Genomic DNA, 72,089 nt, shown 5'->3' on the forward strand with positions numbered 1-72,089 from the left:
TTGATCATAAAGTGAGAAGAGAGTAAATAACAAGACAAACAAAGAGAGGAGATAAGAAGAGAAAGACAGAGAGAAGGCTACAGAAAGCTAGTAGATGACTGGAAGTTATAGAAAATGGGGGAAGAAGAGGAGAAGAGGAAGATGGGAGAGCTAAGGAAGAGAGAATGAGGAAGGAGAAGGGGAACTAAGAAAAGGATTAAAGAAAGGTGAGGAAAAGAAGAAGGTAAATAGAAGGGAGGAAGACAAAGCAAGGATGGAGAGAGGAGATGAGGAGAGCGTAAAAGGATGGAGGTGAAGAAAGGGGGAATGTGGGGAGAAAGATGCGGAAACTGCACGAGATGTTGAAAAGGGAAGCGAAGCGAGGACATGAGGTGAGAGAGGAGGAGAAGAAAACATCAAAAGAAGACAGGAAAGAAGGTGGAGAAGGCCTCAGGCTGGATATAAAGCGGCATTTCCCTTTCTCCTTTGAGCAATTTGACAATTCTCCTTTTTCATGTTCTATATACGTTGTCATGCGATATATGTTGCGTGTGGCTTTTTTCCAAAAGGTGTCGAGGCGGTGGCGGGGCCCCTCCACATTAATTAGCCCCGGGGTGATTTAAAATTCATGAGGAAATGCCAATTACATCCGTCAGGAGCGACACGAGTCCCCTCTCAGCCGGCTGCCTCCTACAGACGCATCTCGAGTTTGCTCGGCCATGCGGACGGCACTTTGAACCTCCCGCAGAAAGAGTAAGTCGGTAAGACTGTACGCGCTGACAGTCCATCAAGGCAAAAGAAGATGGATGCTCTGCTCTGAATATGGATGTGTATACAGCTAATCAGCCAGGCGGACATGAGCAGTTGGTTTCAGAAGTGCGGAGGATTCCATATTCTTCTATCGTGTATATGATGAGGTGCCGATGCATTTTTTGCTCAGAATTCATCCCATTTGAATCTGTCCTGCTCCCTCGCTGAAGCCCCTCTCCTCGGGTAGGCATTACATTCATTGCTCCAGACAGAGGCTCTTATCGAAATGCGGCAGGCCTACTCGGATAAATAAAGGTCTGGCAGTGGGGGGGGGGGGGAGGCTGCAGTGTGCCACGGTGGAGCCGTCGACGCATATAAAAAAGATATTAGGTCCGTTCTAATTATGCTCACGGAAACGTGGTGACTTGGCCTTTCTTGTGTACAGTAAGGGTCAGAGGCAGAAGCACAGCAGTGATTATGGAATCAATAACCCTCCAATAGGGCTAACTGATTCTAAAAGGCCAAATGTCACAAGCGCTGCCTCAGCATATACGTGGCGTTTTTTTCTCTCCTGCAAAAGTCAGATTGGAAGTAAAGCTGTAAACTGCAGATGCAGATGCAGAGTAGATGGTTCTGTTACATAAGGCACTGTGCATTCTGCTACATAGTTTTCAGGTCACGATTTAATTCGAGACTCACAACAACACAGCATGACAAAACATCAGTGGCTTTAGTGCAGTGCCCCTTCGAAACAGGCCTGTGTTCAGAATCATACCTCGTCATTGGTGAGTCCTCCTCAGTTGTTGTCCAATATACTGTCACCTTGTTATATGACATTGTGTGCAGAGCTTTTTATATACAGCCTATGGTGCAGAGTGACGTATTAAAAAGTGTGCGTTCATCCCACAACGACGTCTATTGTAGTCCATGTATGTGGCTGACATATAAGTTTGAATCATTTACTCAACTGCTGTTATTGTTCTATACGAAGCATTTCACCTTTTCAAAGGTGTGTTAAGCAAATTGACACAATCTTTCGATCTGAGTTCACAAAATAAAAGCTCTTTAATTCAGCTTGGTAGGAAGCAGTGCAGCAACAAAACTGTGCTTTTACTTTGATGACATGACCTGTGTTGGCTGTGGTGATCCAGTTGCTTTCCACTGATGCACTTCAACCCGAAAACATAGAATAACATTCAACTGGGTCCCCCCCACCCCCCATCCCACCCCCTCTCACACTCATACTGACTGCTACAGAGCGCATTGTTGCTTAAATATAGAATTTCTATTCATATTGAATGTATCTCGTGTCTAAATCACACCAAACTCAGCGCTGCGCTTTCATGACTGCTTAGAATATACATGCTAAGTGTGACGTTAATTGTTGAACGGTTTGCATAGATATGCGCTCCATAGAAAGACAGAGGTTTGTGTAATTTGTAGGTAGATGTGTACAACAACTTGCTAATATAGGAACCAGCAGGTTCGGATTAACCCACCACAGACACTTCCAAGTTAGTCTGGTTTGACAGTGGCTTAGTTTAGGAGTTTTTCTGAATCCACTACTTTTTTTAAATAATGAATTTTAGAAGATAATTTCATTGTTAACTGGATTGCCATCTTTTCACATCAATTTAGCTTCATGTCCCCTACAAGTCTTGGATAAATCTAAATATTTTTTTTTCCAGATCAGTGGATCCATCTGTCTCCATGTGGACCTTTAAAATATGAATAACGTGTTTTCTAAATTGTGTCAAACATTCCTCTCGCTGAAACACGTCGTACACATTTCCAATATCCTCCACTATTAAACCTGATTACACCGTATTTCTGGCCCCAGTATATGCACCAGGGCCAACCCATTTCACTCATAGGTCAATAATATCTAGAGGCTGGAACGAGCTCCTCTCTTCTCTGGCCAATTTCCTCACCAAGAGGATTTAGAGCAGGAACCCTTTGATGATCAAACATCCTGTCTAATTAATGAGGGGGGAAATTAGGGGATACTGGGATTTTTTTTTTTTTTTTACTAGCCCCAATTCTTCTGATGTCTCATTAAAATCCAGTCTGGAAGTGGCCTGTCCTATAACCGCCCCTGCTCGGTCCACTGGGAACTGGGCAGGCATAAGTGATCCATTCTGCTCCAACTCCCAGTGGATGTGGTATCTGATATGGTCGGTGCGCTCTCTGGGTGGGACAGTAGATCCCCCCCGCAGAAGCAATCCAGCAGTGAACAACCCAGAGCAGTGCCTGGTCTCTGAGTGAGCCTTGACTTTGATTTGATCCTGCAATAATAACATTTTCCAAGGATATGATGTACTGATCCTCCTGGGTACACACACAGGGGATTTGTATGGGTTGTTCCAACCACTACCCCGATCTGATTTATTTAACCAATGTTTGCTTGAAAATGCTGAATAAATCCAACCATAGCAGCCTTGATGTTGATTTCTATTCATGCTTTAAATGAAGTTCAAATAGAAAGAATGAATGTGGATTTCAATGTTCGTTCCTGAACATGCTAATGTAAAGGACACTTATTTAGCCCATGTTTTCAGATTGTTAGTCGTGTCATTGCAGGTAATATGTTTTATATCAGATAAGATAAGATACATTTATTGATCCCAAACGCATGCACAATCACACAACATGCAGAGTAGGGAAATTTGTCTTCTGCTTTTGTCCCATCTGGTGAACATCACAGGACCACCAAAGCAGTGGGCAGCCATGCACAGCGCCCGGGGAGCAGATGTTGGGGGAGTAAGGTGCCTTGCTCAGGGGCACTTAGACAGTGGGGGCAGGGAGAGTGCTCTTTGGACTTTGGAACATATCCGTGTGATGTCCTGGCAGGTATGTTGTATTGTCACCGTGAGGAATCGAACCAGCGATCTTCCAGTCCGATGTCCGTAACTTTCTGCCCAAAGTCCAATTATTCTGCCACAAGTCCACCGCCAACGAGGGACAATTTGGGACTCAGTGTCTTGCCCTAGAACACTTCAGTTATTCAGACTGAGGAAGATCGAACCACCAACCCTCTCTCTAGAGGAGGACCGCTGTATTCCCGTTCTGGTCTAAATCATTAGGGTTGGAGAACATTTATAGTCATAGCTACAATGTTACAAGTTACAAGGTAATTTACAAAATTTGATGTCTTTGGCCGAAACCAATTGAGATCAACTTCACAACTTTTCAAAAAGAAATATAAGCTCTTTAATTCCGCTCAGTTTAAAGCATCGCAAGAACAAAACAAACTTTGTTCTTTCAACTTCGATAACAAACTGCCGAACAGGTAGTGAATCTATAAATGTTGTTGCCATGGCAAATATCAGCCCCGGTCTTCAGGGTCAGTCAGTCTGTGTCTTTCAGGCGATGGTGAATTCAAACTAATCAAATGAGGAATTTTATGAATTATGATTATCTGAGGATGTAAAAGTACCTTCACTGTCTGCCAAAGAGCACTGGTTCCCTTTTTATCCATGTTTCATGAATATTGAAGGTAACACATGTGCAAAATCATTACATATGCCGATTCTGGAGCGCTTTGTGAGATCTGCGTTTCCACATTTGCACAGACAACTGCAAAGCACATTCACATGGAGATGATACTATTCATGTGGGTGGAGCAGCCTGGATCTAGGACTGGTTTTAAATAAGTCTAAATATGGCATTTAAAAGGTCAAGAAAGGGCTTGTCATGCCATTTTTACCCTGAATAAGAAATAGGAATATGAATTCAACATGTCCTGCTCTGAAATTATTGTTAAAAAGCCAATACTAGATTTTACTTCCTTTTTTTTGTTGATGCTGAGTCATGGCTGTTTCTGTTAGTTAAAACAACTATAAAAAAAATGAAGAAAAGCTCATCAGTCTCACACTGTAAACAAAGAGACGTCTCCTGTGGCCAAGTGTGTTGTTTTGTCGACCAATCCAGTCACCCAACCCCCCCCCCCCCCCCCCCCCCTTTCACTTTGTCGCTCTATATATCCATATACATACCAAAACAACCAGTGGATGGAGCTGTGAGGGATCAGTAATAACAGTAGCAGAAGTCGTTAGATCTATAAACTTGTGCTTTAATGTGACATCTCTTGTCTCAGTTTCCCTCCTCCACTCCCCAGCCTACAATCAATGCATTAGCTCCGAAGCACCGGCAGACATGAGTAATTTATCATTTTGGTAATTCATAATTAAAGTGGTGCTGCGGCGCTGATGCATGCACAGCTCTCGCTACACCCACACGCTGTCTCCTCGGTCCACAGTGTTCGGGGGGGAATTTGTCATGAGCATTGTTTGCCGAGTGATTCTTTCTCCAACTGCCGGTAAACACACATTTCACACCACTCTGGGTAAGTGGGTACCTCAGTTACAGCTCGCATGTATAGGAAAAGTATAGGAGGTGACTGACTTTCCTGTGGCTCGGTTAGTTTACCAGTATCCCACAAGCCAGCTGCACAAAGTGTTTACCTCCGCAAAATAGCACCCTGGGATTTTGTCCAACGCCAGTGAATATCTGTGTATTGATCAGAGAGGAGGACAAAAAAATAACATCAAAACAGTGACTGGAATTTAGTGAGCATGCTTTTCCTTCCAAAAAAAAAGCACAGTCTGTGGCCCAGAGGCTGTGTTTGTACATGACAAATAAAGGTGTTCCCATTCCAAGTGGAAAGTGCCTGGTCCCTTATCTGGGTGAGCTATTGCTGGCATTCCGTTGAGCATCACCTTGCAAACAGGGTTAAACAATACACATTATGGAAATCCATCATCAACGTTGCAAGAGGTTTAACACCTAGCTTTAGCAACGTTGCAATCCATGTCGGCAGCGATTTCGTTGAAGCAGCTTGAGATCCCAAAGTTTGCCGGATGGATGAGTCAGCGCTGGTGTAATTGTCTCTGGTCCCTCACCTGTTGGAGGTAATGATGAGCGGTGCAGGTTTGTTTCACCGAGCTGCAGGATGGCGCCTCACTGTAGAGAATAGGGATATGGTTTGGTTTGTTTACGACCACCTTTTAGGGGCTTTGTCGTGACGAGGCACAGCTAAACCAAAAGACACGTACTCTGTGTTCCCAGGAAACCAAATCCAAATGTCTCCTGGATGAGATTGCTTGCAGACGATCACTCTTATTGCAGCTTTGTGGCTTGTTGTGCCTGACACAATAGATTCAGTTGCATTTTTATAACTTGACAGTTAAATAGTTATGACACTTTTGTTAACGTAACCCCTTACTGCCTGAATTAATTTCCAATTACAGAAAAAAAAACATTTTTGTTTTTGGCTGTCATACAGATGCTAAATTAAGAGAAGATTGTTGATTTCAATATAGCATTTACAGTAGATATAAAATTAAGGTATGAGGCAAATTAGCGACATTAGGCATAATGGGGCATAACCTTAATTTACCAAATCCAGTCTCTGGTATGTAGATTAAGGCTGCTTTTGATTGAAATTGAATAAAAAACATATGTTTTTGTTCAATCATTGCTGTTCCATCATCACAGTATTTAAAATACAGCTTAATACCTCAAAATAACATTGCTGCACAGTCCAAAGGGGCTAGTATGTATTTTCCACTTCGACCACTAGATGGCGGCAGATTGCTTCCAATACCTTCCTTGGTATGTGTAGTATTTGCACCATCAGGCGCAATCGTCACCTCGGCGGCATTAAGACCGGAATGGGGTTTGAGGCGAATTTGCGACATCCGTCTACAAGGGGTTACCACTGCAGTTTCCGTCTACCTATTTCTACATAATTTTCCCCCTGGATTCATACAAGGTTAATACAACCTTTACCTTTAAACACCCAAATCTAATTACTCCATTGTTTATTTCAAGTGACAATTGATCAAAAGTTGAATAAATTCCCTCAAGGTCGTCCAAAAACAGCGTGACCTTGACCTTTGACCACCAAATTCGAATCTAGGTCATCCATGAGTCCAATTGAATTGTGTTAGACGTAATGAAATTCCCTGTGGACGGTCCTGATATATCTCATTCACAGGGATGTGAGGTCACCGTGACCCCCAGACACCAAAATCGAATCAGAAATCTGCTTTGCGTGTGTTTTCTCCTCCTAAATGTGTGAAAGATGCTCTTGGTGCTTGTCCGGTCAATCCTCTTTCCAGGTCTTCACGGTTGAGTGGACGCATTATTCAGGACTCAGGTTTTTTTGGGGGTCTATTTGTCAATTCACCACACCTTATTTTAAGGTCAAAGGGTGTGGTATGCTGCACAGATTGTTTGGCCTCATGAGGATAAGTTGTGATTTGATATGCAGCCCTGTCAATCCATTTGCAGAAAATGCGGTTTTAAAAAAAACAGCAAGTTAGTTTTATGTTTATCCTGAATTTCCAATATATGGGCAATTCAAATAAAGCTGCAGTTTCAAAAAACATATTATGTGTCATCTTTCAAACTTTTTGAAAACAGTAATGATCCCAGGGAAACTGTGATATTGGGATGGAAAAACACACCATCTGCCACGGTGTTGTTTCTGATATCTGCACCGGGGCTGTCAAGTTTTCTAATGCCAGACAGTGGCAAAAACAAACAGCACTTTTATTCAGAAAGATCACTTATTTACAGATCATGAATTTCCCCCACAGACTGAACCAGTGTTCGACACAGGAGAGTGGAGACTTTTTGCTGTATGGAAAGAAGACAGGGTTTTTTATTCGTTTCTGCCGTCCAATATCTGCTGTGCAGAACCCATTTCCCAGCCCACAGGGAAATGGGTAACTAAAAGTTTGTCCATCCAACATAAAGTCTTAAACAGTGCTCAGACTTTTATTGTGGCGGGCACCCTGGAGAGTTCTCTCCATTTCTGTCTTTGTTTGAGTTTGTCACACAGCAAAGCAAACCTTGTGTAATTTAACACGTGTGCCATCAGAACTGAAACTCTCTCCTCCTCCACTGGGGATCCTCCAATTGTCTATAAATGAACAAACAGTGTTTATAGGCCAGGGCCCCCTGTTGTCAGCATCCTGGTGTCTGTGGCTCTCATGCTGTGTTTGTTGTGCACCTGCTGACACATATAGAGTATACATGCACGGGGTTGATTAGCAGTGGTTGCAGTTTGCTGCTTCGGCCACCTCTCCATGTAATACTCCATCCAACCCCCCCTGCCCACGTCTGCTCCTCCTGCATTGCAATAGATTTCACAAAGCACATTTCATATAGGGGCGGCTGTGGCTGAGGGGTAAAGTGGTCGTCCTCCAACATGAAGGTCGGCAGTTAGATCCCCAGTCTGACCCATCTGCATGCCGAAGTGTCCTTGGGCAAGATGCTGAATCCTGAATGCCCCCCCCCCCCATAGAATAACAAAGTGCTGTGAATAGATGCACTGTGTGAACGGGTGAATGTAAAACTGTACTGTACAGCGCTTTGAGTGGTCATCAAGACTAGAAAAGCGCTATATAAATACAAAACCATTTACCATTTACCATATACAGAGGTGGATTCAAGATGCTGAATAGAAACATTAAAACATCACAGGAACAAAAATTTGAGGGAATCAATTTAAAATCAGAATGTACAGTCCAAGCAAAAATAAAGATTTGAAAGAGAAGAATAAAAAGGATGAATCTGTATAGAGATGTTAAAGTGAGTTGAAGGAGAAAAACTTTACAAATAAAGTTGATAGAACTCGGTTAAATAATCAAATAGGAATATGACAAAATGCAAAGAGCTTTTAGTTAAAGGCACTTGCGAAATATAAGTTTTCAATCAGGTTTTAAAACCTGCAATAGTATCTGTGAGTAGGCATATTGTATATCAGCCCACTCTGTGTTAAAGTGTTCAAGTATTATTTTTCGGTTTTAAATCCTTATGTTATGCTATTTAAACAGGGTGAAACATTTTGGTTTACAGTTCAGATTGACAAATTGGTAATTGGTTGTATACTTAGTTGTAAAAGCGTGTTTGGCACTCATGACACAACATTTACACATTACAACATTCATAGAATCACTATCTGTTACGCTATGACGCTTTATATTGAGCTTTTATTTTGAAATTGTTGAGGTTCTTCCCTCGGGCAGGAGGCTGCGGTCCATCAGGACCAAAACCGCCCGCCACAAGAGCAACTTCTTCCCAGCTGCAGTTGGCCTTATCAACAAGGCCCGGGACCCCCACCTGACTCTGAATTTTATTCCGCCCCACACCTCAAGGATGTGTTAAATTAACACATCATATTACATTATACTGCACTACATTGCATATTGCAATCTGACACTGTTCACTGTCTTGCGTTTCACTTTTTACATTTCACTTTTTACTTCACTTTTTATATCTTTTATCCATTATATATATTTTATTTAGATATGTTTATGTCTAAATAAATGTTACTTGTATAAATATTAGAAAAGGGTCGTAAATAAGAAGTAAATAGTGAGTAAATATAAATTGTTTCTTTGTATTGCTTTTCTTATGTGTGTTGTATTTATTGTGTTTGTATGTTTTTATGTTCTATGTTCATTGTATGCCCCAATAACCAGAGCAAATTCCTCGTAGGTGTAAACCTACTTGGCAATAAATACATTCTGATTCTGATGTCATGGTTATAACTTGCAGGTATGGCAGCTTGGCTGGTGAGAATGAATTTAATGCAACAAAACAATCAGTAATAAAGTTTCAGGTTGTCGGCAATTAACGAAGGAACAACAGGGAAATTCATAAACGAAACAGAAAATGAAACTGTGTTTTTTAGCCTAAATATTACCGAATCTGAAATGTATAAGGTATAACATAACTGGTTATGAAGTGGTCTCATTTTTATATTGCTGCCTCTGTATGACCTACAACAGCAAAGTAGAAATTCAAGGAGAACATTGTCCTTTTCTATAAACTGTTCATGATGACGGAGGTCAGGTGGAACTACTGGGTTCAGATGCAACAATTTTATAGCAGGGATAGGGTTAGTGTAGGAATACTACTAAAAATATATTATTATATAGCCATAGTAGAGTACAGAAACAAAGATACAGTACATAAAGACAAATAATGCCACTCTGCTGGTGTCAAATTTGAGAAAATCTTTGGAATATGACAAATTATGTATTTGATCCTTGTTTAGACCTGTTAAAACTCAAGATAATTTTATAAGCTGGTGTTGTTCAACAGCTTTTCACCATTTACATCAGTAAAAGTAATTCTCAGATTCCAATTTAACCACTGATAAAGATGGCCTCCCTGGTCCTTGAGGGAACATTTGGACACAAATTGTTGCCATATCCACAGTGTAAAATGTGTCTTTAATTGAGGTCATGTTCTTAGGAATTGATACAAACTGTGTTTCCCAATTTAATTGGAAATGCACCAATACAGCCAAGATAACACATGTTTGAAATGGTTTAATCAGTTAAACCCCCAAAAAGTTGTCAAGGTTCAAATTGCACCAACTCTCTGCCATGTCTGTGAGCATGGGGTAGGCATGCACAAACACTGAACTCTTTTTACAATAAAAATGAAGTTACACAGTGTTCTATTTAATCCAAAGAATCCACAATATAATGAAGATAAAGCTGTTTTATATATTTTCTTTATTGCTTGTAACTTTTCGATATCCAATCACAAAATAAATTATATATTTACCAATTTGCACACTTTTAAAGTCGTATGTCTGTCTATTTTTTTGGACACGTGTCGTTATTGCAATACAGACGAACTTCACTTCGTTAAAGGACAGTGTCTCGGTTGTGATCTCTTCTAGCTTCCTAGGTTCTACATTTCAATGTTGCAATAAAATGTTGTTTTGGATCTTATACGAAATTTTATTTAATGTCCAATTAGATTTAGATCTGATCTCGACATTGTCTTGTGTCTGTGTTAGGGTTTTCTCTTTGGTTTCTAATTAGATGTGTTATAATAGCATGTAACTATGTTACGTTTTTGGATATAACAATGAGTAACAAGGGTGTCTTATAATAAACTGTCCAACATATATTTATAGTTTTTGTGTTATTTGATACAACGTGCAAATTCTTAGGTCTTATTAGTGTAACATACATTAAAGCAGAACCCATTTTTAAAAGGTTAGAAGAAGATTGCTTAATTATACGGCCATAAATAATGATTTATGATAGATAATACATTTAGGAAACATCTTTAGGTTACCAGGTATATATTCTTCAATGTATATACTATCAATCAATAAATTCCAGTCACTTCCATCCCTTCGCAGCCTGATTACAAACAAGTATTCAGTTGTCAGAGTATTAGTTACGCCTATAGCTAAAAAGAAGACCGTGTAATACAGCAGTCCTTTAAACAAATCCTCCATTAATGTTGTTGTGCTAATTTTGAAGGATTGTACTACTGTGTTTGCTGGGATGCATTATACATAATAATTATCTTCTGCTATTGAGCCAACCTTTATTGATACAAATAGGGTGGACAAAATAAAAGAAACACCAGTATACAAGAACAAATGTCCATGAACTTTATCTGGCAGTAGAGGAATTCACAGAGCTCGCGGAATTAACATCAGAACAAAGCAGTAGAATACTCAGAGACTCACTATGTTGCCAGGCAAAACACTAGTTGATGTTCTTGTCTGTACAGTCACTTACAAAAAATCTTTCATTTGATGCTCATGCTGTATGAACATCCTCCTCCACACGGCTGCTCTTTGTTCGTCGTCTCCATTCATTTCCACTGAAGAATATTAGCAATCCTCCAACAACGTTCTCCAACACTGGGCTTAAATAGCTCTGCAATTGGAACACTTACTGTGGTATATATATCGAGGCAATGCTAATCATGGCTGCATAAATGCGGCTGTGGCTCAGGGGGTCGAGTGGGTCTTCAACTTACTAGAGGGGTTGGTGGTTTGATCCCAGTGTCCCCCATACTGTGCTCCAAATGGTTCTTGGGCAAGATACTCAACCCCAAATTGCCCCCGACGTCTGTGTGCAAGTGATGTCTGATATCGAAAGTGCAGCACAAAGTTTAAAACTTAAACATCAACCTATATGTCGGAGTGAAATCACTAATTTAATATCAAACACACCCAAAACAACTTAGCTACAGTAACAAGAATAAATGGAACACCTTACTTTTACCCCTGTGGCGTTCTCGGGCTTGTTATAGTCATAGTTTGCATGCTCTCATCAAGCCTGTGTTTGTTTCCTCCCTCAAAGACATACAGGTTAACTGGTTATGCTGAAGTGGAAAGGAAACGCTGCTCTGCACTACGTCTAACATGCAGGTGCTGCACCATCCTGTTGATGTGTTAAGAAGCTACCTGTATAATAGCCTTCCTCATCTTCATTTATTCCTGTTCACAATAAGGCAGCAGGGCCAGAATAAGGCCATCCTTAAGCACTTTAAGGAAAATGTCAGTGATATGATTGTAGAACAGTCACGCAGCGGAAATTAGCCGAACTTCTTGGGAGATAAATATGAAATACCCTTTTTAATTTAAAACAGCAAAAATCACAGAAATAATGAGTGCAACATTTTCATTTTCTCCAGAAGGAAGCCTGCCTGTGAGCCCCGGGTGCAGATCCGGCTACTAATTCTCGCAATCTGGTCAGAGCCCTGGATTTTTTGGCGGGGCTGTGGACGGTTTGCTCACTGAAACTGCGGCCATAAACACCAGTTTTAAAGATTAAAGTGTTCACTCTGCCACTGTGAGTTCATGGATTTTTAATGAGTCTTAGTCTCTCGAGCCGAGCTCTGTGTTTGATGTGCCATCGGAGTTTCAGTGTGCGGCTCAGTGACAACTGACAGAGGAGCGGATTGGCTGGCTTTGAATATAAAACATTAAAACAGGTGTACGGGGTCAAATTGATCCCATGTGGCTGAATAATAATACTGTTGTCAATCCTATTATTACTGTTTCAATGTGACTGATCAATAATGGGAGGAAGGATAATGATGTTTAAACATTCATATTTTAATCAGAATGAGCACATGCTTTTAACCCCTTAATGCCTGAATTAATTTCCAATTATATAAAAAAAATATTATTTGTGTTTTTGGCTGTCATACAGATGCTTAATTAATTGGAGATTGTTAATGTCAATATATCATATACAATAGATATGAATTTAAAGTATGAGGCAAATTAGCGACATTAGGCATAACCTTAATTTAACACATTTTCCAGTCTCTGGTATGTAGATTGATGCTGCTTTTGCTTGAAATTGAATAACAACATATGTTTCTGTACAATCATTGCTGTTCCATCATCAGAGTATTTCAAATACAGCTTAATGCCTCAAAATAACTTTGCTGCACAGTCCCAAGGGGCTAGTATGTATTTTCCACTCCGACCAATAGATGGCCACTTCCAATGCCTTCCTTGGTATGTGTAGTATTTGCACCATCAGGCACAATCGTCACCTCGGCGGCATTAAGACCGGAATGGGGTTTGAGGCAAATTCGCGACATTCGTCCACAAGGGGTTGATATGTTGATAGTGTACAAGAGGCAGTCGCAATTGTCATTGCTACAACATAATAACAACAATCACTGACTTGGTTTCATATGAGAAAAAAACATCAGCCTCCCCTGTCAAAGTCCTGTGTTTTGTTGACACAGAAAATTTTGTGGGGGGGGGGGGGGATTTGAACCTTAGCCCATTCCCTTTAAACCAATATGACCAAACAACCATTCACCTTAATAAAGCGCACGGTGAATTCAGCAAGGGATCCTCTGCTGTGCTCACACATCAAACTCTCCTGACTTTCTATGGACTCTGTACTGGGAGGCCAGGCGAACAAAGGCTGCAGTGACTGTGGAGCCTCCCAGTCTGACTCCTTCATTTACACATGAAACTTCCTCTGGAGAAAATACGGAGTATCTGCAGAGGTCAGTGCATGACTACAAGCAGCTTAAATTGCCAATTCTTACATCCCCTCTCAGCCGTTCTCCCATCCCCCTACTAGAGTGTGCTGCATCTGCAGATAAAGAACTTGTGTGAACAGATGAGCCTCCAATATTTGATGTGTCGAAATAATTCATGGGATCCACGGTTTATATTTAAAAGTTGAAACTGAACGACATTGGAAAGAACGAGGGGACAGCGCTGTGGCATTAGATTGACCACAAACAGCACCAGGAGAAATTCCTCCAGCATCAGTGGCTGGTGGTCGGAGGCCATCCGTAAAGATTTTATTGTCTTCAGCAGGCAGGATTCAGCATCCATGAAAAAGCTGTCCCTCACACCTAGAACAATGACTGATCAGCTCCAAAAGTGAATAGTCTCAGGTAAAAAATGTCTTACTGCTCCCATCCACCCAAAACTCCTAACACGGACCTTGTCACACTTTTTCCCGTGTCACCCGACTTCCTCCTCGGCTTCCATCATAACTACCAAGGCCACCAGAGGTCATTTAATAATAAAAAACGAAATACGGGTCATAACGAGCCGCTTGCACAGACGACCTGTGGGCTCCAGCTTTTGCAGCACAGTGTTATAATTGCTGAGACTTGGCTGCTTTTGCCCCTGCGGAAATTTGATGGGGTTGTTTTCTACCTGTGGCGCTAACTTGGTCTAGACTGTGGAAGCATGATCCCTGCTGCTAGCTGCTGTTACAATAACTAAAACCATTTCACACTCACGAGATACAATTTGTTCCCAAATCTTTGATAGTTTGTTCCACGTTGTGATTCATCTGTGTGCAGAAGTTGAGTCTATGTATCCAACACAGCAGAACGGCCTTTCCCTGAGCGAGCTCACACTCAGTTTCGGCAACTTTATTCTGTCATTCTTTTCATTGGTGTGGCAGCATGAAAGTCTGAGTCTACGAAATCTAAATTGAACGACGTAAAATACAATTTATCAAGCCGTCTGAGTTGGCGCAGTTAGAACAAGGATTCACGTCACGCTGTATATTTGTCAAAATAAAGTGTAAATCCAATATATATATGGAATCACAGGGACTTCTGTTGTTGCAGAGTACCTGCTGTAAAACACAATTTGTCCTTTAGATGATGGATTCTTTTTTTGCTGGGCCGCAGAAGCAGGGATGAAAATATTGAAAGCTTGAGTCAATATGTTACCCCACAGTGTGAGTGGGGTGGTGTGTGCAGCCACCAGCTACATCACAACCTCAACACATCACTGTCAACATTATCCCAAAATAAATCTTTCCTGTTCGTCTTAAAGATCCATAGACTTAGCATTTTCATACCAAAGTTACGTTTTATTTTGTAAAAAATGAAGTAGCTGACCCTGCATCTCAGCAAAGCATTTCCAATAATGAGGATGGGTGCACCACCAGGTTTTGAGCAGACAGACCGGTGTGTTGATCTGGCTTAATTAAAACGCGGGAACAAATTAATCAAACCCTGGAAATGAATTGTATCTTGTGCGCATACAATCCCATTTTGAGCGCTTATTAGAGTAAAATGGGAGCTTTTTTAGCTTTATGCTTTGGCCAATCTGGGGCTCTGTGATTACCACATTGTAGAAATGGGCTTTCTACCTCACTGTGGCATGCACATCCTCCAGCTGTTTTCAAACATGAAATCGGTTAATTGATATTTTGGAGTAAAACATAAAGATAAACTGCAAAAAAGTATTTTTGTCAAGTGTCATCATCTCTCGGTCACCTCTCTCATTCCGCAACAACTGTCCTGAAAAAAAGTCGATACGAAATATGGATAAAAACTGAAGTGCCGCTGCTCCTTGAAAGTCATTCCAAAGGGAATTGTAAAACAAACAGCTGGAGTTGTTTATCCTGATGTGTTGCCGTCTTTTACTGCTATTGACATTCCGGCAGTTGACGGCCTGGAAGAGAAACACTTCCATCGACCCGGCTGATGCCCGGAGCGCCGACCTGCCGCTTGGTGCCTTATCAGAGCCGGGCTCTGTGACCGACTGACAGAGCTCTGTTGGGCCTTTCCTGGCCACTCAGCAGAACATTGATAGGACCATTCAAATGGAGGAGCAGGGGACATGCCTCACTGGCCGTTAGGACCCTAAGGGGGGGCTGGCCCATGGGTCATTAAAGGGTATGTAAACAAGGGGTCTAATGGCGGTAAGGAAGGAGGAGTGTTACCCGTGTGTCAAATGACCTGGAGTTTATCCTGCTGTAAATATGAGAGCATCTTCCAGCCATTAGCATGGTATAATATGTACATTACTCTTTGTTTCATCAAATCAGATGGGATTAAAGAACATTTTCAACACATTGTTTCTCTGACCTGTCAATATCATACCTCATGAAGCTAGGGAAAACAATTTCAGAGACGTATGAGGTGAGGCTATCAGTTAACCCGATTGAAAGACATTTGTTTCATCTTAAAATGCATTTTTGTTGTGACATTTAGGGCTTCTTGCGCTTCTGGCCTTATTAGAATTTGAAAACTAAACTGTGTCAGTGTGGATGGACAAAAACAGATATGGATGGAAACAATGCCACGAGGCAAAGCATTGTTAACACTTGCATTTCCGCCTCGTCTTTTGCTTCGCCTCAATTTGTCATGCTCGTTATTCGACTTCTATTTTTGCCAAACCACATCTCCTTGGTTTTTGCACCGATGCACAAACACCCTTGGTGCACAAATAGCACGGTAGGATAAGTTAGTTTGCTGCACCGCCATCTTGTTGTCAGATCAAATCTCCCCCTTTAGTCTCTCACTCTCCCTGTTCCAGTCTCGGAATTGAGCCTGTCCCCCACGTGAAGTTCTTTGCCATCTTTCCTTCTTTCTCCACACACTAACACACAAACACACACACACACACACACACACACACACTACTGTTCAAGAAATGAATAGTAGCCATTCTGAGTCATGGTTCAAGTATTGTGTAAAAGCATAAGGGTGCCTGGGTCGGTGGTTCTAAACCAGTCTTCTCCAATTCTGTATGCCGAACTGAGCTTGGGCAATAAACTGTACTTCAAACTGCCATAGTAAAAGTGCTGCCCTGAGTTGCACTGTGTGAATGTGTTTGTGAATCGGGGAATGGAAAAATAAACTGTACTGTAAAGTGCTTTGAGTGGACGTCGAGATATGGACGGGGCCACCATTTCTACCGAACAACCATTTACCGTTTCTTGTTCACGTGTGACTTATAAACACGTTTCAATGAATTTCTAAACCGCTGTTCCTTATTCATACATTTCATATCAGCTATTTCAGAGGTCTGTGAAGCGATTGAAACAATCTTTGGACCAATGGAAAGAAAATGGCTCTGAAATTTCAGCTCGATAGAAAGCATCGCAGCAACAAAATAAACATTGTGCTTGTCCTTTGAAGACAAATTGTCAAACAGGAAGTGATTGTGTGAATGTTGATGGAGATCCACAGACTGAAAGCACACTGCCTCGCCCCTATGACTGCTATAGAGCGCTGCTTCATTAAAATCTTTATTAATAATAACATAGAATGCATTGCGTGTCCAAATTCCACCAAACTCGGCAGAGCGCTTTCTCTGGAAATGTACAACACACATCCCAAGTGTGAAGCTGATGGTAAATGGTTCAATATATGTGTTACACAGACAGACGTTTGTGGCATTGGTGGGTAGATTGTGAGCAGTTAAATCTATACATAGATCAAGTAGCATTGGCAAACATTATATCAGTGGAAAAGGGACGTGTTTACATAATTTCGAGCAACTTCAAATATACAAATATACAAATATAGGCCTCCCCCTGGCAGAAATCCAAATCAGAATCAGAAAGTAATTATTGCCAAGTAGGTTTACACCTACAAGGAATTTGCTCTGGTTATTGGTGCATACAATGAACATAGAAACATAAAAACATAAAAACACAATAAATACAACACATATAAGAAAGGCAATAAAAGAAACAATATATATTTACTCACTATTTACTCCCTTCTTCTAATATTTATACAAAGTAACATTTATTTAGACATAAACATATCTAAATAAAACATATATAATAGATAAAAGATATAAAAAAGTGAAGTAAAAAGTGAAATGCAAGCTGCAAAACAGTGTATGTACAATGAACATAGAAACATAAAAACATAAAAACACAATAAATACAACACACATAAGAAAGGCAATAAAAGAAACAATATATATTTACTCACTATTTACTTCTTATTTACTCCCTTTTTCTAATATTTATACAAAGTAACATTTATTTAGACATAAACATATCTAAATAAAAAGATATAATAGATAAAAGATATAAAAAAGTGAAGTAAAAAGTGAAATGCAAGATGCAAAACAGTGAACAGTGTCAGATTGCAATATGCAATGTAATGCAGTATAATATAATATCATATAATGTGTTAATTTAACACATCCTTGAGGTGTGGGGGGGGGGGAATAAAAGTCAGAGTCAGGTGGGGGTCCCGGGCCTTGTTGATACAGACAGTAACAGCTTTGTGTCGCTCAACCGTTTCCCCATCACTTTGGGGTGTTGCACAATCCACTGTTCGATGGAAATGTCGCTCCCTTCACGTCAGCCTGATACATAATTCAGAAAATCCAGGGGTGAGTAACTCTCCCGAGGCGTTCACCGCGGAGTCTGAGCCACTTTCCGCTGAACCCAGACGACCTTTACTGCATCATTTGCTTTTCATCAAACCGTGGTATTTTTCTCGACTGTACACATTTATATTTCATTTCCCTTTTTATCGCAGCCGTTGCGGAGTCGGCGTCTCCGTTAAGCGGAAGGCTGCAGCTGTCATCTTAATAGCGCTCGGGCTGATGTACGGGGACGGAAGAGGCATTTTTTTTTTTTGCGGAACACTTGTTCTCAAACATTCGACCGGCTTCAATAGAAGCTCTAAGCCACACAGTGTCTGCCTCAAAAGAGAAGAAGATTAACCGAGAGTGATAAAAAGGAAACAGAGAAAAGAGCGGAGAGGGTGTAAGGGCCGTGGAAATGAGATGCTGATGCCCTGTTAGCTCGTTTGTCACCGTTCTTCTTCACAGAAAAGCCTGTGTGATGTGTTCATGGGCTCCCTTTTGCTTTACACTTTCCTTCCTGCATGAGATCACTATTGACTCTTGTTGAGCCCTCCGCAGGCAGCGAGCCTATGAGAGGACAGCCGCGGTGTGCCTGAGTGGGATATCACACTCGGGCACACCGTTATTCCCTTGCCAGATTAACACTGGCTGTGTCAAACCAGTGGAAAGCAAGGTGGAATAGATGACTGTGATTGTGATATAGATGCGATTATAAAATGTAAAACAGGAATCGATACCTCACATTAATCATTTAACGGAGCTCTGCACACTCAAATTAAAAGCACACAGTGTTATTGTTTGACGGGGTGATCTTATTAAAAGAATTAGAATTCTAGATTATGATTAGAGGTGATTTATTTCCTGAAAGAATGAAGCAGCTGAGACATAGGGAGGTGGTTGAGGGGGATGGCTACGGCTCCCCCCCCCTCTCTCATTGATTCTATGTTCAGGTTTTGTAATGCTCTCACTCAAATAGACCCTGCTTGTGCTTTCATGTCCTGCTCCCCAGCTTCAGCTCTTTTCCTCACACTCCCGCTGCTTCTGTTTGCTTGGGGATTCCTTGTTTGACTTTTGGCCAGGAAGCTGTAGGGCAGAGTGGCCATTTTGTTTCAACAGAGTTATCTCCTGTTTAAGTGCTGCCCACGAGGTTCAGTTTTTGTACCTTTTCTTTTGGTTAGACAGATGTATGTTTGGTTCTAGTTAAGGATGACTTCTGGTATTATGTTACTCCCCTTGACCCTTAGACCAAGTTGGGGACGTATCACTTACTCTGAAGGGTGTTTGGCCTCATTCACCAATACCATCCCAGTCTTCCCAGTCTGCATTCCCTAATGTCCTTTGGCAAGACACTGAACCCAAGTGACAGCTGGTCTAACAGAGGAAGTGCTGCACATGGATGCACTGTGTGAATGTATGGGTGAATGACAAAAACTGTGCTTTGCTTTTAGTGGTCATCAAGCGCTGTATAAACAGAGACAATTTGTTTTGTAAGAATATTTCACTTCGGATTTATGAATGCCACATCTTTGCGAGATGAAAGTGTGTGGCAGTTATTGCTTATTAGCATATAGGTCAACAGAAATCCCACAAAATGAAAAAGAACATTTAAGAATCCAAGAAGGCCCCCCCTCTGTGTGGGGGGTGTGGACACACAGCACTGCAGCCGAGTGTGGTTTCCTGACCCAAGCCCGTTGGGACCCGGCAGAAATGGAACGTTTCGTGAAAGAGGCCAATTTATTCATAACTATATATGGTAAAACCGACCCGATGTGCATATATTGTTTTCTCATTATCCAGCGAAAATTTAAGCAACCTAAAAACAGACATTTCCAGAATAAACCTGGTAATAACTCAAATCTGGCTAGAGCTGGATGACCTCTTCAAGCTCCCTATCCCTCTTCAGGGCCTCTCTCTGAAATTAGCCACTTCCAACAAGCGGAGCGTAGTCCTGCCACAACAGAAGGCTTGACCCAAGACGGGATGATTCCCGCTCATTTAAAGTGGGCAAATCCAGGTTGATTGCTTTCTAGGGGCAATTTTGTAATGTTTGATGAGTGGTGAACCTCTGTGTGCCAAGCCCCCCCCCCCCTCCCCCGTTGAGGCTCCATCTGGATGGATAGAATAGGATTTCCAAAAAAAAGTGATTCATTTATGCGTTGAACTACAATGCCCGAAAACAACAAAAACATCTCGATAAATCCTCATTATTCCTCGCAATCAAATCCCCATGATACCAAAAGATAACAACAGGCGCACTGTTTAATTCCTCAAAGCGTTATTGCAAAAAGCGCTAATCTGATATTGTCTGGTCTTAATTGTACATTTAACTCCTCTTTGTGTTCACAAATCCGCTCGCCAACATTGTCCTCGCCATCACCTGCTCCTGTTATCAAATTTATTCTCTCATCACTGGGAGCTGAATAAAACATGAGGTCTATTTGCATCACTGAGGATAGCGGGCAGGGTCTCAGAGCTGGTGGGAAAAAAAAGCACAGTGTCTGCATCCGATCTCATAACGGGCAAAGTGCTTCTCGCGGTCAGAGGGCCTCGATATCTTCACCTCCATAAAATCCCCTTTGGTTCACGCCGAGGCTGCACACGTTGGCGGCGGAATACAAAACGGCATCCAGCAGAACTAGTGCCATCAGATCTCGGCATTCCTCGGCGCCCTCCCCTCCTTCGGCAATCCAGTCGTGGCCTGTGCTTTGGAGATATGCAGACTTGAGAGATATGCTTTTGCTTAGTGTTGAGAATAGAGAAATCTGTCTCAAGTTCTCCCCACCGTGTCCGTGGCGTTGCTGAGATATTTGTCTCGGCCGAGTCTTCAAAAGAAAAGGGAGGATTTTCTTAATACTATTAACATGAAGAAGTTTGCATACACAGAACCACTGTTGAGTATTTAAATGCAAACTTTTGGATTATAACTCTTTTTTTGTCAGAGGAATCAATTGAAATACTTAAATCACAGTCGCTTCAGGGGATTTTCTGACTTTAACACAGAAGCCCCCCCCCGTGTATTTAATCCCTCATTGTCCTCAGTAAGGTGAGTTCTTGTCTTTCCAAATCCCCTGAAGAAAGAAAAATACAAATATTGCTTCCTTACAGATATGACATTCAGTCAGTATCTTTTGATTCGGCATATCTTGATGAAAATGTTCAGGAAGAGGCCAATCTGCATTATCTGATTGGCTCCCACGCCTCTCTATCCACATTCTGTTCGGTAGCCCCCCCTAGGCCTGGAACAAATAAAAAAGTTTACAGTTTAAAATAAGGTCATCTATACAATGTCTCTCCCTGGCGTCCAGTGTTTTTTTTTTTTCTCCCAACTTTGCCTGTACAGGAGCTGCTTGTCTGAGACCTGATAAAACTCCGGATATAAAACCTGACATTGAAGATGGATGTGTCCCGCGGCCACTCTCGCCTATCAGTCGTGAACACAGCCGAGGACAGGGGCCCGGGAAACGTGTCAGGGAGCTATCTCTGCCGCCGCTCCCCTTGCCCTCTTCACTCACAGGCAGAATTGGCGACTGGCAGAGATGGGAGAGAATGCAAATTTGTTTTTTTTTCTCCCCTTTTGGTTAAAAAAAAAAAAAAATCGCACATAGGGGGCGACGCCTCAAGCCCACTTGTATGTTTTTTAAACAGGTATCCGGAGACACCCTGAGATGTGAGGACGTCACACGGCTGACCCGGTGAGATTGCAAAATGTCCCAGGGGTGGCTGTTTATAAAGTAGGGGAAAAAAGCCAGTCCGAAAAGGTGGAAACCATTATCTTGAAATGGGTCACAGCGTGTTAAAATGAGAGGAGAAAGACGCCGAGCTCCACAACTCAACATCACAGGCTGGATTTCAATTTCAAAGAGGACAACATGCTGAAAGGCACAAGTGCTCTTCCCAAAACTCTCTGTCAATCGGAACACAGACTCTGACCCTTGTGAACATGTTCAATAGCAGCAGTGGAGTCAGGGCAAGCAAGGTGAGCAGTGCTTGATTAGAAATGGAGCTAAAAATAGAATAAGACCAATTAGACAAGAAGTTGATTGTTGATAAACAAATTATTGTTTTTTTTACACTTTAAAGATGATTTTTCTCTGAGGCCGTGGATTCAGGACATAGGGAGACACAGGGAGAGGCAGCCTGTAATATTTTCACTCAGTCTATAAAAAAAAGTAACATTTATTTTCCATTCATCCTGGGTTTTAGACAATGGACTCATGAAACTCTTCCCACTAAGAAACTTAGTGTTAGTCAAACTTCTAATAAACGGTTGAAATAACTGTTTTATGTTATACAATTAAAATTAATTACAAATTATTAAAATGTATATAAATCTGTTATTTTTATTATTTTTGTCATAATAGAATAAAAGACCAATTAGACAAGAACTAAATGGAAGTACATGGCAAGCTACACAACTTATGTTACATTATCCTAAAAAAATGGTTACATGAACATCAGAAGGTCCACTAAGTCTGACAACCTCCTTAAAATTGGATTAAGTCTTTTGAATGGAGACATTTTAGTCTGGTGTTCTTTTTCAGGCAGCCTCCACTTTGAATCTACATTAAAGCACATGCATTCCCTTTTAACACTTAAACCACAGTGTGATCAGACTGTAAGCCGCATGCATACGCCAGTACAGGAACTTCACCTCAGGCAGGAGAGGGTGAATGATATGTATAGCTCCAGAGAGAGGAGGGTGTGAGCAAGAAACGGGGGGGGGGGGGGGAAGAGAAAGAAATAGCTGAGGAGATAAACTCGCTCTGTGGGTGAAATCGGATTTCAGCGGCACCGGGATCCTCCGGCGGGCCGTTAAAGCCTGCTCAGCAAGAGGACGGGGTACATGCGATTCGTAGTATGAGCAGAGATGAAAGAGTGGAGGCAACTCAAGGCCTCTGTACTGGATTACACTGTGGGGTGGTGTCGACTCCAAACTGATCCACTGTATGTGAGTGTGTGTGTGTGTGTGCGTGTGTGTGTTCCAGGAGCTGATCATTTTAGTGGAAACATCCAAATGACCATGGTAACTGTGCTATTACATGCAGCATTACATTGTGGTACATACATTTCGTGTCATTTGGGAGTTGAAATATTTGAAGTAGAGCCAAAAAAACAAAACAGCATGACCCCATGTTGCAAAAGCCAGTCAGCGCTGAGTGTGAAACTCACAATTGACCAAGAATTTCATGAAACCGACTCCGGTAAGCCTCAGGTAGCATTGTATAGATTGATTGTCAATTTCCTACGTCTCCAGGTGGCCTCGTGGACTCACACTTGACCATGCTGCCTTCTCAGGCATTTCCATAAACAGGACCATGCAGCAACTGAAGTCAGTGGCTTGAGTAGTGTGAGTCAGGGCTTTTAACACAAATCATCCTGTGTCGAGAGTAAACGCAGCATAGCTGTAGTGTAACACAAAAGCCCTGCACAAGTTTAAGCACTCATAATTGCAAGGGGCAAAAATGTACTTGTTCAGCTTGTGACATTTTGAGGCAGAGGCTGAACCTGACGGGTACATCCGGTTTAAGATGTAATGATGTTTTTCATGTAATCCACCACTGACCTCCGTGTGCATCTACTTGCGACACACACTGACCACAGGCTGGTGGTACAGTCATAGAAAGTAGGAACAAATGTAATTTGTTTTGAATTAAACCTGAGCTCAACCCAAGCCCGAGGCTTTTGAGCTCATCGTGGCCGAAACCCAAGGCAAGCCAACAATGCAACGAAGCTTTAGGACTCGGTTTGTGGTAGCAGAACTCTTGTATATATTATGCCAGCAAAACAGGTGGTCAAATGCTGTTTATTTCCTTTTTGAATCCTACAAACTAAAATGCTTGCATGCAAATTCAGTTCATGTTTAACCTGAATGTCTCCGACTCAATAGGGAAACGGCAATGTGCTGAAAGACTAACTAACAATCATGCAAACATTTCGAATGATACCCAACCGCAGCATGGACTCGTTTTATTTTGGAAATGCTCACATATGATTGTCAGTGTCGGACATCCAAGACAGTGGGGCTTTTTAAAGAGAATAAACCACAGTTTTTATTGTGAAAACAACACAATAAATGATCAGTAAAATGAATTTCGAAATGTGCGCTATGCATGTGTGCCAAAATGTGGGGGTCTTTTAAAGTACAATGGAGGGAAAATGACATTCACATTTTTAGACCCAGTGCCCCTGTTTCTCTGTATATTTTAAAGACACCCCCTGTGAGCTATTTACAGTGGATGGATTACAGCTTGAGTTGTAGTTTGTGTTGTTGAATACATTTGTAATGTTTAAGCAATGCAAATGAATCCCTGTTCACTTTGGCAAAATGGTGGAAGAAGATAGGGAAACAGATATATAAACCTCACCTATGCCAAGTGACACAATATGTGTAATATATCCAGCAAAAGCTTTCAGAAAGGAGTCCTGAAATAGATTGCTAATGAACTGGCCTGAGATCTAACAGCTTACTGGTCTTCTTCAGTGACGTTAAGTCTCATCTATCGAATGATTGAATGTCATTAACTGGGAAGAAAAAACAAATAACATCACTTTATACCCAGAGCAGGGTAAGGCATGCAGGGAGGAAGTCAGCTTGTTTTTTCCGACTTGATCATCACCGTGGAATAAGAGAGGAGTCGGACGCACAGACTGAATTATATGGTGTGGTTTCTGACGGGCTTTCAGGCTCAGTCATACGCCGGCAAGCCAAAGAGCTGCGGCCGGAACTCCTCCATGCTCCTGAGCCGCAGCGTGGCCTCCTGGGTAAGGCTGGGGTCTAGGTTGTCATCGGGAATCATCACCACCTGCATCCCTGCCGCCAGCGCCGCCTTCACGCCGTTGGGAGCATCTTCAAACACCAGGCACTGAGCAAGGACAAGAGAGAGGAAAACAAAGTGATATTATCCTATAAGCCTATTAGGTCTACAGGATTCCACCCCTGCAAACGCTGCAGAGCTGAGAGCGAAAACAAACATGGGCAAAACGGGGGGAGCAGGCCACCATTTCCATTTTCAATGTGATGAACTTGACACTGCTCCGAGCAGTGTTGTTTACCGCTGCCAGGTGAAATATCCATTTAATCTTCAATTTGAAGAAGGGTGCCCCCTGCAGCCCTGCTTCATTGGCTTTGTTTACAGTTTCAGAAATGCTCTCTGACTCCCGAACCGATACGAGTTGTTGTGCATATCAAGAGGCTGGACACACTTTAGGTTGATAAACAAGTTCTTGTTTTTTTTGACACTGTGAAAGATGATTTTTTTCTGAGGCCGTGGATGCAGGACATAGGGAGACACAGGGAGAGGCAGCCTGTAATATTTTCACTCAGTCTATAAAAAAAGTAACATTTATTTTCCATTCATCCTGGGAAATGTGTCTGTGGTATATTCCTACCAGTAACTCTGAAAAGACATGACTTTTATTTTGTCATTTGTTACTTCACTATCAAAATTGCTTCGGACAGGTGTTTCGATTTCATAATGAAAAAAATAATAAAAGGAAAATAGCTTTCCCATCCACGGGCACGTTTTAGACAATGGACTCATGAAACTCTTCCCACTAAGAAACTTAGTGTTAGTCAAACTTCTAATAAACGGTTGAAATAACTGTTTTATGTTTTAAATCCAGCAAATTAATATAAATCTGTTATTTTTACTATTTTTGTCATAGGTAACATTGCTGCTCTGTTTTAGTGGATCTCATAAAAAAAAAAATTATGCCTTAAACATTTACTTAGTGTTTTTCAGTTACATCTTAAATTTGTATGCAACTTCATCAAATAAATTCAATGTAAAAGGTCATATTTAATGAATTGTTACCTATCATGTTGAGATAGTGTCGTTAAATCAAATATCTTGAGAAAGATTAAATAAATAAGCATATTTATACATGAAACTTGTGTTTAATGTAGATATTTATGTATAAATATAATTTTATTTAATTTATTCACACCAACTCAATATGATAGAAATACTTCGTTAAACATGACACTTTATGTTGACCCTGCTCCTCTGGTGGACAAAGAAGTTTTACTGCTCTACAATTTGTCACGATACTGTTTTTCTGTGTTTTCACATCTCAGAGGCAGCAGTCGGTAAACAAGCAAATAACACAGTCTGTGCTTGATCTTCCCTGTGGAAGATGTGCAGTAAGTTTGAAAAGTCTCAGACGGAACATTATTCTCACTGCTGTCAGATAATAAGGCTAGCAGAACTGCCCTAACATATTCTGGTCTGCTGTACGTACCATTAGTTAACTTGATGTTTGGCACCAATCTACTAACTTGTCCCCAAAACAGTTTCATCATAATCCGAATATTTTACACTTCATTGTAGAGCAGTGTGAATCGCCCTCACCGAACAATTGACCTATCTGTCACAGTCAGACTGGCCATCAGCAGCACAGGGATCAGTCTTGCTATATTAGTGGCCCGATTGACCATCAAAACAATCACTACGTTTTTACCATCCTTGGCAGGAAGGGAGGGAGGCGGACCTCAGCATACTCCAGTGTGCATTAGAGTGAACTCTGTGGACGTTCAGTGAGCTATCACAATAATGATCCCTTACAAATAGGTAATGAGAGATAGTACCTCACTAAGGTGGCCAGCATAAGTGCATCTGATTAGGATGTTTTTATTGGTCAAATCACTTTTTGATGATTCAGAGTTAAACAGTTCGTCAACAACTGTAAATCCCCACTTTGACCTGTGGAATTAAAGGACCAATTTTGCACAATTGTCACCGTAGCCAGTTTTCTGGATTTTACCCGCAATCTTTGTTTCACACATGCACAAAAACAATTATTGTTGTACGTATTAACTTTGCTGCGCCGGTGCTCCTCACAACACCCATGCTGTATTGTTTATAGTGGAATGAGGCAATGAGTTGAGGCTTTGGTGATGGTGGTGGAAAGGTTCTGCTGCTCATGCTTGAAAATAAGTGATCAGTGCAGACTGAGTTAAGTAATATTGACCACAATTACGATTAGTTAGTGCCTGCATTATCAATAACTTAAAAAACAGTTTCTTTGTAAAGAAGTTACTGTCACAGTGAATCTAGTCGGTTTAAGTCTTTGGAAGTGGATGTCGTTTGTGAGGCAGACCTGTGTCAGGGTGACGTGCCAGGCCAAGTGAAAAGACGGAAAACACGAGGCTAATTTTGCGTCTGAATCATCTGCTGTGCACATGTTCAACAAGGACATTCCAACAGCTGCAGTCAAATGAATACGGCTGAACCTTCACCAGGAGGTTAATCAGTTTTCAGTATCCGATAATCGCATTCAGAAGTGTGCTGAAAGGAAGAGAGAAGGCGCCAAGGCAAAGTGCTACAAGGCTTCGTTCATACCAAGTATTTCACAAACCTTAAAGCTGGGCGCAGAAGCAAGAACGCTCATATTTACCCAAACACCTACTCAACAACATTAGCTTCTAGCTCATTGTTTATAGGCAAAATTGAGATTGATTAAAAAATAATTGTGATGACATTTTCATGTTTTGTATGAATGGCTAATGAAGGTCATGGCCAAAAAAGGTTAGATTAGAGTCAATGGCGTGCAATTCACGTCCAGGGGTCCGATTCAAAATGAAATGACTTGGTGCATTATATTTAATGCTGAATTGAAATTGGAAATTGCCAGTGCAGTATGTGGCATTCAAAACATGGACAGGGTAGGTATCATAGGTCAAATATCTCATTCAAGGGTCTTCACAGTGAAAGTAAAGCCCACGTTTTCAATTATATTACACAGAGTTGCAGCCAGATCCAATACAAGAACATAAAATGCCTCCATGCTGCTCCAGTGGTGTGATCCAAGTGTCCGGAAGCCCCGACATTCAAAATCGACTCGAACACTGTTTACCCCCCGAGACTCAAAGTGTTTAGTGGACTCCAACACTTCACCCACCCCTCCATCGGCACAGTGGTGTGTAAATAATGGATTTCATCTTTGGGTTAACTATCCTTTAACACCAGTCAATATTAATTTCTTGAAACCGGAGCCACCACTTGTTCCAAACCTAAAGCTCATTCAGTGGACTGGACGCGATAAAACTATTCTTAACCCAAAATAAGAGAGACTTTAGTCATGAGGACAAAAATGTCACATTTCAGTTCACCACTGAGTGAGTATCATACTAATATTGTAACTGATATAGGTATACGTGTATATATAGCTGCTGAGAAATGACACCTAATAAATCAGCTGAAAATAAGCAAGTACTGCATATCTATTAAGTTTTGGTATCTGATGTCTTGACTTAAAGGTAGGGTTGGTACGGAGATTCTGAAGCACTTCATCTTAGTCTCTGAAATCCCCTCCACATCCTGATGGGCATCAATAAATAAAGCAGCTGTCTCTGGCCCTCACGTGATTGTAATAAACATGATCAATCATTTTGTTGGGACAGAATGAAATGGTTTGCTGGCGGTTCTATCTGTCACTAAACAAACCTGCCTGCGCATGGCCGCTGTGTCCACAAACCATCCATCCACGCATTAGCTTCAAGGATTGCTTGTGTGTGAGCTGAATCCAATCCCTAATGACTACCTATACACCCTGGATAAACCTGCATTGTATGTATAAAAATCAATGTGGGGTTCTATATCTGTATATTTTTGTCTTTTCATGCTGTATTTTCATTGCTTCTTTTTGTCCACACAGTTTTGAAGTGGCCAGACGTGTTTCACAGAGAGGTCTAAACACTATTGTTTCGGCAATAATTAAACCACAAAGTGACTTTAGCATGAATTTGAAATGCCTCTTTGTTTCCTTTATTACCAACATTGGATAGCGAATTCATTACTGGGTAAAAACACAGCTTTAACCTTTGTGGTTGAAACGGTACTTCCGTGTGAATAAAGGAAACGGCCGTAAACTGAGTGGAGAGCCCTACAGAAGGAAGCGAAAGCTCAAGCCTGAAAAGCTCGAGGACCTTTGTTCATCTCAACTCTAATACTCAGGTAGAATAAAGGGGGCTCCTCGAGTCTCTTTAAATCCTAATTGACTTCTGTGATGTCACTAAGCCTGAAACTGGATGATGTTGAACAATGCAAGCGGAAACACAGAGTTCACAACAGAGGGCTCGTGCTAATTCCCTTGAATGGGAGCAATTAAAACTAGTAATTACCCAATGAGCTGGCGAAACGACCCTTTAATCTGCCTCCAATGCGCTGTATTGAAATGGGTGGACGCCCATTGACAGCTCAGGTGGATTATAAATGGAAGTAAGAAAAACATTTTTATAGTTGAATAATGATATGTCTGTACCAAGTATGTGAAAAAACCCAGTCACAGATACATTACAAGGACTGCAACCGAATAGCTAAAACACAGTGTTGCCTGATAGTGGGAGGTTGTGGATGATTACATTACATCATATTAAGACCCTGACCCTGATCTAAAGCTTATATTGATCAGATTATTCCACATCATGTGATACTATATGAAAAGTGACCAACAGCTGATAGGGGTATATACAGGGCACATGCAGGGTACCCATCACCCCCCAAATGCTTTTCATTAATTTTCAATATGAGGAGCATGATCCTGTTGCTGGACTGTCACTGACATTGAAACCACTGTCAGTTTTGTTGCTAATCTATAGTTTCAAAATAAAAGCTCTTAAATACAGCAGTTAAACAACTGTTCCTGGTCTCTCTTTCTTCACCTCCACACATCTCTCTCTTTTATCCCACTCTTTCAGCCCACCTCTTTCCTCTCACTTTTTTCTCCAACAACTCAAGTGCGTGCTCATTCTCGGAACTTTTGGGTTTCCCTGTAATATCCAGAGGGTTTGATCTTACTTTGAGCAGTGGTTTAAGATCATTTATTTTGTGATTAGGCTCTGTACAAATTAAAAAAGTTATATAATTAAATAGTCAAATTAGAGGATGAACTGTGTCTTTGTAAGGTGGGTCTCCATATTGATTCTCCATTGTTGTCATATGTTGACGTACGGAGGAAGTCTCACATGGCAATATAACATGACTGTCCAAAGTCTCTCCGTTTAACTGCGTTTTTCTACCTCTTCCCCCTCACTACAATTTTGTTTTCCCCCACTTTAGTTAGTTGCTCTATTAAACCATTACAATCAGACAACAGTCATAAACTGTCTGAATAATTGATAGGCTTCTTCTTTATTCCTCCCAAGAGTAAACACATCAGTAAAATGTAGTCCATAATCTGGGTTAGTATCAAATTAATGCGCTTTTCCACTGAAGAGTCTCAAGAATCCATAACCAGGGACTTCCCGGAACCATTAAAACCATTCTAATGACAGTCGTGGCACTAATGGAGCTAGTAAAAGCCAGTTCGGGGCACCGTCATCAGCAAGCATGAAATAAGCATTCATAAATAACATTATTTTCAGGCTGTGTTATGTCCCTTATTCTGACAGATTCCAGTAGTGTTTTGCTACAGTAATGCTTGTTGTTGTCTGCTCCCCCACCAGCACAAGTCCTAATTTAGTCTTTAGTTGGTGGAGAACAGCGGAAACAAAACAGAACCTCTGCCACTTAATGCACATTACATTCTAAGCCCCTACTGTGGTAAAAGGTGTTAACAGGCTTTCCCTTCTGTGATAATGGTTGCTGGAATGAAATTGAAGATATTATTTTCAAGCAACCGAAAGGGGGTTTAAGCGACTTCGATCATTCACACATAAGTAACATGCTTTTTGTCTGATTCCAGATGAGTGTGTCTAAAGACGTTCATATAAAACTACAGAGACAGACTGAAAAACGACAGGACAGTCACTGATTGACGATGAAGACTTGTTGGGAGAGATTGAGACACAGAGAAAAGCATCTCTCTCTCAGCTCACGTACACACAGAATAACCTCTTTTATTGGAAGGCAAAAAAATCGATCTGTGATTAGTCAATACATGTTAGGGTTGGGCGATGAGACGAATACATATAGTTTATCGGCGACTGGTGCGTGGGCCATTGTTGGTTGTTGTTCTGTTTTATTGGTTAATTGATATTGTTAAGGAGATATTTATTTAGCTAATATAATGGTCTTCCTCCTCGAGACTTATCCTCTCAACGTATTTGTTGATGGTTAGTTTGTTTGCAGCCACTGTCACAGTATCAAGTCTGATCCCCACACAATGATTGAGACTTTTATTTAATTGGTGCATATTCATCATTCAGCCAGTACTTCATCCGCTTGTTCTTACCACGCACACATACTGTAAACTCAGACAGGGAGAAAACAACATAATTTGGTTTTAACACACACCAATCACATTTATAAAGAGGACAAATTACTTAATTCGGCTCTCTCAGCTTGCTAGTTGCATCCAATTTAAGGCCAAAAATAAATCCACAACAGGAGAATTTTTACTCTAATTTGCAACAAGCTCTTTTGTGCATTTGCATTGTGTACAATCCACAATCAGGAATTCAAATAACTTTCATAAACGTTTTTTAGTTGTGATGACGATATTTTGAAGTTTAAAATGAATCCGTCTGTTGCTTTCAGGACAGATGTGACGGAGAAGAAATCAGTAATCAGTTCTGGATCGTGTCAGGAGAATAAAACAGGATGTACGTGGGTGTGTCCCACTGCAAGGTGCGGGGTTGTGCTGCATTTTTAAATGCTGTCGCAAAGAATTGTGGGGCGGCATTTTCTCATTTCCTTTCACAAAGGATGGCCCGGTGTTTGCTTTGCTAAAGGAGACAGGTTAGGAAGCATTACGCCTCTTTTCTTTACAATTAAGAGAATTCTAACAGCTTTTATTATGGTGGTGGCTGAAAAACTTCCAGGTCATTTCACTTAGTTAGGAAGGTTCCCAAGCAAAATGGAGTATTCGAGCGGCACCCGAGTCTATTTGAAAAACAAATTAATCCAATTGTTGTTGTGAGAGAACACACTGAAGTACACACATGCCTGCCACAGCTGACCACATTGCAGTAAGAAACCACCGCAGCATCAGTAGCTGAGCACTGCTGACTATGGCCCAAAACCATTTCCCAATAGAGGCTGTCACACAAAGAGGTGGTGTTCTGCTTGTTAAACAGCCAGCCACAGAGCAACACAGCTTAATATAATGCAACAAGGTAAATCCAGCGAAGCTCACCTTTCCAACAAGTTGGGAGACAAGAGTTGAACTGCCTTTGCATGCCAGCATAAACCCTCATAACCCAAATTCAAAGTACATCAGAAACAACACATTGACATTGACCATTGAACAATTGGGCCAAAAATCATTGTGTATGTTGATTAAAGGGCAGTTTTGAATGTTTATGTTTTTTGTTGTTCATTTTAATGTTTATGTCCCTGCTTGTGCTCATGTGAAACTGCATTGCTTAACATTAAAGATAGACAATCGTCGTTAAAATGAATGATAAAAAATTCTTACTGCGTGGGATTCTATTTCAGAGAAAATTACGATTTAAAAAATGTCATTACCACGCGTGAATTATTAGTCAAACTCTATAATAGAGAAACACTCAAATTCAAGCAACATAATAACAAACTGTCATTAAGAAACTGTTTCCACAGACACATCTTTGTCACAATGACTGTTCACCAGCTCAGAGTCTGACTCTGACAATACCAGGACAATCTGATGTAGCATTTCAAAGTAAAAGCCCTTGGAAATATCATATTGTGACTGTTTTGGTGGTAGCAACAGTAAAGGAGATTCTTTTGGCATTAGACATTGAAAAGATGGCAGAGGGCAGCTAGTTACTGGGCCGCCCTCTTGTTAACCAGTCTAGTAACCGTTACATCAACAAACAGGGTTTGCATAACCAAAAAGGTTGTCTGGAAAGGAGTCAAATTCCCAGCCTGCATTATTGACCCCCAGTCCGTCCCTGCTGTTAACTGAAGATCTTCCAGGTTTATGGATTTTCCAGGTTTAATGGAGACATTTGAAGAAGTCACCTTGGGATTCTCGGAAATGCAACAGTCACTACTTTCCGACCACTTTCAGAGGAAACTATGTATTAATCATGTTAATTCATGGATCATGATGTTTATTGTTAGTTTTGGCACAGACAACCCATCACACCAGGTGGAAAATAACTTGATATAACAAAGCGCAAGCATTATTTACCATATATATGAGACCCAAACTTAATTCACAGCCTAATCTCATTTTCTTAATCCAATGTAGATTCAGTCAGCGCTCAGAAGCCATCATTCATCATTAAATGTGCATACACCCTCAAATCGATAATACAACTCTCAGGGGGACGGAGTGTTGAATCCAAGATTGCAGCTCTGTTCAGTTACCGCTGATGGGTAACTGATCAAAACAGCACCTCTCCAAAATAAACAATTTTCCACTTTTGAAATTGGACAACAAAACCAAGTGACCTGGATAATCTAAACAAAACAAAAAACACTAAGGACCTCCTGAGGCTTCGGGCATTTCTGTCAATTTCATTCGTTATTGCAAAATTCAAACACACACCAAGGCCTTTTAGGAAGGCATTAAAAGCTAAAAGGTATGGGGAGAAAAAATTTTCTATATGCAAATAATTTCTCTTACTGTGTGGACAAAAGATACCTGCATCCTAAATGGCATATTGCAGAGGTGTCATCGAAAGAAATAAGAACCGCACTAGTTTCAGTTGGGCTTTAAACACCCACGTTAATCCATCACCCCTTTGTTTGGATTGAAGGAATAAACAGCCTTGTTTCAAATAAAGAAGGGAGGGCCATACAAGTTCTTAAGAGTCTTTCAGAAAAACAATATGAAGCCTTTTAAAGTTTGGTCCAGAGCGATGCTGACTGGTCTCCTTTCCGTCCCTCTGTGAGGAGACACAGCTCCTGCTGGTCCTCGGCTTCATAAGGTGCCATAGAGGGTTTGAAACACATCCACAGACCCGCATCCCAAGCACATGAAAGATTCAGCAGAGCCAGCATGTGTGGATTCACTGTGGACCCAAAGGTGAATGTGACAAGACAAAGGGGATGAAGGGTGAGGCAAAAGCCGTAAAATGTGTGTGTTTGGTGTGCACAGCTACAAATGCGCACCTTGGCTATTGTCTCCAAAAACAACTGGCCCACTAACACAGACACTGTCAACTCCCTAAGGGGAGCTTGTTGTGGCCAGATGACAGCAGCCAGTGCCTGCATGCTGGGATTTGGAGAGGATCCAGCCCTTGTTTGGCTGCAAACAGTGCTGCTGGCAGTGGAGTTGAATAAGGACGCCTCAACAATGAGCGGCTGCCCTGATTGAGCGTCTTCTACATTTTAGCTGAGTTCACAGGCATCAGGAAGATCATGTGTTTATGGGAAAAGATCAGACATGGGGTTTGAACCGGAGCGGTCAAATGGTGTTGAGTTATTTACTCCATCGAGTGGACATGAGTCAACCTTCCGATCAAAGAATACAATCCCAGCTATTTTGTGTAGTTCTGTTAGCAGTCCCTGGTTAACCTATTTCTATATTTCTTTTTAATACTTTATATTATCCTGCTTCCAACCTTTAATATTCTCTAAATTCTGATCTGCCGTGTTAAAGTGGAGGAATGGGAACCACTTACCACTCTATTGATTGTATAAAATGAATGATGCAGCCTTGGGAATTACAGAGCTTAAAACTAAATGTAGGGGGGGAATTGAGAGTGGATGCCTAGAGTCAAAACAAGATGAGATGATTTTCATATTATATTTAAATGTGTTCTATGATTCAGTACGTACTGATGTAAAATGGAAATAATCCAAGGGAAAGTTTTCTATGCTTAAAAAGAAGATATTTAGTTTGCTCAATTTGTGTTCACCATACGCTGAGACCCATAGAGAAAATAAAGACCAGGCCTGAAGTAGGAGGTGCTGAGATAGTTGTAAAACCTACTTAACGCAGATTTTCTATGGAATCTATAAAAACATGCTGTGTTTAAGGCAAGTGATGCATTATTACATGGAGTAAGAGGAATAAACATAGAGATCTCTCTGTTTTCCACATGTCACTCATTTTGCAAACTGTCTGCACGTGCCCAAGCCTGATCTAAGTTTGAAAGACTCAAAGGGGAGTGCATGGAACCAAATCCTTATTTAGCTGTTTGCCCATCAACAATCCAGTCTGCTTGACCACTCTTAAAACCTGCGTATGAATAGGCAATGAAGAATTGCAACTTTTACAGACAATGTTGCATCAGCGAGGTTCCCCGTCTTGTGGTTTCGAAACTTGATGCACTGACATCAGGTGCAGCATTTTTGGCAGTGGCAGGTTTTCAGGTGATTGTTTGGCATATCTGGCACAAACAATTTTGGAGGGGTCATCGTTGCATATTAACAATCTACTACAGCGACCAGTGAAGAGAACCCAAGGATAGACGAATCAGCTGTAACAGGCTGGGAGACGGACCAAGAGGCTTTGTAGGACACTCGCTCTACAAAGTCCTCAACCGATTGGTCATTACAAGAGCGGCATTAAATATGAGCAGAATTGAAGAAAAGGCCATACCATTACACAGAGCTGTTTGCAAGATGCATAGCGACAAGGTATCTTAATTCTCGTTCTGATCTCATCCATCTTGTAGTAAGAGATGTCAAGTTGGCGGGAAACAGAATGATCTGGTCTGGTCTGGCCTTTAGCCTAGCATTTAGCCTACCGCCTAGCCCAGCTTGCCTCCCTTGCTTGTTCCCTCTCCCTCTGCATAAACATGGGCTTTTGCAGCCAGACTGTCGTAAATCATTGCTCTGACCTCATGGGCAGTCCGCCCCGAACACAGACATTGAGAATACTTAATGGAAAAAGCCTATTTTCTCCCTGATTGTCTCATCTGCTGTTGTAGCAATATTAAAATAAGACAGTTTCATAACCAGATAAAAAACTCTTCCCGGTGATTGATGATAAAAGACCAAAAGCACCAGAGTCACATAATGGATAATGCATCCCAGCAAATTCAGGACCAGGTAGACACACACACAAACATTGGTGGCGAAGTACCTAAAAATCTAAATCCTTTTGACGAATGAAAAATCGGATTCATTCAAATCCAGGAGAAGAGGCTTCCTTACTATTTTCATTCCTATTACTACTTTGCTCTGTTCGGAGCTCGATTGATTTCCTCTTGGTTCCGTTCTTTTAAGATGTATAATGAAAATGCATCACCCACAAACTAGATGAGAATATTCACTCCAGTTATTGGTCAGCCGTGTATGGGGCATGAGGAAGAAAGCAAATACAGGAGGGTGGCAACCTTTTTCCTTGATGCTAGTATAAGATTGGACTTGAGAAACATTATCTGCTCACTACTACACAACTACACAAGCTGCTATAGTTGACATCTGTCCAAACAAATCACACTTAGGGTCCAAGTGTGAAAACGCTGTGAGTTCTAACTTGTATAACCCTACATTTAAATCAAATGTATCTATTAATTTAAGCCAACCAGTTATTTATTGCATGGAATAGCTGGGAAATATGACTGCAGAAGAGTCAATATTCTTTCTCTCTGCAATATTGTTCTAATAATGGCCTTGGTTAGTGTAGTGCTGTGAGCACTGCTCCACCAAGAAGTCCCTGGTGGATTCATCGGTACAGCACTGAGAAAATAATGTCTTAAATAGAATCCCTCCCTTTGAATTACACTATCAACAGACAGATCTGCCATGCTTCACTCTTGGCTTGTACAGCTTAGCAGCTTTGTCAGTACGTGGCACTAAGGTGAAGCCAACGTATCAACCACATGACAGTCTGTATTCATTACCACTTAACAGGGCTGTAGATTGAACATGCCATCGTGTCCACCAAAGACACGATTAAAGTATGTGCTGTATAGTAAACACTACTGACGTCTCATGCTTTTGGAAATGAACACATGTTCAGTGGTGTTTTGAAAGATATTCACAATTTGTACACATTTGTGGCTTTTTATTTTAGCCTAGCTCATTAGAGATGTTGAAAACCAGTTCAGGTCAACTGGGAGAAATCAGGTGAATCATTTGGTGCATGAATAATTTAAGTGGTTTGCATGAGTTTTACTTGGATATTCAGATCATGAAAACTGATCTATGTAAAAGTCATCACTCACAGCTGATGCATTCTGTCAGCAATGGTTTAAAGGCAGATTTAGGGTTCTGCGTAGAAGCTATTCTGTACGTATGCACAGGGCCTGTTGTGAGCATTCAGAGTTGTGCGTAGTGGTGTGTGTGTGTGTGTGTCGCTCTGTAATTACACCGCCGAAACACTAGTAGGCATGTCAGGGTACGGCGTGGGGGTTCTGTGTAGGATTCACTTCTACACAGAACCTTTGCTTCGGCATTAAGAAGGAAAACCTGTATATTTTCATTGTATTTTAACCTCTACCTGTGTATGAACTTGTTTCTTTCGATGTGCCTTTAGTTGTTACACAAACACAAAATACAACAGGAGGGAATATTGTCTCTTTTACTTCTGTTCCCTTTCTGATATTAACGGTTACTTTGAAGAATCACATTGTTCTATCAAACATATGGTCCCTTAATGACATAGGATGCCTTGTTACACATTATAAACAAGTCCATCTGCTGCTCATTTCTTCACAATAATAACCCAGCAACAATATGCAGTGGCATGAAAAAGTTTGCACAGTTCTGGTCAAAATCGCTGCCACTGTGAACTTTCTTATAGATGCCATCTGTGTTGGAATTCTATAATCGTTTAACATCCATGATTGTTCCTAAATATTTATACTCATCTTCCTCTTGCAGGTTTGCAAAAGTAGAGTATGAATGAGCAATTTACAAAAGTATGGTTAGAGCCAAAACGCTAGTGACTGTAAAGTTTCTACGCTACTGTGTTGAGTTTCTTTCCAAAAATAGTAAATAGTCAAATGTCTGGAGTTTGGTGAGCAATAAAGACCCATTAAAGACAAGAGTATTTTCACATGGTTCTATTTGTACTGCAATGCAACAGGATATAATGTACGCCTGTGGCAGTACTATCATGTTATTGTTACGCAGAACATTTCACCCTTCTTAGTATGTTAGGATTGACTTGCTCACTGTGTGTAAAACACTCCTGTGCTTTACTCAGAGCTCTTGCAGCTTTTGCTCCCGACAGAAAGAAAGTAGGACGACAAAAGTTGGAATAAAATATGTGAATGTCAAAAATAGCATGTGAACACACGCCAATAAAGCTGTGTGTTTGTGAGTCATGCATGTGTTTCTGTCCTACGTGCAGTGGCGAGTGCATAAGCGACAGTGACAGATCGCCCTCCGCTTCTTCCAAATGATCCGGGAGCCTGAGGCGGCTTGAGCAAGGGATGTGTAACATTTCATCATCTCTGTTGTGGAGAGCAGAAATGAAACCAGTGTTGATGATAGATGGACCTTTACAGTGGAGGATAAGAACTCAGGAAGCGCAAGTGTGTGGGTTTGTGTGTGTTAGTGCAAGCATCATATGTCAAAAGGTCACACACAAGTACATGGTTCAAGGCCTTTGTCTACCTAAGGCCATATTCTAATAAATGCAATTAGCAACTAGACAGATTGATGGTACATCAACATCAGATGTATGCTGGGCATAAAAAGCTGTAATGTCTGTTATTCAACTCTGCCAATAGTGTTTACATATTGACGATTTATTTATACTGCTCAAAGATGCATTCAACGTAAAAAAAAAAGTTGGCTGAAATGTGTTCAGGAATCAGGATTCGAGAAAAACAGAAGATGTATCTGCCGAAGACAGCTACTAAAAAGCTAAATCAATCATGCTTGTAAAAAGAAAGAACACAACGATAGGAATGAAACATGAGGTATGCATCACAGACAAATAGAATGGTTTATGTAGTAACCCCTTACTTAGGGAGATGTAGAATTATAAAAGTCCAACATTCAATAGATAGTTCGGGCCTACAGTATGCTGCTATAACAAGGAAGTGTTTTGCCTCATACAAAAATGTATTTCTGTATTATATTAAGAAAATATTTGGCTAATTTAAAGGATCAGTCTGTTAAGTGCAACACTGGACTCAGAATGTAGACTTGAAGATGGGGGATGAGCTAGTCTAACTTACGATCACAAATACAACTAATAATTGTTAAAGAATTGTGTATGAAAGAAATAATTCAACAAACTTAATTAGTGAGGTTTAACTGGGAGGCTACACGTTCAATCAATAATTTGATTAAGAACGCCTTATCTATAATGGTTTTGTCTGCAAACATACAAACACTCCAAACCTTTTTTACAAGAGCCTGAAAAGTTCAATTCAGGACGACCTACATGTTTTTCCCAAAATGGTTTTTGATCTTTTAGGATTGCTCTGATCTATATAGTTCAGAGTTTATATTCCAAAAAAGGTTGAAAATGCAGATTTTACCAAACAGTAGAAAGGAAGACGTGTCAAAGCAATTTTCGTTGCCATTTCAATTCGCTGTCATTTCTACTTTTTGCATATTGAGCTTAGAAAATAATTATCATGGTCTTTTGTATTTGGACATGGATGAAAACATTTTCTTCATGCATGAAATCAAGCGATTCCCATTGCATTTCTTCAAATCACATTACGGCCCAATTATGGAAATAAGTGTTAAGATCATACTTTATTGACTTCTGAAGTGCAAATGAATCAAATCAATTTTTAAATCCGCCCCTTGTTTCGGGGTGATTTATCAAACTCTCTGCTGAAAGGATTCTTTGTGAAATCGGGGGAAAGGGAAACACAGCCGGACATGTTTACTGACTGACACAAAGTAATCACAACAGAGGCAGCGATTACTGAGCACGTTTTCATTAGGAGATAACTTAACACTGTGCTGTTTGTAAAGAGATTGCAATTGCCTCAAAGAAAAGCCAGAAGACCGCCCAAGGACCTAATCAAAAAAAAAAAAATTCACCATTGAGCCAAAATGAGTGTCTGCAAATCTCCCAGCCAGCCTGCCTCCCTTTGCTTTGCTTGTGATCTAAGGAGGACCCTGCAGCAGGCTTAACCCACACATTTGAAGTCTGTGGCGATAAAGTATCCAGCCAGGAAAATACAAACAGGGAGAAGGGACTGGCCAATGTATCCGGATGCAAGTCGAGCAACGTATACGCTTGAGTAGATAAGAGGAATACAGAGGGCTGCAGAGTGTGGGCTAAGTGGTTTTAAATCAACTTGGCCATCACTGTATTTTAAACCATTCGGCAACCCCTAATAGTTTGTCAGAGTTTATTCCAAAGGCTAACCAAACGGAACCTTTCAGCCTTTGCACTGTTTAAACCCTCTCAGGACTGTTTCTGTGTTCCATGGAAACCTTTTAAGATACCTTGCATCATCCCCAAAGCCGCTCCATTACAACAGATGCGGCTGTTCTGCGAGTGACCCTGGCCATGTCGCACATTCAAGCACCAGACTAGAGACAAATGAGATGGCTAAAATGATAAACTAAGGATTCTGCTGGCTGCAGCTTGGAAACACTGTGTTTGCCTCATTTTGGATCAGAGTACCTTTACTTTGGAATCTGTATCCTTGTAAAGCCCCGATGATTTCTGAGGGATGAAAGCCAATAAACGCACGGGGGTGGGGCAGGCCCTGAATTATAGTTGCCGTGTTGTTGCAGCATCATTATCTTCACATCCAAAGCTCCTGTTTTCAACAGGGAATTCGCAGACCTTATCCGACCTGTGTGAGATCCCATTCTTTCTTTCTCATTCCTCAGTGCAGGCTTTCTTTAATATACTGTTCCTGCACCAATACGGTTTGCTTTGAAATGGGCTAGTGGTACAACTGTTGTAACAATGAAAGGAATATTAAAAAACTTAATTTAGAAAATGATAATATCATATGTGTAATAAGTTTTTTCCCCCTTTAGTGGACAACATTCCGTTTTGGGGTTCGCTGATTAGTGTCTGGAATGAAATGTTGTATAATCTTCTGACACGTACAACCGACAATTAGTATGTTGACAGATCTAGTTTTGCAAGTACCATAAGCTTGTTTAGTATGTATATTTGGTGAAATGGGAAACAAATGTTATGAAATAAAATACATATTTCAAATCCCATTAGATGTACACTAATCAAAAAATCAAGGGAATACTTAAATTACATATCAGATCTTGATGTTACGAATAATTCAAGTTAAAAACATTTACTGATGTAGATTTCCGAATTTGTACAGAACAATAAGATGTAAATATATTCAATGCAAATCAAAAATAATCAACTCATTAAGGGCTGAATTCAAAACTACACTAAAAATCCAAATCCCAAACTTGCACGAATTTCAGCATGGCAACCTTTGACCTTGCAAAAGCAGTTCAATCCCTTTATCGCCACTCGGCAGGGGCTCAATCCAAAAGCGAAAGACATCAGTGTTCGCATCCAGGATATTTTGGTTTAATCACTGCTATTGTTTGAGGCATTCTGCCATTTTTTTCCTTGAGTTTGGTGTAGCATTGCCGTGTATCTCGATCAGGCGAGGAAGGAAATTGTCTCACTTCCCCTAACGCTTGTTATAGCAGAGAGGACGGTCAGGGGGAAGAGAGGGTCATCCACTAACCAGCAAGTTGGCGGTTAATTCTCTGGCTTCTACCGTCCACATGCCATGTCCATGGGAAAGACACTGAACCTTAAACATCATGTCGGATATAAAAGCACAGCATATAACAGCACAAGAATATGACTTGAAGTGCAAAGGGATTCGAGTGTTCATTGGGAAAAGCATTATAATAAATGCGGTCCATTTACCTAGGTGTGGATGTAGGGGATGCTTCGGCAGCTCCATTACCAGCATTTCATACACCAGTAGCCAGCACCACAGTTGCTTAAGTGCACTTTTATCCACACTGCTGTCACTAAAATGAAATGTTCTTGTAAAACATAATCTCAAGGACCCATTGTCTGGCTCTCTCATGCATTGTTCATACATCTCGCATGTATTGTGGGGAAAAATGGCTTTTATTTCAAATGCCCATAATTAAGATTTGATCAAATCTAATCTCTAATCCTAAAAGAAACAGGCTACGCAAAACTGTTAAATTAGGGATTCTGTGCAAACTTGTTGCATTTAAACTGACCTCAAACACCTGCAGTATATTCACCTAATTCACAGATTTGGAAATCTATGGGCTGGTGTAAATATGGTAAGCTTTGGCCGGGTTTTAATGGGCTAATTTAATGTTCAGATAGAAAAAGTGCATGTCTTAATTGTACCTGATTTGAATATCTGGATTATTAAGCCTTCCCCTGGTGTAATGCCCTGTATGATTAATGACAGGGGAAGAACTAGTTCTCACTGCCTCTCTCCCTCCCTATCAGTATGAGCATGAACCAGCTCACTTTCATGTTTCATTAATCATATTCAGGCTGCCGAGCACACCTTTGGTAAAATCTCCTGTCTCATCAGCGCTGTTACTTTGGAGTTATGAAAGATGTCTTCGGCTCTCCGTGGAAAAGAGAGCAGTGCTTTTTCTTTCACTTTCGGTCAGCTCAGACAGCGGCGTCGACACCACATTACTCACCTGTGGGGCCGGTGGACTGCGGTGTTCACAGTGAGGGACGTGGGGCTTTCTCTGCTCCGCCCCAGGCCTCCCGAGTATCACATTAAATCACATCTTTGTAATATATTTGTTTGGCTGCAGGGAGCATTTTCATAAAAATAATTCTGAATAGCAGACACTACACATTTCTCCCCTTTTCCTATATTGTATACAGACGTTTTACTAGCCAATGCTTTTGTATTTGTGCCTATTTTAGGTATTATCAATCAATCCATAACAATCTATTTGTTTAACCCATATTCACAAATAACAGTTTGTTTCATTGGTGTGTCATCCTTTGCCCTTGACCCTCAGCAAAGGTAATGAAAAATCTATTAATCCATAGAAATAATAAAAAGCACATGGACAAAATAACAATATTTACAACATTGACGAGAAAAGACAGCTTCAAACATAAACGGAGAGGTTATTCAATGTTTGTACAAAAGAAATGTCTGCAAGAGATGATTGGGAGCCATAATGACATTTGTAATAGTAGAGGTACTGCCAGTAATAGTATTATATGTGAGAAGGCATATTTCTATATTCAAATCTTGTTGAAATTATAATCCACGATTCAGCTACCACCAAGATCACGACCCACGACCACCAACACAATCTATTAGATATATATCTGTCCCTCCACTTACGCAATGAGCCTTTCTCTTCTCTTTTTTTCTAATAGAGATTACCATATTGGAATTGCTGTATAAAATTCATTCTGCTTCAGTGAAACTTTGTTTGCAGACTGAATGATAACAATGACATCTGAGTGGGAGAATCTGCAATGTCTGAATATTTCTCCTTTCTCTTCATAGCATCTCTGGAGCTCAATCTAGAATGACCATAGATCATGTACAGTCATTTGAACAGTAGTTGAGGAAGTACTCACACATTTGAGTAAATATTGTAGGGATAGATTTACAATTCTGATTGGAAATGTAAGCGGGAAAGGTCTGGGGATAAAACCAAAATCGATAAGCCTTGTTGCCTTGTTCAGAATGCTAGATATTAGGAATTGGTATTTAGGGTCCACACAAAAGGAGGTGGAGTTTGGTGTGATACAGATATTTCACTAACCTTGACCACACCGCAATGCACATGTATTCATTTTTCTTTTTGCTCACATCATATAATATATCTGTCATTGACCCTGTCTTTTACAGACTCATCCAAAATGAATATAAACCATCGCGTGCTGTTTTCAATGCAAGCCCACTCAGCTCCCAGCATAACCTACTTTACTTTAAAAGCTTTCAACTTCATGTATGTCAGTGTCATGTGTGTCAGACACAGCTGGTGTGCTGCAGTCTTGCTAGGACCCACAGTAATTAATGAAGGGCTTCACAGTTCATGAGGGTCTCTTGAGGCATGACTATCACTATGCCGGCAGCTCAAGTGTTGGTCACACGTTTAGCCCATTAGCCCGTCTCGTCTAACACAACTAAACACCATAGACGGAGACACAGTAGAGCCACTGGAAATAGGGTGTGATGTGTTTTTAGTTCACTTGTGCCTTTTCTGACCTTAACTCTGTTTTCTAGCCAACAGTGAGTCATCATTTAAACAGTAGCGCTGAGAAACACAGAGAAGCTGGTTACAGAGTCTGTGCAAGGAAAAATCCTTTGATTACAAAATCTGGGTCTGTCTGAGTGGACTGAACGTGTGACATCTATCTGCCTCTCTGCCGGTTTCTCACATCTTAGTGACTCACAACAAACAAAAGTGGGGTTTTCATCAGTGGAATGAGGCAGGGAGATTGTGTGCGAGTACGTGTGCGTTATTACCATACAAGTGTTTCTTCTGTTTACCTCCCCCTCCCTGTCTGATCTCCTTCCCTCTCTCTCTCTCTCTCGCGCCGAGGCTTGTCTCTGCCTCTCACCCCCTTCCTCCACTCCTCTGTCACGGAGCGGGAGCCAGGGAGTGACGCATCATCATTCGTTATTCCACTGAACACTCTGTCAATTCCCCCTCTGAGCCGCAGTTTCATATCTCATCAAGAAAAATGCCAGCCCTCACCGTGGCTGGCTGCAGATTAAAAAAAATCAGGTGTGCCCTGCCACAGGCAGACCTATACAGCGAAAGAATCCTTTAAGGTGAGAGCAGAGGAGTTAGTGAGGATATATCTATCGGGTGCCTCAAATCTCCCTGTTAAATTAGGCTGTAAATGTCCAAATGGCACACAAAGAAAATCCCACCGTTGCTCCCTTGTTGAATGATGTCTTCTTTTCTCGGCCCCCCTTTGTTATGATATGATCCAGGAGCCATTAACAAATGCAGTATTTTGGAGTTAAATTGTGATATACAGTCCCCATCACTTTTAATCGAGGTGAAGAGTTGTCAGGGTTGGCAGGACTGCTGATTGATGAACACTCGATATAACAGTGTGTGTGTGTGTGTGGCGGGGGGGGGGGGGGGGGGGAGAAGGAGGAGTTTACTCTTGCCACTTACATTCACTCTTAAAACTGGCTCGGACTCCAGAGCTGCAGGATTCAGACAACTATTATTATTATTATATGAACTGTTGTTGCCATCATTAATTACATCTGTACGTCCATAATTATAACTCTTATTGTTTTCATTATAAAAACTAGTCAGAGCTGATGAACATGATGGTACACAATTGGTCCTGGTCAATCTCTCTCCTCTCTCTTGACCTTCTTGAGATAAAGTATATTAGTAGTAGTACTTTGTCTAAGGCACAAGTTGAAAACAGTTTTATCTACCTGCTAATTCTTCAAATGTCTCTCTGTCCGTGGAACACATATCTAGTGAACCACTTACCTTATGGTCTTGATACTCTGCATGTCTATTGCAAATCCCTGGAGGAATTGCAATGCCGACTTTTGTGTGATTTGGACATGCGACATGTCAACATGAATGAAAACTGAATAAACTGATGACCAGCGCTCTGTAGCAGTCCGTGTGGGCAGGGCACAGTGGGGAGTTGCAACTGGGTGAAACCTCACCTCAGGTCAAAATCACCGCCAGATAATTTTTGATAACTTGATAACAGTTTTTATTCACCATATCAGACAAAGAAGGACTGACCTCTGACGGGTACTCATCACCTGCATGGCAACAACATTCACAGAATCACTTCCTGCTGTGTAATTATCGTCAAAGTATAATCACAGTGTTGGTTTTTGTTGCTGAAATGCTTTTAACCGAGCGGGCTTTCAGAGCTTTTATTTTGAAAAGTTGTCAACTTGGGTCACAGTATTGGGTCTATTGCTTAACAGACCTCTAAAATAGTCGACATGAGAGGTATTGAAAAATGATAACCATTAAATCAATCGAAATTATGTTATCATTTTATGAAAAACATTGATTAGAAAATCCTTATTGCAGATAAGCCATGTAGGATGAATACAGTTTGTTTTCTAACTTCATTCTGGACCATAGACAGTATATAAAAAGCTCTGAGCACGTAAGCAATAAAAAAGGGAGCAATTTATTGTAGATCTGGTTGAGGAGCACAATGTCAAGAAATAAACAAGGAGAGACAAGCATTACCCCAGGCCAAGCAAACAGGCCAGTTTAGAGAGGGCACTGGGCTAGTGGTCCAAATTTGGTGATAAAACCAGTAATTATTTACAGTGTTTGGTCCGACTATCTCTTTTATCGTGGCAGAGTGTGTGGGTAGTAAATGGGGAGTCGATTCGACACCATCTTTCACAGGCGGAGACACGGATTTGTGTCCAACAAGTCTCATTGTATTTACGGCCCCTTGACGACTAAAGTAATTAAATCAGATGTGTCCTGCCATCTACGTGCTTCATTTTTTATGAGAGTCCATCAAAAATGAATGACAGTAGCAGAGGATGAGAGTGAGACATGGTGACAAGTCACTCTAGATGCATTTACTCCTTGTTACCCTGATGCTAGCTGGCAGGGATCCATACTACAGGTAACATGATACTCCAGCCCCTCCTACTTGGCAGCAGGTAAACCCATCTCCAGGACAGATGCAGATTCACTGTATCAGTGTCTTTTTTCTGATTATTTCTGTGTCCACTCCACACATAGAAATTTGAAACGCCCAATTTTGTCATTTTAAAGAAACGGGGATAAAAAAAGACAGTAATCCTGTTTACTAACACAGACAGACAAACACAACCTCCTTGGCTGGAGCTACTTACTTTGACTACAATATGTAATCCTCGCTATTTGTCTTTATCTTTACTTATAATATAAGTTTTTTATATTATAACCTATAACTTGAAAGCTAAAATCTCTCTCTCTCTCTCTCTGTGAGATTGGCAGAGGTGTTTAACAGAAACAGCTGTTTTACGCCTCTCTCTCTCTCTTTCCCTCTCTCTGTCCATCTCAGTTGGAGTTTGGATACGTTTTATGTACAACCCCAAGAAACAAAAAGCAAGCAACAAGAAGACGATAATTTCTGTCTAAGATGTTCTTCGCTATGTTTCTGTATCTGCGTGAAACCATTACGGTAACGGTGCAGACAGTGGTGATTGTGTATTCGTGGTCTATTTCAATATCACAAGTGTTGGTTGTATGTGGGAGGAAAAAGATGTGAAATTACAGCAGGGACAGTGAACTTGAATATAAATTGTATTCAACTATTCACTGTTATTTATGTATTATAATCATATCTGTTAATCTATGATCTCTCTGACCATCCTCTGTTTCACAAGACCAAGAGCTATTAGTATTTCATTAGTCATATATTGGAATAACTTGAACATTATTTGCCGGAAATATGATAAAACACACAAAGTAAAAATGCAATTGGCTGGATTTACAATTTATATCATTATTATATTTTATAATACAACTATTATTTAAAAAAAACTTTAGATATGTAATAATATTGTCATCATGAATCATTCTGGCCAAGATGAGCATAAATGTGGTATAATGACACCGTGGACATCATAAAAATGTCCTTTGAATTTCCTTTCCACGCACTCAAATCCTCTCTCTGGTGATTTCAGCACAACAGCAATACCACCATGAATTACCATACACAACCTAGATTACCATACACTTGGCAGGAACCGGTCTGTGATGTAGACTGTATATATAAAAGGGGATATGACAGTAAAATGTTTTCAATTTGTGACATCTACTGTTATTAAAATCATAAGCATACAATCAGGCTAAATCTAGCATATAGTTACTCCAAATTAATTCAAATGTTAGACTTAAAAACATTCACTGTAAAAACACAATATCTAGACAATGGTCTACAGTCTAGAGAATGACACAACCAAAAATTATTGTAACAGATTTATTGAAGACCTGTTGTTGCAGAGCTCTTTCTTTTGACAGGGTTCATGTTACCGAGGGCATGTTCCTATTTCAATTGCTGTGCCAAGCTGTCCTCACCCAAAGTGAATACAGATGATGTGATAGCTGAAGGCGAAGCTCAGAAAAGGACACGGGAAGTCCACGGTCTCATTTCTAAACATCTTTTTTTTTAGACAGACCAAAATTAATCTGAATCCTCAACACAAACTGAGCCGTTGATTAAAAATATTTAAGAGATATGTTCATCAGCAAACAAAGGAGCCTGAATACTAGGGATTATAATTATGGCTATCATAGAAAAAACAATGTAAGATTTGGTCTGGGGGTGTGACGGTTTTTCCTTTCACATTACACAGTTGTAATTACTGTCACTTGTTCATCTCTGCCTATGTTTAAGACTTGCTATTGTTACAGGGCACTCTGCATTAAAAGCACAGAGAGGGAACGCCACCTTTGGCAGGGGTCGCCCAGTGGAAACTTAGAGTTATATCAGAATTCCGGAAAGGCGGATGAGAAACTAAACTTTTAAATCAAAAGCTAGTTTTAAGCAGGGAAGAATTTTTGTCAGCTCAATATGTACTTTTGAGAAAAGGAGTTTATATGATGAATCTACTAATTCCAGAAAGGTATTTCATCTTCGGATAAAATACAGCAACTGGGTCAGACTGCATGTCAAAAAGTTGCCGTCAAATCACTTGATCATTTTATATGACCATATCACACGGCAATCTTCCGTGATGTTTTCACTAGTGTGTACTCATATAAATTGTCCTAATTGTGGTTTTCTTTACCCTAGAATGAGCCCTTGATATTTAAATCATTTATATTTATATCCAGAGCAGGTCTTTTCTACAGAGGTCACCATGTTTTTTTTGTTTTTTTACAGTAGTCCAAACTTGACAGACTAAACACCTTTTGAGGTTTTTTGTGACAACTTAAGGTACCACATTTTCTCATTCATGTTTGGAAGCAGAGGGGGAGATGAGGAGTATTTAGCTAGAGCATACGTCGTTACCACTAGATGTCACTAAATTCTACACACTGATCCTTTAAGTAAATAACTCAAACCTGTATAATAACCAAGACACACATACTTCAGTATGATAATCGCTAAGTTTTCAAACTTACTCTGCACCGAATGTTTACAAAAAGCTCCAGCACAAACAATACATAGTGACAATATAATGTATAACTGTTTAAGAAAGATTTAGGAATACATTTTTATAGGCTCTAGAGAATTAACACAGGAAGCAAACGTGTATTTCTAGAAAGGGCACTGTGCAAGCTTATACAATGTACAACACAGCATATAATAATGTAGTGTACAGAGCCCAACAAAGGGAGATAGAAGAATGAAAACCATTATTCTGCTCTGTTGCCATTGTTGCCAAAATTTAAACACAAACGTTCAATGACCATCTACAAGACAGACACCACCATTTTGTCGGAAACTGCTAACTATATGTCAGGCAAGACAGCACATATTATAAGAAGTGAATGAGCAACAGTTATCAGTATCCATGGTGACTGATGTGTCCTGGCTATGATGAGCTGCCTCTCACCAGCGCTTCCCATTGAATGAATCCCACCTCATTTATTGGCATTTGGCTCTGAACATTCCTATTGCCACCACAGGGGAGATTTAAACGTAACTCTTGCACTGGTGGAGGTGAAATGATTCCACACGAAAAAAAGGAAGAACCATCTTCTCAGTCAAGTTCTTACATCACCCCGATGCTACCTGCTGCTCCGCGCGCTCGTGTAACTCAATGCAATCTTCCACTGAGCGTTTATTTCATCAGTCTCTCTGAGGAGGCGAGACATGTTCCTGAGGTTTACCGTCCATACATGATGGATGAGACTCCACCGCAGCACTAGCCATTTGAATCTGAACCCTTTGGGGATTTTAATGAAGGTAAACAACGAGTCATTTGTTAAGCTACAAATAAACTGGTGCCCCCCGTGCAGGTTTACGAGAACAGCAGCACTGTGTAATTTTGTCATATCATGGTTACAGGTTCTCTCTTATCATTATTATCATTGACACAAAGTCCTTATTTTTACATTTTAGCTGTAATATCTGTGTAATTTAAAAAAAAACAGTCTTCTGTGTGACGCTGTTAAAGCCAAATCTGATTTTGTTTCTACAGCCCATATTCATAAATCAGAATTTACCTATTAGGACTTCACAATATGTGAAAACTGTGGCATCTCGTGCCCTAAATCCTCGACTAAGGTAAGGAAAAGGTTACATAAAAGAAAAAGATATATATATTCACCCTGAGTTTCAAACAGAATGAAGTCATGTAAATCAGTTCTCTAATTGCCAAGTCATGCACTGAGGAACGATTTGTTCATATTATCGGAACACTACCATTTTTCACATGTGCTCTACAGTATGAGTGTTTTTTCTCCAAAGTAGGTCAGGCCGCACGCTGTTCTCTGGTGTCTTTTAGTGAGATATTTGGCAGCTATTTTGGACTGACTCAACACTGCCAAAAGCTTCCTGAGTGTCTGAAAATATATCTTAAACAGCCCATGAACCCTGAAAGCTCACCACTTTTGATCAAAGTGCCAGGGTAGATGTGCGTGTCAGTCTGACGTCAGGCTCTGCCTCTTAGAACTGTAAATGGAACACATTAGGTTTGAGTCTAAATCCAGTGGCTGACACACAGGCAGTGTAATCAAACTGAATATAGGACATACTGTACATGGTGTTTGACGTACTGCTGACAGGTGGTCCTCCGCCTCCTTTACCTGCTGTGGCTCTCTCAAATCATAGTCAAACCTGTGATGACTGTCCAGTGTGAGTAAAGCTCTCACCATCAGATTGCCCAGGCTGCATGCACGACAGATCAGACACACATCAGCCACACACTTCCAGTGTCTCCATCTTTTATGATCGAATCCCTCTTCTGGACAGAGATCCGGAGAGTTCCAGCTTTCCAGCTCGGTCAAGACTGGAACGGTCTGTGAATCTAATCCCAACCCATGACCTGACACAAATACAGGCTGCAGGCTGCTGCTGCACAAAAGCCTGGGCAAATACATAAATGACAAAAACAAATTCAAATAAAACAATGAGCGCTGTAAAAAGGCCCATCCATAAAGTCTAATTCAATCCTACAGAGCAGCTCAACCATAATTGCATATCTCCAGAGATAATGATACTTTGTTCTTCATACTCTAAATGCATGTTCATTTCTGAGGTGGAGGTTTGCATTGGTGTTGAAGGGGACTGCATTATACTGAGAGGTGTTGCTGTTTATCAACCACATTCACAAACACAAGGAGGTCTGAATATTAGCTACTCATTTCAATAATGTATATACAGTGCAGTCCGGGACAACAATATCACACTTTAAACAGAAGCAGGCTATCGTGAGATTTTTCAAGGTAGAATATGTGGAGGACATGTTGTATTGGCAACACAACATTTTCCCGAAAACACCCTCATTCGGAGTGACCAACAACAACACTTTTGATCTGTTTGTTTCAAGATAAAAGCATTGGGACAAACACTGTTTGTGCCTCAGGGGGTTGAGAGGGTCGTCCACCGACCATAAGGTTGGTGGTTTGATCCCTCAGCTCCTCCACTCTGCATTCCAAAGTGTCCTTTGGCAAAATGCTGAACCCCAGATCGTCACTGATGGCTGTGCCAACTGTGTAGGAAGGGTGTGTGATAGAAAACGTGCTGTATAAATACGAGTGTGAGTGAGTAACTGTAACTTGTGCTGTAAAGTTGTTTGATTGGTCGATAAAACTGGAAGGCCGTTATATATTACAAAATAAATGATCGTAAAATGAAAGTATAGGAAATGATCTAAACAACAATCCTTTGTTTTTCCATTTGAGAAATAGTAAACAAAAGCATTTTGAAAGCTTCCAGTGATTTAATCTAGGACAAAGTAATGTCCTCATTTCTGGTAAACTTCAATTTGAAACATATCTGCAGAAAATGTTGAGTCACATTAATGGGAGTTAAACAGCAATCACAACAAATGGACAGGAGCAGCCATAGTAAGGTTTTCTCCATCCTGTACTGACCAGCCATTTTTTGCTCTATTCTTTATGACTATACTTTGATTTAAAAAATGAGCTATAAAGTGTGAATCTCCAGTATTTATTGGATTTTAACAGATTATTCTCAGTCATTACTGTGTGTTTCGTTTATCTCAGTTTCATTTCAGAAACACAACTGGTGAATTAATGCGAGGAATTACAGTGGGGATCGTTATTGCCAATCGTAAAACAAGACAAAATTCTGCAGCCAAAAGCGTGAGGGAGAGAGAGGGGGAAGAGAAAAAGTGACAATAGTTGGTGAGCAGTAACGTTGTTGTAGTTGTGTGTGTGTGAATTGTAATTTAGGCGGCGAGGCTGGTGAAGATGACTGACAGCTTGTAGTTCAGAGATCTCGCTGTGTTTGCAGTGCATTAGAGAGTCCCGTTAAAAAAAGCAGTGGCATTTGCAAATGCATAAATACCATAAAATAAAGAGCACATCTACCGACGTTTTAAAGGTACTTAAAGAAAATTGGGCAAAATCGGTCTTTAATGAGCCTGTGCCTCAGCTTAACAACCTCACTCCTCTGCCATCGGTCGCTGCTTATGTCAAGACGACACCATATATGTTTGTTTCACATTCTTGCTCGGAAAGATAGGTTGGCACAGAGCAGGAGATGCTGCTAATTCAATCAATCAAACCAATCAAATTGGATTTGTATAGCGCATATCAACAAATCATTATTTGTCTATTAGGACTTAACAAGAGCAAGGGATAACTACCCACAACAAACTATTAAGAGGGGCAAAAACATGTAGAAACCTCAGAGAGAGCCACATGTGAGGGATCCCTCTGCCATTATAAGAGTTAATTAATAAACACTTAAACATTTAAAAAATCTAAATCATATTCTGTTCCTTTGTTATTTTCTATTACATTTTAAATTGTGTAATAAACTACTACTTTTTTTAAATCAGTTATTAATAGAATATACAAAATCTTGGAGATGTGTCCATGCTTCCCAGCATTGGGTAACATTTTAGACGATATAACTACAGGGTGATTTGCTTCATAGCTGCATTTTTCACGTCAAACCATCCACCATCTGCCGATTAATGGTTTAAGAGTTACCAATTTATAACATTTAACCTGTTCTAGTGGCTTTCAACAACTCATTTATTGGAGCCTGAATAGTGACAATGGCCCTCTAATAGCTTTACAGATTTATGCTGTTTGTTATAGTGTCCTTTACAATGGCACCACATCATTGGAATGAGCTTTGAAATGGACCCGGATGGTCTGTGATGCTTCATGCTGTATGAAAGTCTGAAATCTACATCTCCTCTCAGCCACTTACTCCATTGGCGCCAAATGCATTTGTACATCATTTGAATATCACTTCAAAAACAACGCACAATGTGGATTGACCACAGAGAGAACATATTTAAATGATCACACATGAATTGAAAATGCAGTCCGTCTGTAATCGGGGGTATTTACCTTCTCTGGGGGAGCTGGAGGGTTGAATCTGCCGGCACAGACCAGGAAGGAGTCCGGCTGAGGTTTGCTGTTCTTCACCTCGGGATCATCACCCACAACAATGTGGTCAAATAGACTGAAAAAGACTTTTTGTTGGCTCGTCTTCAACTGGAACGTCACATCGGCTGAGCTGGTCGCCACTGCAATGGGGATTGAATGCTTCTGGAGATGGTGCACGAGTTTCTCCACACCTGGTTATGAAAACATGTTTCAAAGCGAGGCTTACGGTTAGAATGATACTGAATAGCAGCTCTACAAGGCCAGTGTTTTCAATAAAAATCCCCATTGATGTGAAGCTCCCTCCCAGACAACATGTTATTCTTCTTTTTAATTTCAATGGCGCCTGGAGAGCAGAGCAGAGTTGTGGGAGGTTTTTTTAATCGACAGTTTCAAGGATGAGAGTCTGTAAAAACCTGTAATAAAAACTCCCCCGAGGAACACGCACCTTTAACCTGTTAGGTAAAGAGAACATGCAGACACTGAATACATCCCTGTGCACCCTGTAAACAATGCTGCTGCCAGACAAGGCCGGCCCATTGCAAAGAAATGTGTTCTACGTTGTTCAGATTAGGATCAGCCAAAGGTAAATCGACCGCTAAACTTTGACCAATAGAAATGCCACTGCGAGGCGTGGGCAAAGGACTTCATGCAATGACTCCATTGTTCGTGTTGCTGCCCCTGGAGATTGCTGCGTTTCCCTGGTGCACACGCTCAGAATTGAACACTACACGTCGGCAAAATGCATTTACAACCCCCAAAAAAGGGAGGCAGTATTTTCGCACGTGAAGACAGGACAGCTGAAAAAAAATAACCTAGCCGGGATTATCTACAATTGCCCACAGTGGCCTATACGTGTGGTTTTTTTGGGGGGGGCTCTTAGAGGCCTGGTTGTATTGTGAATAATAAAGCAATAAAGCTTTGAAAGTATACCATCATTTAGTGTTACAGGGAAATGTCACAGAGGCAGGCCTTTTTTTGTTTAAGAGTAAGATTCCTTACTAGAAAAAGCTGCGGTGTTTAAAGCCACCAGACTCCATTGACAAAACCAGTCAATTTAGTTGCTGGTGTCCCCCTGACTCAAACGGTTCTTTTGTTAGATGTATTATGTGTTCAGTGGTGGAAGAAGTTATCAGAGCCCTTACTGATGTCAAAGTAATTCAAATAAAATAAGCGGTTAAGGAAGCCGTCAAAGTATAATTACTCTTTTTAGTTAATCTTTTTCTCAATGGAAGGGGATGGATTTGAACACAGCCATATCATTAACTATACGCCTAACCATTACCTAAAACCAGACCACAACCACAGAAGGATGATTACGGGAAAACCATTATAACAGGAGGGACGGTCTTAGAAATAAGACCCACACTCTTTTAAAGTGGAGTTGGGCCGCCTTGGCAGAAGCAATTAGTATGGGAATACTCTCCTATTCAGCAACGAGGAGGTGGAAATAACCCTAAGCTTAGCTGAATATTATTAAAGTGCAATCTGGTTTTATCACATCTGATATATATATGTCTGGTGTTGTGGCGGTGATATGATCTGCTTCCCAATTTAGCTTATCAATTAACATGGCCTGGATGTGAGCAGGAAGGTGAGAGAAAAAAAAAAACATGTAGGGTTTGACAGATTAAATCTTGCCGGTGGAAGAATAACGATTAACATGACATGAAGATCTGCAGATACAATGTACTGAAAGTAACCCACTAAGACTATAACGGCCTATTTTCGCTATCAACAAAGAAATCTAATACCCTAACTAAGAGAACAAACTCTAAATGTACCAGCATGCAGTGCATGTGAGGCTCTCGGTGAACATTTGCTCAGCTTGGAGGGAGGGCGTGAACAACAATCCCCATGCCTTTTAGGAAGGAGTAGAAAAATGAATATCTGCATAATGGTTCTGTTGAGTCGACCCTGACAATCATCTTGTCTCTGTTCAATAGCATAACTGACGTAAATGAAAAGCTCTCCATTATAATTCAATAGGGACATGACGTTGTAAGGATGAAATCTGTGCGTCATTTGATGAATTAAATTATGAGAGACCGCTACATGCTTAATTACTGTCATTATACAATGCAAATGTACTCTATTATTATAAATGTATTATTTCTCCAGGAGTAATTTTAGATTTTCGTGTAGACAGAGGCCACAGGTTTTGAGAATCGATTGACTTATGACCTTAACTTTGTCATCATTAGGTTGTTAGAGTAAAAACCGGCTGTAGCTGGTTATTAATTGTTATTTTTAACCTTTTTACAGGGATAATTAAATATAGTTGAAGTACTGAATAACACGGGGGAATGCTGCATATTCAATGCACATGCAAGAGGAGCGATCGACCATGTGGGCTCACAATTCATCAATGAAACTGGCAAAAATGGAGAATACCTGGCATGAGTTTGGCAGAGGGAAAGATCCTCTCTTGTATTTGTCTGCTCTCGGCGAGGAGCTCCCCGGCTGTCATGGGGAGTTCCAGAGAGTCCCGGATCATCTGGGCGGCATCCAGAGCCTTTTTACCCATCACCGTGGCCTTCAGGTCCCAGGTGTACTGCTTTCCAAAGCGGTCACATATCTCCTGGAAGGACACGGTGTAGAGCCGCTCCGTGTCTGAAACGAGGAGAAAAACACACAAGGAGAATGAAGAGCTGGTCAAAGAAATTACATTCAGGATTAAAAGTGAATGGAGCCTTTGGTGCACAGCTACAAAATGTGTTCGGCTACAAAGGGGATAGAGACTCACTTTTGGCTGCAATTAAAATCCAATGCACTTCACTATGTGTTATTTTTCCGTTATAAATAATAATATGCATAAGATGGTATGCCAGAGGTCCCCCGTATAACCTGACATCATTTAAAAAATAAGGTATTTTGAAGCTGCCAGACTTAAAGGGTACATATATGATCACCAAGCATGCTCTGACCCATTCAAACGGTTCAATAGATTATAATCTTTAATTCGGCAAACACATGATTTGTAAAAACAAGTTATTACCTTATCTAAAAGGTAAGTTTAAACGTCTTGCCATCACAGTGGAAACACTAGGGGTAACTTGATTCACTGTAAAATCCAGGTTAAACCACCGTGGACTTTTGTGTATTTCCAGAGAAATTAAGCACAGGCTGATGTTTTAAAAGGAAGCCGAATTAACAAGTAGCAAACAATGTTTCAAACGCTCGACACTACAATGTTCGGAGTGGTCCGCTCGTGTGGATATGTGCGGAGGAGTCTTGAACTTTCGTCTTTGCCGACGGACTGCCGGATGAGAGGATTCGAAGTTTGGTGAATGAGTTGTTTCGCCACAGTTTTGGCGCAAATGCAACCTGGTGTGAGACAGCTTCACACGATATGAAACACACACACACACACACACACACACAAAAAACGTGTAAACACCTAATAATAATCCGTCCATGTCAAAGAGGACATGGCTGACAGGTTTGTAGCAGCTGCTGGACACAGACATGTTTGGAGCACCGGTTTTCTTCCGCGTTGACTATGACGCGAAGGGGACGAACAGAAACTAACACAGAGACGATGGTCATGTATTACAAATAGCAAGTAGTGCACCGAAAATAATATTTTTAACATTATTGAGCATTCTTTGTAAATTCGGTTGAGTCAGAATACACTATCAGTAGGAACGCGTTGGTTTGAGAAGCAGCATCAGAACGCAGGGATAGTTTTTAGTCGGCAAAGTGCAATGGCTGCTGGGTAATGAAGTCCATACTGAAAGGTTATGATGGCACATATTGTCAAACCTCTGAACAATCACAGGAGTCCTGGTTATTTTTAATGAATAACAATTTAAGACATTTTTAAATCTATTTGACTAATCCACTAACACATTTAGTGTTGTTTTGCAACAAACAATTCTGCAAGAAACATCCAAATAAAAACTTTAAAAACAGAAACAAGACAAACAGAATATCCAGGGAGTTTTCAGAGATAAAGACGATCTAACCAAAAGAGGCTTTGGAAAATAATCGTGGAACTACTTCTTGGTCTTATTATAAATCGAAAGAGAACAGACTGTGGTGATGTGCAGGGTCAAGGTTATTTTTTAATGCTGTCTGCAACCCCATGAGGCTCTGCTTTATTTCCCGGTGTGTGTGTGTGATGTCCAAGTGTGGAACCGTAGGCATCCACAATCCACGGAGGCTAACAATTTGCAAGGATGCATAACACCCACACACCTGACCACACTCACAGCCAGCCGTCTCTCTCTCTCTGTCTCTCCTTCTTCACAAACACACACACACCTGACCACACTCACAGCCAGCCGTCTCTCTCTCTCTCTGTCTCTCCTTCTTCACAAACACACACACACAAATTCCTGTCATTTGTAGCCGGGCCTCATGCATTATAAATGATTGTCTGGTAGATATGTGAGGAATTTAGGTTAGTTTACAGATCAGTAATGCCAATTATTGACAACCAGGGTAAGTGCACCTGAACTGTGGTGCATCTGTGTGACAGAAGATTGACTATAATCACAGCCAGTTGAATAATACGTCATTTATAAATGCCTGGGTTTGGAGTTGACCCGTGCTGAGAATAGAATTATTTCGCGCTGTAGGCACTTCAGTGTTTCCACAGAAATCTCAAGGGAAGTGTTCAATCAAAACACAAAAAAAATTGCTAGTGGCACATGGTTATAGATGTGAAGCGGTCTGCATGTATGGATGATGTCATGTGATTGTTTCTGACAATATCTCGGGGCTCCTCTTCAAAAGGATAAATAACACATGTTTTTATCAAGTCGAATTCTGTGTCTTACATTTCCATTGTCGAGAAGGGCCACTGCAAATTACTGACAAGAGGCCGCTCCCTGTATTGTTACCAGCACTGCCACATTTTTCTGAATAATTGGAAGCCCTGCTTTAACAGAGTTTGTCTTGTTAGTGTGACAGAGATGTCGGGGGGGGGGGGGGGTGGAGAGAACCCTGTAACCTGGACTATCTAATGAGCCTATGGCTTTCAGGTCTAATTGGGTGCCTGCGAGTGTGCAAAGGAGGCTTTGAGTCCCGTCGAGTGTGCTTTGTGCCAAGTTGTGCAGTTTAGGGAATTGGACAGACAGACTGGACGCTTGGAACACTCAAGAGAAAGCAGCAACCTCGAGGAAAGTGCAGTTTATATATATTTATACATATTTAAAGTACAAACTCTGACAAGGTAAGTACTCTTGTTTTGTTCAAGCAGGAAATAGCGTAGGAAAAGAGTAGCCTGATGATGCTTCCAATCCCACAAATCAACGCAGCAACAGAGGGATGACGGTGGTGGTAGCAGGAGATTTGCTATGAAGCTAGCCCAGAGCGACACTTTGCCATCTGACTGAAACAGTGTGTCTGTAGATATATAAATAGTGGGATGGTAAAAAATCACGGCATAGAAACACAGTTAGTCTGTTTCCACATCTCCCTCTGGAGCAGGACGGCTGCAGAGACACTGCTACAATTAGACTCAGACATGCTTGTATTCAATGCTTTATCTCTGCTGCCTAATTGATGCGATGCAGACATCAGCAGTCAGTGTGGTCCGAGTTTGCTGTGGTAGATAAGACAGTTTACTTGATTAAACGCAGAACTGATGAAGACCCTACTAATTTCATTCTATGCACTTCTTTCTCTTATAACTTCCCTACGTCTGCAATTATGGTGGTATCTGATTTTGATGGTGGATCATGATCGTGGACTATTCATTTTAAAAAGACTGCTTGATATACAATATGCCAACTCACCTCCCTACCATTACTGACAATAACTCCTCAATTCATTTACTTTCCATTATGAGGTTTTTACGTTTTTCCAGAGTTAAAAGTTTTTTTTTTTTTTTTTTCCTGACTCTTGTTAAGGCTTAATGAGAGAGGATGGCGCACCTTGTTAAAGCCCTGTGAGACAAACTGGGATTTGTGAATATTTGCAATACATATACAATTTGATTTATTCGTTGAATATCAGATATTCTATGTATATTGGTGAAATTAAATACTAGGGGATCCCAGAGACAAGCGCCATCAGGTAGGTGGCACAGCAGGTCACAATGTCAATGTTGGAAAATGTTCAAAAAGGAACAAATGAGGACATTGAGTGGGTCTTAGCCCTAGAGGGAGTGACCGGCTGTATTGTGTTCAGAGATATATAGAAAAACTGAACTATAGGACTCATTTCTCTGCAGCACATAGTCTCAAATTGTTAACCCCATGGCACGATGAGATTGTTTGTTTTTGTATGGGTAAGGTTTTTCTCCCCACAGCTCACCCTAAGTCGATACATGAAAAGGGCTCACCAGCTAACAATGTGGCCCTGTTATTTCTATCTCTTTACTTTTTTTGTTTCATATTTCCCTCCATCCACTTCCTCTGTGTATCCTGAAATTCTGTTGTTGGACAGAGCACGGTCACACATAACGTAACCCTCACCTCCCGTTCACTTCCAATCCGTGCAAGGGGTCGAATAAAACGTTGCCTTCCTGAGACGAAGCTGCCCGGCGACACGTGGAGTTCAACTTTGAGGAACTTTGACCCCCCATTTTCGTCTGGATTATTATTTGTGTTACTGCCCTCACTTAAGAGCTTCTCAGAACAGATCACACAGCTCCAACTGAGCGTGGTAGAGAGTTTGAACGTGACAAGTTGAACCGCAGACGGTTCAGGGATGTGGTTCATACAGTTTGCAGCTGGGTCCACTGCATTCTAGCAACAAGGCTAACTCCCTATCAATGTTAAAGAAATCATTTTTTTTATATTTTACATAAGATTTTATAAAAATGGTTTCATAGTTTTTGCATGATCCTGCTAACAGCCGGACAAACAGCGAAGAAAAAATAGCCTCCTTTGCAGTGGTAAATATATCAGATGGTTCTGTGAGTGAAATCCTGCAGGGTGAGAGAATGATATTTCTGGAGATGGATGATAACTTGGGCAGAACTATTGCTGTTGCATTGCCACCCTCTGAGCTGTCCATGCAAAAATGTGTATTACAAACTAACCTCCTCATAAACTGGACGTATACCATCATATTTTATGTGGAGCTACTCTCTATTGGAACAATATATCTAACTTCAACTTCAACTTTAAACCAAACATTGTTGATCCAAAGGGCTTTACAAAAAAAAACGTGACAACCGATAAGCAGTGATAACATTAATAAAGATAACAACAACAATCATGTCCCCAAAACACTTAGACCTTGACCTTGGGACAGACAGCAGTCTCTGCTCAGATGACCTCAATGTCATGACACTGTGGTATGGGGTCAGGAGCCCTGCGATGTGGGATGGGGCTCGACCGCTTAGTGCCTTGTACACATACACTTGGGGGACACCACAGGAGATATAGGCGCTGATGATGAGTTACTAATGGAGACGCTAAACGATCTGTAGGTTAAATGTGAAGAAGCAGAACCAGAGACCCTTCCCATTTGTTCAGTCTGTCGATGAGAAGAGACTGATCTCAGCCTTGGCTTCTCTCATCTAACTCATCCTTGTTGTGCCGTCTCTATCTTGCTGCATGAGACATTTTGTACCTTCTTTTAATCTGTTCGGCTTCTTCGCTCAACCTTCGGACCCAAAGATATTGAAACAGAGAAAAGGGAGCTCTGACCTGCAGCGCAGAGTGTTGGATTTAAGCAATCTCTCTCTCTGTTCTTATTCTGTGTACTGTCATCCTGAGCAAGAGGGTCATTAAAGAGAGTGGAAACTATGTGAAAGAGAATAAAACAGATCTGAACCATTTGAATCTCCAGAACAGATTCCACCGGCTATCTTCAATGCCATTACAATCAAATTAACATTTTTGTTCAATGCTATAATGAGTGTTTACTACTCAATTAAAAACTGTGTGTAACTGTCTAACAGTAGCTATTGTATAGCACTGGTTCCCCTTTAATGAAACGCAAGACTCACACGGTACAGCTTAATTTGTTTGATTTGATTATTAAGTCTTATCAAAAATATTTCTCTCTCTCTCACACACATATACACACATACACACAGTTGTCTCTTGTTCTACACCGTCCTTTGGGAGGCCCTCAGTCCGAGCGAGCTAATGTTGATAAAGAGGAGAGAGTGATTAGCCAACACGGAATCCCTGTGCACAATCAAACTCCCTCCCTGGCACCGTTACCAGAGCCACATCCCCACCCTCTCCAAAAAAAGGATTCATCGTCTACAGTTTTTTTTTTCTTGGTTTCACTAAAGTCCTGTGTCGGAGAGGAGCATCGTGGGTGGAAAAGGTTAGGAACAGGTGAGGCGTCCCTGGGCTGCCGAAGCAGGCTGAGGGGCAGTGCAGGGCAGGCGATGAGTTGGGCTCCATACAGGGAGCCCAAGACTGGACTTGAAGATCCAAAAGAGTAATGAAGACAAAGTTGGAGAGGGCGGAACAGAGAGACAAACTGTGACAGTAGCTCCTTCAATTGGGAATGCAACCCATTTGGATCCTTAGCTGCACAGCACATGGTACCATGGCCTACACATGTATTGATGAAACATCACTATAACATTTAAGCTGTTTATCACCTTCATGTGTATTCCTATTCCCAATTATAGATAGATCTAGTGTTCTTACAGTGTGACAGGCTTCCAAGGAGGATCAACCTTTCAGGCCAACACTGTCACATTCACAGATGATACAGTCATTTGTAATTCTCCTCCAGTTTATCCTTTGATTACTGACTGTGACACCTCCACAGGAGGGCCCTAAAGCAATCAATGTACGTACACACACACACACACACACACACTGCTATTTACATTGCAATGATAAGCTCGTTAACTCTCTGTGGCTGATCAGTATCGCCCTCAGCGAATTCCCCAGACGGCCATTTGTCCTGGGCGAGATATCAGCAATCACCATTTTAAATGAGGAGAGGTGATATGAAATGCAAATTCAGCAGCTAAAAATCAATGGCGTTCACCTCGGGGGAACAAAGTAAAGGCAGAGCGCCCTCGTGCAGACAGCTGTCCTCAAGCGCTCTGAGAAAGACGTAACATCTCATTACAAGACACCCTAATCCTAACCCTAACCTTGAAGAAAATAGCCAAACAAAACTTCTGAGAGCCCTTCTTCTAATAGCAAATAAAGTAATAACAGCCTCCTGGCTGAAGCCACAGCCCCCCAGAATAATCCAATGGAGGGATAGAATTCAAGATATGTACAGGATGGAACACTTGACCGCCCTATTACAACTGAAAACAGAGGTATTCAACAACCAGTCCCCCATTGCTCTACACCTCCATTTGATATGAGCAGAATATATAGATATATTTCTTTCCTTTTCTCTTTGTTTTTTCTTTTAAGCAATGGACATCTGCAGGCCATCCTCTTTTTGGAATATTGTCTAGATGTAATGTCAGGTGAGATGTACTGTGTTGGTGGACAATGTTAATGTGTAAACTCAATTCTGATATGCCTGGATCTTGAAGGCTTGGGCCTGAGACATCCATGGACAGTTAACCCCACTAGCCTAAGACTTTCACTAATTTCACGTTAAAAATGACTGGATGTGATGTACTGTATGACTGTATTTGATAAAAGGAAATAAAAAGAAATTCGAAAAAAAGTAACAAGCGTCTGCAAAATCACTTTTTTAGCAGCGTCTATGTGACCTTGTCCTAGGATATAAAAGTGCTGTGGTGTATTACAATTAAAGGCTCCCACCTATTGAGGTGATGCATTTCCAGGGGGACTGCTGTTGTTCATGTGGGCACACGGACATTATCGCTACCGTAAAGACTCCTAAAGCGGGTTACAAATGGAAGCGCCCCGTCAGGTTTTAAATCATAACTTTCTGTATTGGCTGTAGGTCTGGGTCCGTACGGGACGGCTTCTTGGTCTGTCCTGTATCGTTAAGCAGACATATTTGGATTTTTTAATACAATGGCTATTTCTTTTCAAATCTTTCCCTTTAATTTGCACTGCCTTTTGTAGCTAACAGAGTAGTTCAGGAAGCTAAGTGCTCCACTCAGTCGCGGGACAAGGTAACTCCATTCTTCCAAAAGACAGTGGGGAGCCGGGCTGCCGAGGATCGAGTTGATATATCGCTTGATTTGTTCACTTCCAGAGGGTCTTCACCATAAGTCCACCACTCTGTCAGTCCTTCGACCTTAGCTGGAAATGTACTGTGGGTAGTCAAGCTATGCATATTTCATTTTTGATTTTCCATTTAACCATACGATTATCTTCAGGGTCAATTTGACTACATTCAATGTTAAAGACTGCCATTTTTCTTTTCATGTTTCATAACCTTTTGAAATAAAATTAACATCAACATATGTTTTTAATGTTCCCTTACACATTTTCTGTGCTTTCACGCATTAAGGCACACACACAACCTCATACAGCAGGGCGGCATTGTGATGCAGTGGTTAACACCGCCGCTTCACACCAAGCAGATTCCCAGTTCACTCCGTGCTTGTGTGGGTTTTCTCTGCTCTTCTCCCAGTACTCTGGCTTCCTCTCACAGTTCAAACGCAGATACAAGCTCAAGACTGTAGGTTTGACCATAACCATATTGATATTATATATCATTTATACAATAATATTGTCTTTTGTACACTCTGTTTACATATTCTTACACTCATAGTATATTATATTATCTATTGTATAGTCAAATACTTATATTTATACCTCTACTATATATCATATCACTGTGTAACAATAACATTACCATCATATCATCAGTACTATTACCATCATCTTGCCACTGCACCTTATCTACCTATTTATCTTGTGCTTCTGTTTTTTATTCTTTCTACCTCAATATTTATTTTTATTTTATTCTATTCAAATATACCGGCTGATATGACGATTTAATTTCCCTTCGGGGATGAATAAAGTAATCTATCTATCTTGAGTGTGAATGTTTTCTATATGTTGTCCCTGTGTTACACTGGTGATCTGTCCAGGGTGAAGCCCACCTCTCACCCAATGTCAGCAGCTATTGGCTCCAGCTACCATTAGAGGATATGCGGTATAGATAATGGATGGATGGATATAGCCCTACTATATGCAGCACCTGTTTCCACTACACATCATTTATACATTGTTGACACAGGCGTCAAGGGCAATTTGGGGTTGAGCATCTTGCCGAAGGACACTTCAGCAGGGAGACTGGAAGAGCCGGGGAATCAAACCACCGATGACCCTCAAGTTGATGAGCCTCTCTACTCTCGCGCTGCAGCCGCCCATTGGATCAGAAAAAGGTAAAAACTTGCAGAGTAGCCTTTTGAACCATTGCGCACGAATTTTTGAAAATCGAGTCCCTGTGTAATAGGTTTCATAGCAGCTCTGAGAAGAACTGTAACTGTTTATAAAAGACATTTGATCAATGCTGTTGTAGCAACATTATTTCTACTTTCTGCACAAGTTTCCTCATCCTCCGTCTTTCTGATTCCCTGTAATACTCTTCAAAGTCAAGTCGGGTTCTTTCAATCTTTTCACAAGACTGCTTGTGTATATTCTTAAACTGGACGTGTTTGTTAGAAGTGTGAAGCAAGGTGTCCCTTTGGTCTCATCAGCCCGCAATTCAGAATCGGAATTATCAGAGGCCTCATTAACCTGATAAACTCGAAACGAATGCGTTCATGATGATATGATGGTGGTGATGAGGAGGTTGACAGTGAAGACAGTAAATATAGTACCGGGCAAAATCCCTCCCATTCTGCTTTCACTGTGAGGAACCACATTACCCGGAGGGAGGCTGTAAGCACTCGAGACTGGAGTGTTTATGAAGAGTCTTCCCCTCGCTGATGATAATGCTCGGCTAATTATGGCACTCATTTACAGGCATCTCCATTTTCAATTAGCAGGTTGATTACAAGAAGACGTGAGTTGATGTGGAGGAGGTTAGTGTTTTGATCTGTGGGATTTTGCATCTATAAGTTACTTTTAAATGTTGTTGTTGTTATGATCTGGTACTTTTAAAGGATTACTAACCATGGCTGTTCGCCCTGTATATAAAAGCTCACCCAGTGTATATAGCAATGGGGGTTTTCTTCTTCCCCCTACCAGCCTAATAGATTGTTTCCTGGCTGGATTCAATGCTCTCCTTGGTGCGTGCCCCGGCTGGAGCAGACGAGTAACCTTTGTCGTCAACAGTTTATTTATAGTGCACCTCCAAGCAACATGACTTTTATTAATTGTGTGTTTCTTTCTTTTGCTGGACAGGAGTGTTGGCCCTTTAAAGGGCAGCAGGCTGCTACCCTCAGGGTTCCCCCTTACCCATGGTTAACCAACCTCTGCCCCCTAGAAGTTGCTTTAACTAACAGACCAGTGGGTCGATCGGCTATGTTGCAATTTAATTTGTGTGTCTATCTTTAACATTCATATTTGTAATCGATTCAAAAATTCAAGATTATTTTTGGAATGATGTTCATTGTCACGGTTTATTCCCAGACCAACATTTAGTCATTTAACGGATTACTTTCCCTTATATTAACCTTAACCTACCCTCCCTCCTGCCACAAGTACCTTAAAACATGCAGGTTGTGATAAATAATGACGGGGAGGATTCTCCTCTGTCTCTCTTAAGCACCCTGTCCAGTTAGTGGCAGCAATTACTGTATCTGCTCACCTGGCTGAACAGATGCATCCATCAGTTGCATACAGAGCTGTCAATCTAGCAGAGGGCTGCAATGGTGATTGAGGTGAAACCGGAGGGCTACAATAAAGCTCTGGAGTGGCTGCCCAGGCCACAAACCCAAACCTACCCCTGATGACCACACGCAACCGGGATGAGGGTTCTTTTGAGTAAATCGTGGACAGGCTGGTGCCACTGCCCCCTCAATCCACTCTGATGATGATGAGTGCATAGAAACCAGGAGGTAAATGACTAGTTAAACACAGACATTGAAAGACCACAGTGGAGAATGCTTTGTCCAGTTAGCACAAATGGCCCTCCACTTCACATACCTTTGCCTGGCTGCTTGATATGACTTTCTTCCAGGATATCCCCATTCAAGCGTATCCAGAAAGTTTCCCTGGTCTTTGCTGACAACCTGTTGCTATTTAGCAGATCTTTTGGTGGCTTAGAAAACAATCTTGAGCTTAGACAGATTCTCAAACTTGTTTACAGGTTGTTTGGTACAAGACTCCATGAAGTACATGATTACTGATTGTGAAGCCACTCCTTGCTGATATTTGACTTAAGGTAATTTAGAACATGGGAAAAGTGTTTATTTTGAACAGACACACAGTGGTCAAATTGTTGATTAATTACAGCAAATGATGTAAAGAAAAATCTCACAATTTATTTAAAATATTTGTTAAAACAAGATGTAAGGATATGGTTGGGGGTGGGGGCGACTTTCACCTGCATTTTAAGACCCAGTGCAGCAAATAATTATTCTAGGAGGAATCTAAAGATTTGGGTCTAATCTTTGGTCTCGACTATCTCTTTACAATCCTACCATTTCTTCAAACTCGCGCAAGGTGATATGGTTTTGGTTTCCAAATGAGCCCTCGCAGTGGCTCGCTTGTGTTTCATTGTTGGAGATTGAATTGAAACATTGATGCATTTCTGCCTTGAGAATGCTAAGTATGCTGCAGAATATGTTTTGGAACACAGAGGCACTAAACTGCCAGGCATCTCTATTACTGCAGCAAATCCTCCACATTTTGATTGTTTCAGTCTGCGTAATTTCCACCTTCATTATCTCTGTTGTCTTCAATTTTATATGAGTATCATCAGCAGCTCTGCCTCATCTTCTGTTATTTGCACCAGACTATACATAATTAGATTGGGCAAATCTGTGAAATCCTCACTTAAGTTGAGCAAAATGACATGACATTCTGTTCAAGTGCTAAACAAATGTAACCCGAGGAGACCCAGCTTTCAGCAGCCCCAAGTTTGGCTGCAGAGATCCATTCAGAGACAGAATGCACGAAAGCTTGCCGTGTTTACTGAGAGTACTTTGAAGTTGTGCAGTGAAAGGCTTGTTGTTCCACGGCTGAGAATTCAAAATGAAAATCTGTGTGTCTGTTCTTTTACTTCACATTCATCTTTTTAATTAATACACTGTTTAAAGCTACAGTATTGAATATCTTTATAAATATGAAATCTGTTTTTTCATTCTTGATCTTTTCCGTGAGGGATATTTCCAAAAGTTGATTATAGTATTTGTATTATACTGTGTATCTAAAATTGCTTCCTCATCTAACTGTTTACTTCGACTCAAATCCACTTGTTTTTTCCTGTTTTGTTACTAGAATCAATTGACTCATTTCAAAGAGGGATCAATTTATGATATTCTAATGTTTTTTTTATTTTTTTTATTTGTGTGCCCAAATTGGGGACTCAATACTCTGCCGAAGCACATTGTGTGTAAACAAACTGTTTCCATTTCCCATCCTGTTTCCAACTGCCATCTGCCACTTGCACATGTGGCCCAGTTGCATTTTGGGCTGATGATCCTCATAATCACTTATTTATTGGAGAGCCCTTGATAAAAAGCAAACATCAGGTTCAGCAAAGTGAACCATGGCCTGCAGTTAGTCACAGAAATGTGTGTCCCCGCAGGTCAATGTAGCACACAATGACATCGTGACTGCTCTCCAATGAATGTGTTGCTCATAAAGCGTCCGGGTAGTAAGGCATCATTTAAGTGTGCTGGTCTTTACTGAATTATACTCAGTCAACCCTCTTCAAGTCCTATCATGACTGTGAAGATGATGCTCTGTATTCCACTTTAAACAGTGACTGTACGACTATGGGCATGTTTGTATTGCTGTTTACTGCACTTACTCAAATATAAATAGTGCCTCACCTGATCCAGCCGTAACTAAGGCTCTATCAAAAAGTCATGTCTGGGCCATTCCATTCCATGGGCCTCTCGGCAGTGGGGGAAGGGAGACTGGTCAGTACTGAGAGAAGGTTTCGTTCAGGCAGGTGAATCGGCAGGACCCCATTAACACACACTCAACCGCCCTGCACAGATTCTAGCTCTAAATGACATCACAAGGACAAGATGGTGGCTCCCAAGTCCAGGAGATTTTGGCTTCATTTTTGTAAAGTGGAAGGAAGTGGTGATGTGTCATCAATGTTTAGGCTGTATACCTTCATTGAGATGTCTAATACAGCATGCGAAGATGTCAGAAAAGAGGTAATGGTAAATGGTCTGTATTTATGTCGCACTTTTTTTTGTCTTGACCACTCAAAACTTGTTCCAGTAGTTTTCCCCATTCACACACACATTCATACTTTCTCTATCACACATCACTCTCACTGCTGGCCCAGCTGACAGTCGACAGGATTGGGGTGCAGTATCTTGCCCAAGGACACTTTGGCACAGGGGAATCGATCCTTCTGGTAAGTGGACAACCCACTCTCTCTCACAGCCGTCCCAGTGTGGTGTTTAAATCCATTACAGCTTTACCCAGTGAAACTTACAAACATCTTTTTCCTTTGTTATTATGGGTTACTGAGTAAAGATGAAGAGCAAAGATATATAATTCAATTTTACTTGTTATCATGAATGAGTTTTTTTACCCAAAGATTTTTACCGACATTTAGCAATTATAGTAAATTCAATTAATCAGCTCGTCTCATTGAGATCAAGAACCTTTCTGCCTCCTCTTCTCCTCCTGAGGCCAAGCAGTAATAATTAAATAGCAACACGACCAGTATGCCAGAACACAGATGTTAAGCCAAATGACAAACAATCAGGTAATATGCAGTCGAGAAATAGCCATTTTAGAATTTTTCCTCTGGTGATTATTAAGGCCATCACAACATACATAGCACATCATGATTTAATTATCTTTTATTGTTTGCAAAGAATTTTGTTATTTTTATAAGTGATTAAAAAAAGTCTGACAATCTGTGTTGTGAAAACCCTTAATTGGACATTAATGTTATGTGGTATGTGATTTTACCATTTGGCCATTGGGCTTTCTTCAGTAATCTCTTTCTGGGTAACAGCATTTTAGAAAGTAATATATATTCATGTTTGCCTCAAAATAATTGGTTCAGAAATTTAGAATATAGTAATAGATCTATATAATATAGATACAGAGCTCTATTTAACGTTATACAAGAAATTAGAAGTGGCAATGCTTATGGTTGTAAAAAAGAGAAAAGGAATAGATGGTTATTCGTATAATAGAGCTGCTCTCAATTCAAGGTGAGTTTACGCCATGGCTCGCTGTACCAGTTGAAAATGTTTCCAGTTGTTCGGTTCTTTCATTTTATCCATATATTAGTACATACATATCTTGATAAATGAGTCCTATTATCTGCATTCCTGTTGTGTGTTTGTGTCACCAGCGGATAGGGTCACAGTTGCTCCGCATTAACAGTCTGCTGCACCTCAGGAACATCTTGCTGCTTGATATGGCGCTTGATTTATGTGGCTATCATGGCTGACGTGCAGTGACCCCTGAACAGCCCAATAAAATATTCATATCTGTACGGCACACGCCGCAGCCCTTCACATACTCCCTGTTATTTACAGAAACACTGGCCTTCAAAGTCAATGTAAGTGGCGTCCTTTAATGTTTCCACAGAGTGCGTTTGGAGATCACTGTAGCCTCTGGGTTTTCGGACAGACGATAAACATTTGTGTAAATTGACCCCTGTGGAAATCTGGAAATAATGTGTGTCTAATTGGGTGTGACCAACAAGGCCTCGAGCCAGCGCTTTGCATCGTGTTTACAGCAAGAACCTAATGGGAGAGTCCAAGAATGAGATAAGATTGATGTTACAAGAAGACACCACCATAATTTGAGATGCAATCATTTTAATTTTGTTTGGTTTTGCCTCAGAATGCACCTCACCAGGACGCCACCACTCATCGACCTCCGTTGAGTACCCGTGGCCACCAAAATCAATTTGTAGTTCCTAATGTCGTGCATTGTCATCGCTGCACAAAAGACAATCCAAATCTCAACTGTTCTTGATTGTGGTCGTCTAATTTTTGTGCAATATACCAAATGCTATCTTAAATAACCTCTTAAAGACTCATCTCTTCTCAAGTTATATTTCCAACACCCTGATATAACTAGCACTTTCCATGCACGTCTTTACCTGATGTCTTATTGAACAAATTTAGCACTTGGAACTTACTGCATTAAAGTTGAAGTGTTTGCCCTCAACTGTCATTTTGAACAAAAGTGTCTTATAAAAGGTAAATATTGATAAAAAAATTTCCAACATTCCCTTAAAATGCCAGTTTTTTTCTCCTTTTAAGGGGGAGATAGTAAAATGGATACTGATACCATGTGTTCACAGCATCGTAAGGAACCGGAGTCAGGGCGTGGTTAGCCTAGCTTAGCATAAAGACTAGACACAGAGGACAACTGCCGGATTCTGTCCAAAGTGCAGAAATACACCAACACCTTTATTGCTCACTGATTATTATGTTGCATCTCAATTGCTCCACTTGTAAATAAACATTTTTTAAATATATTCCCAATTCAAACTCCACATTTAGCTACGGTCCTGCCAGGTGATCTATTTCTGCCAATCATTTTAAAGATGTTGTATAAGATGTGCCAGAGCATGCATTTTACATCGATCTGCAGAAATGAGAGGATATTACTAAATTAGCAATATCACTGACATTCCACAGCTATTGTTGCGCCTCCAGATTTAGATTTGAGACCCTAAGTGCAACCCCCTGACCATTTTAAGTGTGAACTGCAACACTGTGGCTGATCTGTTGATAAAATGACACCATTGGTATGCCAAACCGGAAAAGCACAGCGGTATTTGAAGGTCCAGCCATAAACTTTGATATGATCATGTGAGACTAGAGAGCAGTTTTATTTCAAAGATTTCTATAACCCTTGATCTCTGGCGTTTCATATATGTTGAGAAACAAACATTAACATTATGCAGCTTCCAATGTGATGAATAGAGCTAATCTTTTCTTCTCAGTGCTTCCGACTTTGATCGACTCTTATTGAAACCCACTGAAATTGAATTGAAGCCCATTTTGACACGCAAGACACCAGATGCCCATGGCAGTACATGAATACAATTAGACTGCAGAGCCCGACCCCCACGATAAATAATTGTCAGTAATAGCACAGCTAATTAACTCAACTTCTTCTATTCAAGGTTCGGGGGACAATCGCCACCCACTGAGTACAAGAAAAGGCTGTGCCAGGGAGACACAGCCATAATTATGGAGCGTATGATGTGTGGAGATGCAAGAAAATAGGCATTGGAAAAGCAAACAACATCCACAGGCGTGCGCCTTAGAACTGTGTCAACCGTCCCCGGTCTTTACCACCATAGTCAATTTGAGAGACCGAGCAGGAAGACCAGAGAGCCACAGAATTTCTTTGAACAAAAAGTTATTTTTTAATTTAGTTGCCATTAACAAGAGGGGAAAAAAGTAAATTTCACAACCGGTAAAAAGGTAAATTACTCCAACTAGCCTCCAGTAGCAGCTGGAGACCAGTCAACAGCATCACAACCAAAAAACTCCCTCTCAACTGAGCGATGGGAACATATATAGCGGCTGGTCAAGCCACTCAAAACAAAGAGGGGGATACACACAGACATACTAACATTGAAAACAAACTACAGCCACAACGTAACATCCCAGTATTAGACCATATAATATTAACTAAGGGAAATGAATTAAATATAAATATCAAACAATAATTAATGATTTAACAATTACAAATCGGGATAAGGCCACAATGTCCTTCCCCATGATGGCACGAGACATGGTGCAGTCCAATTAGGACTCAAAGCCATTTAAGGTGGTCTGCTGCAGCTGGGCCTCTTTTTGC

General features: G+C 40.8%; 1 protein-coding gene across 1 annotated transcript; it reads right to left on the reverse strand.

Annotated features, from left to right (window-relative positions):
* Nucleotides 1–24,082: 24,082 nt before the first annotated feature.
* pudp (pseudouridine 5'-phosphatase) lies at nt 24,083–56,853 on the reverse strand. The gene is made up of 4 exons (XM_053417140.1): nt 56,747–56,853; nt 55,741–55,959; nt 53,311–53,540; nt 24,083–24,993 (listed from the first exon to the last, which is right to left on the reverse strand). The coding sequence occupies exons 1-4, from the start codon at nt 56,814–56,816 to the stop codon at nt 24,817–24,819; spliced, it is 696 nt and encodes a 231-aa protein (XP_053273115.1). The 5' UTR covers nt 56,817–56,853; the 3' UTR covers nt 24,083–24,816.
* Between the last annotated feature and the right edge of the window lie 15,236 nt (nt 56,854–72,089).

This window comes from Pleuronectes platessa, chromosome 24, assembly GCF_947347685.1.
Source record: "Pleuronectes platessa chromosome 24, fPlePla1.1, whole genome shotgun sequence".
Taxonomy (NCBI): Eukaryota; Metazoa; Chordata; class Actinopteri; order Pleuronectiformes; family Pleuronectidae; genus Pleuronectes; species Pleuronectes platessa.

Coding starts and splice junctions, on each gene's coding strand:
- pudp (XM_053417140.1), bottom strand. CDS start 56,816: ATGTCTGTGTCCAGCAGCTGCTACAAACCTGTCAGCCATGTCCTCTTT. Junction 55,960..56,746: donor CATGGACGGATTATTATTAG/GTGTTTACACGT, acceptor TCCTCGTTTCAG/ACACGGAGCGGCTCTACACC. Junction 24,994..53,310: donor CTCCAGCTCCCCCAGAGAAG/GTAAATACCCCC, acceptor GTCCTTGCTCAG/TGCCTGGTGTTTGAAGATGC.